This window comes from Cibotium barometz, chromosome 1 (genome assembly GCF_041138505.1).
Source record: "Cibotium barometz isolate CiBa-2024 chromosome 1, ASM4113850v1, whole genome shotgun sequence".
Classification (NCBI taxonomy): Eukaryota; Viridiplantae; Streptophyta; class Polypodiopsida; order Cyatheales; family Cibotiaceae; genus Cibotium; species Cibotium barometz.
This window is the reverse complement of record NC_141046.1, coordinates 79,795,918-79,868,006: the sequence shown is the minus strand read 5'-3', so window position 1 is coordinate 79,868,006 and position 72,089 is coordinate 79,795,918.

The following is a 72,089-nucleotide window of genomic DNA, read 5'->3' as shown; positions in this document are numbered from 1 at the left end:
AGGCTGCCTAGTTCTGAGGGCCCAGGCTAGTGCGGTAAATAAGCCCACCCTAGTGTGCAGACATCCCTCTGAGGGGCGGGAGGATCGAGCGATGGAGCCTGAGAGGGCGACAGGCCGGCTTGAGTCCTCGCCAGCAGCCGACGATGAGGTGTATGGTCCCGTAGGGTTATGCCCAGCATGTAGAGGCTGGAAGGCCGAATTCTAGATCATCGGCAGAATAAGAATAAGAGAGCCGGATTGGCTTGTATGGAAATGGATTCATGTATAAACTTTTTATATAATTGCAGCTTGTCTTTGGTATGATTGTATTGTGTAAGGAAGCTGTTATAACGAACCTTGTGAAGAAGGGTCCTAATTAAGGAATATGTTTATTTATGTCAAACAGTGTGGTAGTATTAATTAGAAAACAAATTGATGCGTGAGTAGGGTGGAAAGTGGGAGGATGGAATGCCCTGACGGTACCATCCTACGGACGGCGGGTGGACCCGATTAGTCGGGTAGCTTTCCAACAGATTAAGTGAAAGCCCTATGTTAGATAGTTAGGTTCTTGGGCAACTCTATTCTAGAAAACTAGGTCAGCGGGCTGTGCCTTGCATAAGATGAGGAAAAAAGCGTTGTCTCTAGACATCAAGTCTAGTAGTTGCCCAATTTTTGATCAATTGCCCTATGGGTGATTTGATGTTTAGGAAATCACGCTCCCCCTGCGGGATAGAGCTAGGTCATACCTATGAATCGTATCCTTGAACCTCTACAGGGTTAAGGTGTCGATGAATAGGAAATTTTTCCCAAGATAAGACTTAGCGGACTATCTTAAGTGTTTCTCCCATTTTTAAAGGGAGGAACCTTACACTTTTGATGTTGGCTTGTATCAAGAAGCTGTAAAATGCCTTATCTTTTTGTATAACACCAGGCTTGACATTCAGTATGTGGTGTCAATATTGAGCAGATTTATGCATAGCCCAAGCATAAAGCATTGGTAGTCTATCAAACGGGTGTTACATTATATAGCTTACATTTACAAAGGTGGAGTTGTATAAGGATAAGACTCAGAGTCTCACAACGAGTAAGAAATCAAGGACTGCAAAGAGCTCTATGTAGCATCCAAAGCTACCATCCAGTGAAAGATATGTTTCCTCGTACTACGTTTAACTATAATTCAATCACTTATGGTTTGCTTGCTTGTCTTCTTTTATGTATAAAAGGAAGAGGGAGACTGTGTGTATAGAGAGTGAGAGAGGGAACGTGTTATTTTATTGATTATCTGGGACAATGACTGATTATGCTCATGGGATAATGACTCTCTTTTATAGCATGCTCCAAATAATGGTGTTGTGCATTTTATAATGGGATTGTCTACACATAGACCTTATTTAGTGGCACTGATGTAATCTCCCTGGATGTTAACATGGTAAGTTCCTGCCTAGCTCCTTAATGCGTGTGTGAGAGAGAGTGTGAGGATGAGAGGAAAGCATGCAAAAAGAGAAGAGAGATTGAAAGAGAGAGGAACATAGAGACTTTATGCATGCAGTGCACCTGAAGCTATCTTCGAGCACATGCACAACTTTTTATTAACCCCACATTCTTGAGTTAAGTGTCATGGTGTGAGTGGGTCGGGGCTCAAGATTTTGCAAGACCAAAAAGAGACCAGCCTTCCCATCCTCTTCCCAACATAACCCTTGACAACACTATTTTTTTAGAAGGAAGCCACAAGTGAGAAGATGCTTTCATCTTAGTGCTGCCAACATTCCGGCAAGTGACAATCAATGCAACATCAATGTTTGTGTCTTCTCTCAATACACCGGTAAGTTCAAGTAACCAATTCACTTTTACTACTTATTTTGGCTCCTTGGGGTAGAGCACTCCCAACAAAGGGTAGAATTGGTACAATTGGTCGTTTATAGGTACTCTCCCAGAAAGTCCAAATGCATATTCCTAGATAGTCCAAAACCCCTTCTAAACATGCACTCAACACCCGTGCACCTACCCAAAACCTAAGGACTTAATGCATTGTGTACACATAAGGAACCCTTGTGCCACAGCTCATGGGCAAACAACACCACATCCACTTTGTCACCCCTTCATCATTGGGAGCCCATAAAGCAGACTTTGGGTCTTCTAGATCCATGCATCAAAATGTCCTTCACCATCCAGGCGACTCTTGCTCCCTTGACCCAAAAATGCTTCACTAAGATTGCCTACTCCATGCCCATTGTCGTGCCATTGATAAAGAGCTTCATGCCTCAATGCCTCTCTCCACTTGGTTCATGCCTTGCGACACCTTGTTCCACCAACACCCCTAAGCCCCAATCTCTTTTGAAGAAACCCAAATTGAAGCCGCCCAAATGCCATCCATTTTTTCCCCCAGACCCATAGTAATGGAGAAACCTTCAACCGGCCACTTATCATTGGCTCCAGCTTGCTCCTCTTGGCTCTCCAGTGATATGATCAAGCCTCAGGACTTCTTCAGCCCTAAGACACATGGGGGGAGGTGAGTGGAGCCTACGCTACCAATTCCAATCAAGAGAGTCACCCCACCATGACTTGTGAGGCGGCCACCCTACCACCCTCCCCAAATTTGTCACCCATTCCCACTTCATCCCAACCTCCACCACATTTACTTCAATAGGCTTTCTGCCCATGGAAGCATCCCATACCCACCTCTAAGATGCTATTGATTGGTCTCTCATGGACCATCTCTTTTCCCTTGGATTGGCCCAATATTTCATAGCTCCCCCTAGTACTTTTGATGTTGATACTCATTGGTTGGTCATGCTTATCGGCCATATCATTGAAACCTCAAAGCACCACACCCTCTAGCGAGACAACAAGAGATCAAGAACCAAAATGCATACATCCAGGAAGAGGGCCAAAAACTTATCCATGCCCAATAAATACTTAAGGCCACCCATGAGAAGAGTACCATTCTCAAAGTTGAACTTAAGTAAGCCATGCATGAAATCCATTGGCTTTAGCAGCATGAGCTTGCAGTTAGCTCTAAAGCCACTCAAGCTAGGACTCATGAAAGCAAGACTTGCATGCCCTCTACCTAACTACAATACTAAGCCCTTGAGACCACCAAGGTTATGGGTCAACCTAGGCAAATGAAGCTGAAAGAGACCAACTCATATAGCCAAAAGCTCAAGCAAGCAAAAGAAGAAGAGGCCCAAGCGGTCTGTGTACTTGACCAATTCACTAAAAGGAGTGTGACACTACCCTTGTCCCCGCCACAACACATAAAGCCACCAAAAACTCATGATTTCCAAGAGAAGTACAACCTCATATTGAGCAAAGCAACCACTAGGAAATCAACCTACTAAGGTCTCCTCTAGAAACCTTGATAGATGAGGCACATGTTGAAATTCATCAAATGTATGCCCTTGCCTTGGATGATACCCCATTGGAAGGGTGAGACCAAAGGAAGCTAAATTTCCAACCATGAGCCCTTACCCTTATCAACCACATGCTAGTCCTATACTTGCTTTAGTTTAATATCTTTTTATCGAACCCTATTTCTACTCCCATCTTCCACACTACTTTAGCCTGTATAGTCTCACCATGTTCTTCTTCAACCAAGCCATCTCCTTCAGGGACACTACACTATACTCCACGGAGTCCCATCTGCTTGTGTCTAACCTTGCCACCTAGTGTCATCTGTTTAATTCCACACTTTTTACCAAAAGGAAGTCCTTTGACCTCATGGAACCACCCAAAGAGAATAGAAGAAAATTTAGCCATCCATCTCTCTTGTGTGCTTGTCTACTCTTGTGTGTGTGTTTACCTAAATGAGCATATTCCTTGCATGAGAGAGGAAGGAGAGAGGAACAAGAAAAGAGGAAGAAACAATGTAAGGGTTGGTTATACACTTAGCCAAGCCTAATGAGGGTTAACTCCTTGATGTAAAGCTGCTAGGGGCTCACTCCACCACCACTTATGCCACCCAAGTGGAGCTTTCCTTGAGCTAGGTAGGGAGAAATGAGAGAAGGAGCTATGGAGAGCTTAACTCCTAACTCAATGCCTTGGTGTGTGTGAGTGAAATGAGAGAGAGAGAGAGAGAGAGAGAGAGAGAGAGAGAGAGGAAGACTCAATTGTGGTAATGGGATTGTATATCCTTTTCATATTTCATAAGTCACTTATATACATGAGCTCTCTTTTTATAATGGCTGGCCACCCATTTAACAATTGGGGCCCCAAAATTAGTTCTTTAGCTCTATGTATACCTAGGCTTATTGCTCGTTTACACATATCATAAGCTCGGTCATTCCATATATCTTTTACATGAGTGAAGTAGTGCTTAGTTCAGTTTTGCATGAAAATGGATTACATGAAGCATAACCATGCTTAAAATAATGTTAACCATTGTGGTTAATATAGCCCCCCCGTCCTTGGAACTGATAAGAAGACTCACGGTAGTAGTAGAGAGAGTATGTGTGAACAAAATCATACCGCGATTTGGGGTACTGAGGGGAGAGATTAAAGGCTTTCTAGCTTGTCCAAAAGGTGGTCTCCATCATGTCTTCAAAGGTTTGGAGATGCAAAGTGAGCATCCACTATATGCACTCATAGTAGTAGGTAAAAAGCTGCTTGAAAGTGAGGCCTTTGTTGATGTTGAAGGCAAGGCCTTGGGCTCCTTCACGGTAGTGATGCCATTGGGGGGGCTTTTCCAAAATGGTGGTGATGAGGTTAAAGAAGTGGATGGTGGTAGCACCTGATCATATTTGGCCGTGTGAATGCATACATTTGGGGCCAGCATGCATTCTTTCTTGCATACATTTGGGGCCAGCATGCGTTCTTTCTTGCATGGGTTCCAAGACGTAGGAGGGTTAAACCATGGAAAGTTAAACTAGAGCTTAGGGTTATGCTTCTGTTTGGTACAGAATAGGTCCCAATCCTAGTGACAAATGGGGAGGTAAGTCCGTTGATGTGGAGATTTCTCAGCCCAAATTTGTGGTATGGGAGTCGTCAATCTAGAGGATGGTAGTGGGGGCGATGAACTCTAGTTGTTGGCGGTAAACTTAGTGGAAGAGGATGAGGAGGCCATAGGGGGAGTAAGGGGGGAGGGCATAGCGGATGATGAAGGGCCTTGTAAGTGAAGTAGATTGTGGTCAAGCCCAGCCGCTTTATGAAGGCGAGGGCGGCAAGGGATTTCAAAAAGTTATAGGGGTACAGACAGAGCCCATTGGGGGGCTGTAAGCTTGATGGAGGCATTGGTGTTGGTGGCTTGTCCGTACTCTAAGAGGGTGGCCTAGTTGATGAGGTTGGAAGAAGCGAGGGGGTGAATGGGAAGGGTGAGGAGGATGGTGGGTTTATCTCGAAAGAAATTTTATTTTGGAAGAAGAGGGTGATGAGGAGGTTCATGGAGGTGGGAGGGATTTTGGTGAGAGATAAGGTAGGAGAGGAAAAGGTTGTGTTGGAGGAGGTTTAGCTTCAGAGTGTGGAGGTGGAGTTCTAGGAGTTGGGTGGGGTTTTGGGGTGGGATAGAGAGGCTAGGTAGCGTGGTTGTAGCGTCCATTAAGCGTTGACCTTGCACACATTGGTGTTGGACATCTACACCCCAGAGTTGCATGCTACGCCTGGATTACGTGTTCCCTAGTTGCCCACATTCTTTTGCTGGCCATTGCAGAGTTTGCTTGGTGATGGCCTTATAGGAATTGAAGGAGGCACAGATCTCTTTGCATCCATCCTTTGCGGTTTGGGCTAGGTGACACATCTCTTGGGCTTCCCTCTGGGCTAGGGAGCAGTCGTAGAGTTGGTGGATTAGGCATTGTCTTGGGCCACATGGAGTTGCTCTGCTGTAGTTGGGTAATGGCTTGCAAAGCATTCGTGAGCATATTCTCTCGGTCCTCCAAGGATGCATGCAAGTGGGTGTTGGTGAGGAGGGCGACTTGTAGATACCATTAGGTTTGGATTTGCGTGGGCCAGGAGGATGGCTGATTGGGTGGTGGTAACTTCTCATGATGCCTGATTGGGTGGTGCTAACCTACTCATGATGCCTCTACATGTAGTCAATCATGGACGTGAGGAGCTCTTGAGCAAGGTTAGAGAACCCTTCTATGAAGTTGGGAAGGGTGTCATGGGAGGACCTGATTCCTTTAAAGAAGGCCTGTTGGGAGCGAAAACAATCGGCCTACACCCCAGCGGAGGGTATCCATGGTGTGGCACTGGGAGGTGAAGGGTGAGGCCGAAGGTCCTTCTTTTGGTCAAGTTGGTGAGGGAGAAGGAAGGGATTGGCCATTGGGGCTGGGTGTTTGGAGTAGGGACTCTTCAAGGAATTGGGACATATGGTGAAGCTCCTCTTCCTTTGCCAGTTTGTGGCATGCCTCCTCCTTTGCCTAGAGATTGGGATGGTGGCACTTGGATGGGACATGGTAGGTAAAGGCTGTGGTGGTTGAGGGATAGTGGGAGGGATGGTGGTGCTTCCCTAGAGATGGACAAGTGGGGGAAGCTCCTCCTAGCCAGCAGTGTGGTAGAGCACCTTGGTGAGGAGTGATGAGGTAGCTAGCTTGCCCTGTGGGTTAGAGAAGACCGTGTGGAGATCCTTGTGGAGGTATTCATACCAATTTATGGCCGCTCCTTGATGGATGCAGGCAAGGGTGGAGAGGTTGTAAAGAGAATGTGGGGGAGACGGAGAGCTTCAAACCCTAGCAAGCAAACACACACATAGAAAAGAGAGCAAGACACAAGAGAGAGATGGATAGTTGACTTTTCTTCTATCTTCTTCTTCTCTACTCAACCAACATAACATAAAGATAAGAGTACACATTATATGGGTTAGTACTCAACTACTACAACATACAAGGGTCGGTTCATAATGTGAACCTGACTAAATGAGCTGGCGCTATAACTATGCTAGTCTCTAGTAATCCAAAATGGCTGTCACATAGCCTGTCATCCCACTGGCCGCATATCACCCATAATCTCACCAACCATGCCACTAGTGTAGATGCGGAAGCTATCACCCAGGCGGGTCATCAATGTCCACCTGCATAGCACTAGTTGAGCTCGATATCTCAACATTCCACCTCGAGATCAACTCCACACACTCCACTCCAAGTAAGCTCCTAAACCTGTGGAGCTTCTCTGTGCGCAATGCCTTCGTGAAGATGTCAGCCACTTGATCCTCTGTGTGCTGACATATACCAGATCTACATCTCCTGCTAGAACCTTCTCCCTCACAAAGTGATAATGCACCTTAATGTGCTTCTTTCTAGCATGATATACTGGGTTACTGGCCAACTGTATGCTGCTCATGTTGTCACAATATATAACAACTGCCCTATCCCACGGGCTCTCCCATGTTGTCACAATATATAACAACTGCCCACCACGGGCTCTCCCATGTCACCAAGTAGCTTTTAAGACCAAACTACCTCACAAGCTGCCTAGCAGCACCCTTGTACTCTGCCTCTGTACTCGACAAGGCAGTTGTTGGCTGCTTCTTACTGCTCCAACTCACAGTAGCACTCCCAAATGAGAACATAAAACCAATGGTAGATCTCTTGTCTGCAATACTACCATCCCAATTAGCATCTGTGTACCCATGCAACTATATCTCTGTACCAGCCTCATAGAAAAGCCCATAATCAATTGTGGACTTTATGTACCTGAGGATCTGTCTAGCCACATCCAAGTGTGGCTTCCTAGGGGCCTGCATACTCACAAGTCCAACAACAACATAGCTTAAGTCTGGCCTTGTAATGGTCATGTAGATTAAAACTACCCACTATGTGCCTGTATGTAGTGGGGTCCTCCAAAAGCTCACCTGTATCTGCGGCGAAAAGCTTTGTGTTCTGCTCCAATGGCACTGAAATAGGCTTAGCGCCTGTCATACCATACTTGGACAACATGTCCAAGCCATACTACCTCTGCAGATAGCAAAATGCCATGAGGTGATCTCACCACCTCTATGCTCAAGAAATATTATAGCTCACCCAAATCCTTCATCTCAAACTTCTGCTTCAAAAGCATCATGACATCATGTATGTTTGCATCACTATCACCAGTGATAATCAAGTCATCCACATAGATGACTAATAGCATGATCCCTCTATCTGTCTTTTTTACATATAGTGAAAAATTTGCATTGGATATCTGAAATCCAATGGTAACAAGATACTCCCTGATCTTGTTTGACCATGCTCTGGGTGCCTGCTTCAAGCCATACAAGGCTTTGCGTAACTTGCACACAAAATCTGGACGTGCATCACTCTCATAACCTAGTGGTTGCATCATGTACACTTCTTCTTATTGCAAATCACCATGCAAGAAAGCATTCTTTACATCCATTTAATGTAAAGACCAACCCTTCACTGCTGCAGCCATAGCAATGACAGCTCTCACAGTTGCCATTCTTACAACCGGGCTAAATGTCTCCTCATAGTCTATGCCATAAGTCTGCGCATAGCCCTTGGAAACCAATCTTGCCTGATACCTGCTCAACTGAACCATCAACATTGTGCTTGACTTTATACACACACTTACATCCAATTGCCTTCTTTTCCTTAGGCAAAGGCACTAACTCCCATGTTCCAATGCTAGAACTCTATGCTATTTGCTTCTGATTTCTTTGCCAACCACCTCAGCCTTTGGCTCCCCTGCCTCTAGACAGGCCTCTTCCACCTGTGTATGATTGCTACTGTGAATCATTGGACGCTGTTGTTGCCCAGAATTCTGATTTCCTTGTTGGCCGCCACCTTGGCCTTGACCACATCCTCTACCTCTGCCTCTACGTGAATTAGAGTAGAAGGCCTATTCCGATGTGTTCTTGCTTTGTGAAGGAGAATCCTCACCCAAAGCCTTTTCTTCTATGATCAACATAGATATCAAGCTCCCTAACTGCAATGGAGGTCTTGAATGGCTTGTACTCTTTTCTGAGCCCATTCAGACAGATACTCACCAAATCATCATCCTCCTTGATAGACCTAAGGGATTCAACAATTCCCTTGATCTTTAAGGCATATTCATTGATGGACATGCTTTTCTTTTCCACAGTATGCAACTCTTGCTTTAAGTGCAACTTTCTTGCCTTTGTGTTAGTCTGGACAGATTCTGCCATACAACTGCTGGAGTGTTTGCATCCTCCTATATGTGTCCTTCATAGTGTATGTGACACTAATTGAAAGCGAGTACATGACTTCTCTTGCACCCTGATTCCAGTCCTTGAATGCCTTTATATCTGCAAGAGTGGCATTCTCCTCAGATAACTCTAGAGGCCTCATCTGTCTCCTTCTACATAATCCCAAAATCCTTTACCCATTAGGAAATTGGTCATTCTGAACTTCCAGGCATGGAAGTGATTCTTATCCAGCTTCTCACTAACAATTTGATTAATTCTGTCAAACATTTTTTCTTGTAGTAATCAAATAACTTGTAAACAAACAACTTCTGTATGCAACCTGTAATACAATAGTATCTCTTGTAATTGTTGTAGCAGTAGCGGTACTTTAGCATAACCTGTGTGTCACTAAATGTGACCAGAGTACATGTACATACACCCAATATCAACAATACATGTGCAAACCTTGTTTGCACTTCCAAAATGCACTATTGCACTACAATAACTAGATTTCGAGTAGAAATAGTTCTGTACTAGAACTTCCAAAAAATTACCGAAAATACCTTGCAGCAGTGACAAAACGGGGCCCATAAACGCTGCGCCTGAAACACGAATCTGGTCGTAAAAATTATGTCTAATAGGACAATATACCTACCTTGTAGCTCCGCTCTCGTGAAGATAGCTCCTCAATCGGAGATGTGTAGCTCCCAGAGCTACTGAGGGGTTGTTGTACCTAAACCAAGAAGGGGAAAGAGATGATGGTGCACTTACCCATGTAGTATCGCTTCCTTCCTTGCTTGTTCTTGCCTCTTGTTTGCCTCCTTAGCTCTCACACGAACCAAGCTCTGATACCATAAAGAGAATGATGGTGCTCTTACCCATGTAGTACTGCTTCCTTCCTTGCTTGTTCTTGCCTCTTGCTTGCCTCCTTAGCTCTCACACACGAACCAAGCTCTGATACCATAAAGAGAATGATGGTGCTCTTACCCATGTAGTACTGCTTCCTTCCTTGCTTGTTCTTGCCTCCTTAGCTCTCACACAAACCAAGCTCTAATACCATAAATAGAATGTGGGGGAGAGGGAGAGCTTCAAACTCTAGCAAGCAAACACACACACACACACAAGAGAGAGATGGATAGTTGAATTTTCTTCTTCTTCTCTACTCAACTAACATAACATAAAGATAAGAGTAGACACTATATGGGTTAGTACTTAACTACTACAACATACAAGGGTCGGCGGTCCATAATGTGAACCCAACTAAATGAGTTGGCGCTATAACTATGCCAGTCTCTAGTAATCCAAAATGGCTGTCACACATAGCGTGTCATCCCACTGGCCACATATTAGCCATAATCTCACCAACCATGCCAGTGGTGTATATGTAGAAGCAATCACCCAAACAGGTCATCAATGTCTGCTGTAGCACTAGTTGAGCTGGATATCTCAACAGGTTGCACTTGTTGAAACGGTAAGCCCACAAGATGGTGAGGAGGAAGGAGAAGGCACGGGCACGAGCATGACCAGCTCCTATCAAGTAATGTTGTGCTAGTCCACGTTGCCTTTGGTGGTGGGGTCTTGGAAAGTGGCATGCACATGGCGCACGACATTGTTGTGGTGCACATAGTACTGCTAGAGCTGGGGGAGGTGGAGTGCATCCCGGAACAGGTCAAGGTTGAGGTGAACTACATGTGGAGCACCCTCTGAATCCAAAACCTTCTGTGTAGCCTTACTGGCATTGTAGGTCTTGATGAAATAAAGGCAGTTAAGAAGGTCAGGTCCCTTGAGTCCCATCCATCCTCGTCCCCTGAAGGATTTCTTGTTGTATCATCCCTACAAGCATGACATAGAACTTTCTTCCAAGGGTGTTGCTGACGTGAAATAAAATTGTAACAGCACCTAAGCACTTAACAGAATGCGAAGCGACGATAGTGATGGTGGCCAGGGTGTGGAGGAGGGTTGGCCTTCTGAGAGAGTGCCGTGTGTCATAGGACATTAAATTATGGTTATCAAACAAGTTTAAATTTTGGGTGAAACTTGTCAAAGTGGTCATTCCTACTAAAAACCACAAACGGCCAGGTTTCACTTCCCAATCTTCTTTCTACTACCTGAGCCATGTTTATAGTGATTTGTTGGCCTCTAAGTTTTGCTTTTCATTCCTTGGCTTCATGCTACGTTGTTTTAAGGGTCTTGCGGGTGCAATCTCTTGCCCATCTGCCATGGTTGCAAATCTTTTACTCGTGCATTTTGGAAGTATGTCCATTGTATCAAGGATGTGCATCGAGTTCTCAGAGTCTTCCTACTCTGGGAGAGGAGAAAATTCCATGCTATCCCATTCATGATCCAATGTTTCATAGCATGTTTGGCATAAGTGTACTACTGTAGATCTCTCCGTACTCACTAAATCCTCTACCAAAGGTTCCCCACTCATTGTATGGATCTTCCAAGTGCGTAGGCTAACCTTTAGCATGTGGTCTCTTTTTTGAATGTCAATGTGATCTGTGTCCTAGACATGGATCGTCTTGGTTTCTCTCATAAAGGGTTGTTCTAAGATGCAATCATAGGAAACTGGCTACTGGCTGAAGTTCATCACCACAAAGGTATGTTAGACATTTGATTCCAAGAATCTTGATCTTAAAATCCTGCTGAAGACCTATGGGCTTTGCGGTGGCTCCATCAGTTAGTTTCATGAATAATGCGGTGTCCTCCATATATAAGGTTTTTCATAGTTTTCCTAGCATTGTTTGGTAATAATGCTCTCTTGCCCCACCATCTAATATGGCGGTGACTTTTAAAGCTCATCAAAAGTTAGGGGTAGTGCTGTGTGTGCTGAGTTTTGTCTCTCCTTCAAAATACTACCCTAACTTGTTTACCTAGAAGACTGTAGGAACGTCAGTAATTCCGTCTAGTTCTATGGATCCTTCCTCATCAGTCTCATTGTTAGAACTTCCTAGTTCCACCTATTCTTCCATTCTTTCTCTAAGCCTTCCTTCCATCCAATCCTTCAAGTCCTTTCATAGACTCAGGCTACCTTGAAGTAAGGTGCCAATGGGAATCTCAACTTGTGAAGATAGAAAGGAGGAATGACATGCAATATCTCTCGGAATTGGTGTGGGTTTATGGATCCGGTTCTCCCTATTCATGCTTAGGCTTTTCAAGGTGTAGGGTATAGGGATATGAACTTCAGTGTCTATTCTTCTTGGGAAGTCATCCCTCAGATTCTTAAGATACACAGTAAATGGGGTCTACCTAGTGTGGGATTGTTGTTGTGGCTTTTGGGTCTTCCTCTTGGGAGGAGATTCTCAGGAAGTGCTTGGTGGGTTGGGATTTTTGTTAAACTCCTGGGTTTCCTTGGTTGATTTTAAGTTAGGCATAGAGGAACTTCCCGTAGTTTGAATTGCTTGAGGTTTCTCCTCCAATCAAGCTTTGCAATCCTTGACTAACTCCTGATGAGCGGTTTTGAATGTAACCTTCTCCTTGATTGGATTGTGATATTTGGCTAACTTCTTGGGTAGATGACTGGGTTCTATTTGCTCTCTTGCTTCAAGGATGGATGGTAGTATCTTTTCTTCATTAGATAAGGAAGATGACACATTGGTATTTGTCCCCTCTTTGGACCCACTTTTTATGATAACACGCCTATCTCCCTTGCTAATCTTAGAAGGTAAGATCCTTGCATGTCCAGAGGCTTCCTACTTTTGCGAAGTAGACGCTTTGGCGGTAGTATGAGTTTTGGTTCTCCTTCTACTTTACATTGGAGTGACTGTATTCAGAGGCACTTATGGATGAATCCATCCCATATACTGCAAGTTAATGTTGGTACTCAGTTTAGCTTCATTTCCCTTCCCCATTGTACCCGTTCTTAATGTGCAATCCTTGTACATATGGTCTATTCCACAACCTGTGCATAAGAAAGTTAAGGTGGGAGTACTAGACATCCCTTTCTTGACTAGACATTTGGCTATTCGAGGAGGTGCAACACAATGATAGCATTATATAGGCAGTCATTAGATAGGCTATTCAAGTCGTCTTGTCCTCCCCGTGGTGTTGCGGCTACTAGGTATACGGGGTACATGTGCTCACCCTCCATCATGTAGTGACTTAGGATTTGTGGGGGTGGGCTGCTTGGCTTAGGGGATTTGAAGATGGTGTTGTAGACAACTTCTCCCTCCTTACCTTCTTCAAAGAATTCAGTTAGTGTACTGGTGGTGAATAGGGGTCACTGGTGGCTATGGTGGAAGAACTGGGGATGGCAAGGGTACTTCGGGTACCCTAAGTATTCTTTGCGAGGCCACTTCATGGCTAGATTGAGGTGAATTGTGTTGTGCTGGGCTGGTAAGGCCAACAGCTACCTCGGGTTAGGCGGTAAGGCATGTGGTAGAGCCCTTGCTTAAGTAGCTCTTTGGTGGTAGCAGTTTGAGGTCTCATGAAGAATTGGGGGTGGCAAGGGTACTTTGGGTACCCTAAGTATTCCTTGCAGGGCCACTTCATGTGGCTAGGTTGAGGTGTCTTATGTTGTGCTGGGGATGGCAAGGCCAGCGGTTACCTCGGGTTTGGTGGTACGGCCTATCAGTAGAGCCCTTGCTTGAGTAGCTCTCTTTGGTGGTAGTGATTTGAGGTTTCATGATTGCCCCAACTTTGGTAGTAAGCACAATAGAGAGTGGGTTAGGGTCTCAACAAATGTGGGCACTTCGTACTAGTGTAATTTGCTTGACAAATTGGGCACTAAAATAATTCTCTCTCAGGGTAAAGATGAGATTGCCCAACTTGCCATTAGTGGTTGCCTCAAGCTAGGCGGTAAGGCTTGCCGGTAGAGCCCTTGATTGAGCAACTCTTTGGTGGTAGCAGTTTGAGGTTTCATGATTACCCCACCTTTGGCAATAAGCATAGTAGAGAGTGGGTCAGGGTCTCAAATTTGGACACTCTATATTAGTGTGATTTGCTCGACAAATCGGGCACTAAACTAATTCTCTCTTGGGGTAAAGATGAGATTGCCCAACTTGGTCACGACTTTGGGCCTACTCTCCATTGTTGGGCCATTTTGCTGCAGTTGCTAGTTTCTCCACCTATTGTTGGGCCATTTTCTACATTAATGCTACATTAATGCAGTTGCTAGTTGCTCCACCTATTGTTGGGCCATTTTCTACATTAATGCTACATTAATGCAGTTGCTAGTTGCTCCACCTATTATTGGGCCATTTTCTACATTAATGCAGTTGCTAGTTGCTCCACCTATTGTTGGGCCATTTGCTACATTAATGCAATAGCTGTGCTCCACCTATTGTCATGAAGAGGATTCTTTTCTGTTTCCTTTTGATTTTGTGCTTGTGGTTAAAGGAACATTCAGAAGTTCCCTCATGCAATTCTCGGGAAACGAGTTCCCTTGAAATTCTCTTTGAAATCCATGATGCTTCTGCACCATTACTCAAAGGAGGTATGCCCCTAAGCATATAGGGAGCTACGTATGGCTACATCTTCAAGTCCTTCTAGGAATCAACTGATTAGATATAGTCCCTTATGGATTCTCCCTCTTTCTATTTTACGTATGCAACTGTTCGATCGGACTTCATCGAGTTTCTTGTCATGAATATCCTTCTTTGAAAGCATCTTTCAAGGCATCAAAGGTAGCCTTATCTTCTACCTTCAGTGATCGAAACCATTGTCCAACTTTTCCATCAAGGGTGAGGCTAAAGGAACTCACCTTAACTTGATCTTCCACATGGCCAAATGCCTTACAAATATGATTAAACATCTCTAGATGAGGTATGGGGTTGCCGGACCCGTCAAACTTAGTGATAGTTTGAGATGTGGGCTGGTTTATTCCTTTTTCTAGTCTCAGCCCTTGCACCAACTATGTAGGTATTGGTGGTACAATTCTTGAAGCTACCCCCTCCCTATTTCCATGTCTATCCTCAACAGTTTTGGTGTCAGTCCTGCCACCCATAGGCGGGGTTGGTTGGGTTGGGGTACAATAGGTGGTGGGGGAGCTAGTCCTAGAGGATAATATCCCATATGTGGACCGTGCCTCAGTGGTGGGCCGGTGTGTGCTTCGTAAGGATTTGTATGGTATCTGAGATATACCCCATGAGGTGGGTAGTGGTTGTATATATGTGCCGTGTGCTAGCTCAAAAGTTTTGGGTAGACTCTTTCTCTTTGGTAGGAGGTATTTGGACCTTGTAAAAGTGTCTCTTGACTAGCCCATGATCCAAGAATGAATCTGCTATCATGACAGTCGGTGTGGCTCCCCAGACTATTGGATTAGTCTGGATTGGGTTATTTGGGCCATGCCCCACATCTGGTCTAGGGTTTAGTGGAGGTGTGATAGTTCTCCCGGGTTGACGATCCTTGCCTTTGTCCTTGGGATGAGGCTCTTCTTATTGTGTGTTTCCCAGGATAAAATTTATCAGTCTTGAGGCAAGACTCATTTGTGAATGTGACAGGGATCTTGGTTCTTTCTCTTGAGTCAATGGTCTTTCCATGCACTAGGCAGCCAATTCTCTTGTCTCTAAGTCAGGGGTGGTTCGTCCTGTACTTGGATGTTCTTTGCTTTCAGTGATGCTATCAAGGATTAACACCGTTTGACTCCATGTTGTGTTGACCAAAGGGTTCGATCTAATAAGTGATTAAGTGCATAGGATGGTTCAACGTTGTCAAACAAGGGATTATTTTGTACCAATTTCCATGAGCATAGATGCATGAATGTGTCAAGTGATAGTGTAGAATCACAATTTGGACATATAAATTTTTACCCTTTGGGATCTTGGGAATGACTGTTTTTTGTCAGCACAAGGATGTTTGCCTGATGTAGGTACGGGCATGGCTTAATCGAAGCTACGACCGTTCGTGGTCATAAACAGGAATGGGCATTCTTGCATCAAAAAGGTGTGGTCATGGCTAGATAGAAGAATGGGCATTCTTTCATAGAGGAACGATCGTTCAATTTCAAGAAGGTATAGCCAACTAGTGTTAGGAAAGGACGTTTGTTAGTTGGGGAAACTATCGTGGGCTTGTGGAGGTACAACCATGGGCTTGTGAAGGTATGACTGTGACTTGTAGAGGTGCGGCCATGGGATTGTGAAGGTATGACCGTGGGCGTGCATAGCCGTGGCTTAGAGGTGCAGCCATGAGCTTGTGGAGGTACATTTGTGGGCTTATGGAGATACGACTGTGGGCTTGTGAAGGTTCAGCTATTCACTCACGGCTATTCACTCATTGTTGAGGGATGAGACACAGAAGCTCTGTAAGACAATAAGCCTTCTGACAGTTGTCCTCAGACAAATCCAAAACCGTCAGTTGTGCCTCAAATCCACTACGTACATCTGTAAAGGTATGTACGTACGTATAGATTGATAGGCATGCATCTTATTTGCACTAAAACATCATACCTTTTAATACTTTAAATATTCTCTTGATAGTTTAACTGTACCTCTTTTATGCCTTTTTAATGCACATTTATGTCTTTTTTAATGCACATTACTCACATTTATGAGGCATATCTAGAAAGATTCTACCACAGGAAGTGAATGGGATGTGGCTAAGGAAGGTACAACCATACCTCTGTGAAGTGAATGGATATTCACTTCTCAGAGATGCAATTTGAGATTGAACTGCGCCCAGATTTCCTCTTAACTTTTCTTGATTTCTCACCCTCAATGATGATTTTTTTTTTGGGGTTTTCTTTTTATGGATGGATTAGGATAGGCCATGTTAATTGGAAAGATGTTAATCCAAACATAAAACCTTGTATACACAAGAGAGGGAAAGAAGAAGAGAAACAACCATGCAAGGTTTGAGTTGAAGATGTGCACTTAGCCAACCCTAATGTGATGAGGGTTAACTCCCCTTTGTGAGGCCGCTAGGGGCTCACTCCACCACCACCACTTGTGTCACACCTAAGTGGAGATTCAAGAGCTAGGTGAAAAGTAAGGAGGGAGCTATGGAAAGCTCAACCTTCACTCCATGCCACATGCATGCAATAGGGACCTTGGTAGAGAGACAAGAGAGGGGGGAGTAGAGGAGAAGCTAGATCACCGCCGCCATCCCAACATGCATAGATAACCACAATCAAGCATGCAAGCATTATGTAAGATTCCTCCTCAGCCTGAATAATGAAAAAGCTTTTACCTCAATCCCCTGTAATCATTCCCTATTTTAGAAATGCAAGAAAATATTATTTTTCCTTGTTTTTGCCTAGAGAGAAGAAAAATTCTAGAAAGAGGCAATTCAATATTGAGATATTTTTAGATATAAAAATTCTCCTAATATCTAAAATATATTTTCCTTAAACAAAAGTTCAAAATAAATTCTCCAATATGTATTAGGAATCAATTAAAAATGATACAAGGGACCTTAGCCTAAGGGTCTAGATTTTCAGAAATTTTTGGATTATGGTCCAATTAAGGTTCCTATGGGTCAATAGGATAAATCCAAGTGTTGGGATGAGATAAATCAAATGAATAAAAGAAAATACCTAAAAATGAGTACATGCTCACATAAGATGAAGAGTTGACTGAGTATAAGGTTTATTAGTTAAAAATTATGAGATATTACTAAAAAAATGAGATATTTTAGAAAAATGATGAATTTTTGACACCTTGGTAAGGAGAGGGGGACCTTTGAGGTAGGCGCCTCCTTCACTTGTGTGAGAGGGTTTTTAATTTCAAAACAATTGTGATATTTTTATCTCTCCTCTCTCCTAGATCAAAAGGGGAGCCAAACTGGTCCAAATCTTGTCCAAACTGAAGCTGGGAAATTCTAGAACCTAGTTGGACTTAGATAGCGGCCTTCCTCACTTATAAATAGACCCTCATTCTTTTGTAATACTGGCTATACCATGCCAGTATTACATTAAAATAATCATATTTTCTATTATCCCTTAAAAATCCTCTACTTTTGGGGAGCTTGGAGCTTCTCTCTTTCTTCAAGCAACTCTTGGAGCTCTCTCCACTTGCTAAACCAATTGATTGGTTGGGGACTTCACCTCTAGATAAAGAAGCAAGCTAATCCTTGAGGTAAGAATGAATTTTATGTTTTTTTGGTTCTCAAACGACTTCTCTTCTCAACCCCTCTCAAGCTTGAGAAGTTTTCTAATTGATTGTTTTAAATTCAAATTATAGGCTTTCCCTAAGAATTTTAATGTGTAATCAAGAAAAAGTTAATCTTTATGCTTATTTAGGATGCTTTCTTATGTTTATATCTCTCTCAAAAAGAATAGTCATTCTTATGGCTAATTCTTTGGCAAAAGAATGCTTCTCATTGATAAATTCTTAATTCAAAACCAAACTCTAAGCTTGTTAAGCTAGAGAATAAGAAAGTGGTATTTTTATGCTTTTATGTTAACAAAATAATGGTTAATTCTTTTAGATTATTTATAAGTAGTTAAAAACTACTTTAATTGATTCTAAATGAGAAAGAGATAATCCTATCAATTTGGAAAAAGAGGAAAAATGGAAATAGCTTAATCTAGTGAAATAATCATAATCAAGTTTATGATTATAGTTAAAATTATGATTTAAATTTATAGTTTAGATTTAAGCTTAAGAATATATTTTCTATCATATTTGCATCACAATGTTTTATTCTTTTAAGAAAATTAAAAATTATCAGTAATAGCAGCAAAACGAAGCTATGGTAAAATTTTCAAAAAATAATACATATCTTATTTTTATGCATAATGCTAAAAGAGAACTTCCTACCATATTCTAGGATTGGACATCCTATGCAAAAAGAATGATTTTCATCATATTCATGTGAAATAAATTTTAGTATTTATGCATAAATATTTAATTAAAAGAAAAAAGGATTTTTTGGTAAATTTATTTTTACGTAAAAAGAGGAATTCCCATGATATCCAAGTAATTAAATAGTAAACGAGGAATTTTTGGCATATTTAAAATAATATATATTTTTATTTAATTTAAAAAAGATAAATTTTAGATAAATTTATTTTATGCATAAGAAATTTTTAAATGATAAAAGAGAAATTCCCATGACATTTGGAATTCAATCATTTAAATGCAAAAAGAGGTATTTTAAGAATATTCAAAAAATAGATATTTGTATTTAATTTAAAAGAAGATTTTTTATGATATTTTAAGTAGAGAAAGGTTTAAATTAAATTTTGGTGACAAAAGAGGAATTTTTACCATAATTCCACCTAGAAACTTAGGGTTGATAATTAAATTGGTAGAAAGAATATTATTAAATATTTTAGGTGGATAAATCACCAAATTGATATTTATTCAAAAATAGATTAATGGAAGAAGAGCATTTTTATAAAAACCCGATATTCTCATATAGAACCAATTCTTAATCTATTATGGAATGAAATTCATAAAGTTGGAATTTTCCTTACGGTTAGAAGTTAAGTAGATTTTTATCTGAAGAAAATCCTTAGGGAATCAAAGTTAGAAGTAAACCGAATAATTTTGGTCAGACCACGACTACTGCGAGAGGGGTGGCCAGTAAACTACTTGTCCATCTCTCGAATCTGAAATTAAGCATAAACCTCATGACCAATTCCAATTCTTGACACAAAGAATAGACTACCATTGAGTTAGCATAGTTTTCCCTTAACCGAAATCACTAAGAATCTAGTTGGAAATTCAGTCAAATGATGGGTAGATTACCCTGATGAGAGATCAATGATTCTCATTAAGAAAATCTGGATTAAGGAAAAAGGGTTTTGTGGAACCAATCTCAAACCGGGAATTCTACTTGCATAGAACCTCTGTTTTCTTTTAAAGGACAGTTTTACGCCAGAATGCTGGAGGAAGCATTTGGTATGTGATTAACTAAGGAGAGACTCATTTTGCAACAGTTGGCGGGGGGAGTCGTCGCTCGAGGGACGTTGCTCACGGCAAAGCTTGCCGAGGTCTTGACCAGCCTCGGTATGGTTAAAATGGTGCGCTTCTGGTACGATGGGCGAGGACCGACAAAGCGATCCTTGAGTGAAGTGCTAGGACACCTAAGTAGGATCCTAGAGGGTTCTGACTAGGTGATGCACGGGCTCGTGGTTGCGAGGACACCCATGCGTACGTCAAGGAAGATACGGATGAACTGAAAGAATGACTTTTGTGAATGGAATTTTGATATTGGATCTCGTTGGTTGACCAGCTGGTCTTCAACAAAGAGTCCGGATGATATATTTTGTAAAACAATGGACTCAATATTTTGGAGGATTATGATCAGTAATACTATGATTTCATGATGGAAAGATTGTTTTAAAGACAACCGAATCTATGATTTCATGATGGAAAGATTGTTTTAAAGACAGCCGAATCTATTATAATGGCAATTTCATATTGGGTGTGTAAGTGGTATGCCTACCTTAAATTTTGCTTAAAGTGCCGGCTAGGGGGCTTGGGAACACTTTTCCTCGGTACCCGGGCAAAACATAACCAAATTTTTATAAAGGAATCCCACCAATACAATGGTTGGCTAACCCATGGGTCGGTTGGTGGATTGGGGGATTTCTGTCGCGCAATACAAATAGTTACGATTAAGTTACGTTAGTTAGATTAAGTCCTAGGAAGACCCTTGTTCTGTGGGAGGGAATCAGCGACGGCTGTGCCTCGTTAAAGGAGGAAAAAAGCGGTGATTTTATGGATCAAGTGCAAGTCTCTTCCTTGATATGACCATGTGACTTTCAGGTTCGGTCAGATTAGTTTGGTTAGTTAAGACTTTGACTTGATAGATTAATTCTCCGGTTAGATGATTTTCTTGGTAGAATCGCCCGTACCTTTCGAGCGAGGGATGTTTTTTCGGGTTTGGTTTCGGAGGAACCGCTGGGCTAGTCTCTTGTCCGGACATCCATGGGCGAGGCCCCGAGTGTGGATCCCTACCCCATGCAAGGGATTGACGCTGCTTTCGCCACCAACACCCTTGGAGGGGGCATCACGGAGGGGGCCGGGGTCTCACACATCAAGAATATAAGCATGCATCCACTAGAGAGAGAGAGAGAGAGAGAGAGAGAGAGAGAGAGAGAGAGAGAGAGAGGAAAAACTCAAATGAGACTAATGGGATTTTTCCCTTTTCATATTTCATAAAATGTCTTATATACAAGAGCTCTCATTTTGCAATGGCTGGCCATCCATTTATAGTTTGGGGTCCCAAAACTAGCTTCCTAGCTCTATGTACATCTTTTTCCTATGAGCGGCATTACACAAGCTGTAAGCTCGATAATCCCATATCTCTTTTATCATTTAGTGATTTGCGCGGTTACAAAAAGATAAGTTACAAGGAGCATAGCCACGCTTGAAAAATAATGTTAACCAGAGTGGTTAACATACCCCCTCCCTAATTCAGGTCCATCCTCGGAGTTGGTGGATCTAGCGGTAGCAGATCAAATATGTTTTGACAAAATCTCGATGGAAGGTAGGAGTTTGGGGGGGCTCGATGAAAGACTTGATAGCTAGTCCAGAAGGTAGTCTCCATCAAAAGTTTGGAGGCACAGGCTGGCACCACATGAAGTGCTTGAGTAGCCAAAGAGTTGCTTTAGTGTTGGCCCCTTGTTGATGGGTGGGAGATGAGGATGGTGGTGGTTGAGGGGGTTGTGCTCTCGGGGTACCATCTCTGCCGTCATGGTCACTGTCATTGTCATTATTGTCGTCGTATTTTGGGCCATGGCATCTGAAGAAGAAGACCTTTGCCTCCATAGCTTCCTCTGGGGTAAACTCCATTAGGAACGCCACATGTGAGTCATCAAATTGCATGATGCCCATGGCTTCCATGGCTTCCATCTGCATATGGCATCTTTGGTAAAGGATCAGTAGGCCAGGTGAGGAGTAAGGTGGGAGCTTGTCTCGGGCGGAGGGAGCGGAAGGCAACATGTATGATCTCCCAACCCTTGTGGTGGTGGAGGTAGCGAAGGGCTTCTGCTGTCCTTTGGGAGGGATATGGGTATGGACACATGACATCCAGGATCGAGAGATCGATGATGTCATTCGGGTCTTGGGGCATTCTTAAGTAGAGCAGGTGCCAACTTATCAGGTTGTCTCTCGGAGAGGTGTAGGATGGTTGAAGAAGATGTGGGGGTGGGTGAAGGAGATGAGGCCTTAGAAAAAGAACAAGGGGAGGAGGTTGATGTTGTGGCAAGGGAGTTTGGTGAGGATGTATGTATAGGTGGTACATGGGAGATTGGTTCTTCAAGGAAGATGTCATGTTGCAGGAGGTTTCGGCGGACCATCCTCTAGGGGAGGTCGAGGAGTTGGAACAAGTTTTGGGGAGGGATGGCGAGGTTGGGGAGCTCTATTGCAGTGTCCATCGAAGCATCTACTTTCCTGTCAGTGGCACTAGAGGAGGGGATAGATGGTGTCGGTGGGGGCTGCACTACTCTTGCCTCTGTGGCTTCCAGGTGGGCCTCTTTCTGGTGGAGCATCTCTTTGTAATCTCCCGGTAGCACTGGAAGTCAAGATTTGTCTTGTTGAGGGCTTCTTCCACCGGATGTAGCTCTTTGCTAGGAGTTTTTGGCTATGGCTTGGGCTAGAGACAGCAGGTCATTGGTGGCCCATTGTGTTGCTTCCTATGCTGCTTAGAGTTGGTGTTGGAGCTCTGAAATTGTGGAAATGGCTTGGGCTAGAGACAACAGGTCATTGGTGGCCCATTGTGTTGCTTCCTATGCTGCTTGGAGTTGGTGTTGGAGCTCTGAAATTGTGGAAATGGTTAGGAATGACCACCTCGACGCGCTTCACCCAAAAATTAGCTCTTGTAGATACAGAGGCTAATTACAACCTAATGTCTCATGAGACATGGATTTCCCTTGAGGGACCCCATTGACCCACTGAAAGAGACTCCTGCCCCACAGTCACAATAGTGGTATCTCAAGAAGTTTACTGCTTAGGCATAATTACACTTTTGTTCCACATTAGAAATAATCCCTTGGAAGGAAAGTTTTATGTGATGCATGCAGGAACAATGTGCGAAGAGATACTCCTTGGAAGGGGTTGGACGTGACATAAGCGGTGCAGCATAAGCAGTGCAGGATTGAATGGGATGCAAGGACGGTCGGTGGCCTTCGGCCAAGTTACTATCCTCATGGTGGCAGACGAAGAACCTGTACCCGCTGCTCCCTCATACCAAGAAGTTCCCCCTCCTCCCAACACCATCATTCTATCCTCAAATCCCCACAAATCCATCCCACTCAAAAAGAGGCCACGCAGCAACCCAAACCCACATCTTAAAAACCCCCTCAACTGCTGACCCCCCACAAAGCACTAACCACACTAATGGTCCTAACTACACCAACAAACGCAAGGCACACCTTCTCAACTATGGTTACCCACCAAAAGGCTCATAAACATGCAAGGATATTATGAGGGCACTTCTAGTTTGTGGATCCCCCGACGATCCAATTCTCATCCTCATACACTAGCACCCTGAGCTCCTCGCCCCCCTTGTAGGCAACCAATTTGACAACCACAAGCCCACAGGGTACATCACAAAATGCCAGACCAAATGCTCTCCATGGCCCAACTATCTGCAATCACACCCTCAGCTTGGCCCAACAACAACCTTCCAATGGATCCCAAAACCTCTACTACTACAGGCCTAACATTTCTATGAGGACAATCACCACATTTGGATCCCCAAATCACCACGGCAACAACTCCAAACTCTTGTCACTCCACACTCACCCACCCTTCAATGGACGAACGTGGGCTCTGCCCCACAACAACTGCACAAGAGCAAGGGAAGCAAAAGCTTCATGGGACGACACTGTGACCCCCCAACCATAGCCAACAGTCCCAAATCACCACGGCACCAACTCCAAACTCTTGTCACTCCACAGTCACCCACCCATGGAGACCGAATGTGGGCTCTGCCCCACAACAACTGCACAAGAGAAAGGGAAGCAAAAGCTTCATGACGACATTGTGACCCCCCAACCATAGCCAACAGTCTCTACTAAAGATATACCCTTGATGTCAGCTGCTCCTCCACCTGTCATTGTCAGGCTACATTGGAGTACTCCCAATCAACCCTCAACCTCTCTAACCTTAGGTACTCCCTCATCATTAGCCTCTAAACTCCCCAAGGAAATCCCACCTCACCATCACCTAATTGGAACTGACTTCTCCATTTGGTGAATTGGGTATACAGCCAGAACAAAACTTGCAATGGGGTGCTGGCACCATAATCCATGGGTATAAAACTTGTTTGTAGGGTGACCTAACAAAAAAAATAATTCTACTTGCCACGGTTGTACCACGGCCATACCATTCACCTCCACATTTGCCATGGCTGGAACTAGTTAGAGCTTTAAAGTTACCATGGCCATACCAAAATTTCCACGGCCTTATCATTTCGCATTCTAGATGACACAATTATGCCAACCTCCACATGAAGTGCCACTGTTGTCCTTCAGCGTTGCCATGGTTATTCCATATCATCTCCAACTAGTATGCCCGTTTCAAACAGATGCCACACTCATACCAAACGTGTAAGATTCCTCCCTCAAGCTTTTGAGGTGTAAAGGTGTAAGAACCTCCCCTTTTGTTCTTGTAATTATTCCCCTCTCTGAAATACAAGAAAGATCTTGTTTTACCCTGTTTTGGCCTAAAGAAAGAAAATGTCTAGAGAGAGATAATCCAAAATTAAGATATTTTTGGATATAAAAATCCTCCTAGTGTCTAAAACGGTTACCCTTGAAATAGAAATTAAAAAAGAACTTTCCAATGTGCATTTGGAATTAATTGAAAATGTGTATAAAGGACCTTAGCCTAAGGGTCAAGATTTTCAGAAATTTTTAGATTATGGTCCAATTAAGGTTCCTATGGATCAATCAGATTAATCCAAGTGTTGGGATGAGATAAATCCAAAGAATAAAAGAAAATACCCAAAAATGAGTAAATGCTCACATAAGATGAAGAGTTGACTGAGTACAAGATTTATTAGTTAAAAACTATGAGATATTACTAAAAAAATGAGATATTTTGGAATAATGATACATTTTTGACACCTTGGTAATGAGGGGGGAGACTTTGAGGTAGGTGCCTATTTCACACATGTGGATGAGATTTTAATTCAAAAAAATTATGATATTTTTATCTCTCCTCTCTCATGGATCAAACCAAATAAAAAAAGGGAGCCAAACTAATCCAAATCTTGTCCAAATTCAGCCAAACTGAAGCTGGAAAATTTAAGAACTTAGTTGGACTCAGTTAGTGGCCTCCCTCACCTATAAATAGACCCTCATTCTTTTGTATTCTCATCTTTGAGCTATACCATGTCAGTATTACATTAAAATACTCATATTTTCTATTATCCCTTAAAAATCCTCTACTTTTGGAGAGAGTGGAGCTTCTCTCTCTCTTCAACCATCCTTGGAGCTTTCCTCTCAACACACTAACCAATTGATTGGTTGGGGGTTTCTTCTAAGATAGAGAAGCAAGTAAAATCAAGAGGTAAGATGTAATTTCATGGTTTTTCTCTCCTATTCTCAATGTTTTCACTTCTCAACCCCTCTCAAGCTTGAGAAGTTTCTAATTAAGTGTTTATAATGCAAATCAAGCTTTTCTTAAGAGTTGTAATGAATAATTAAGAAAAGTTTATCTTTATGCTTAATTTAGGATGTTTTTTATGTATATCTCTCTCTCCCCAAAAGAATTGGTCATTCCTATGACCAATTCTCTATTCAAATGATACTTCTCATTGATAAATTCTCAATTCAAAGATCAAACTCTATGCTATTTAAGCTAGAGGTTAAGAAATGGCTTTTTAATGCTTATATGTTAATAAAATTATAGTAAACTTATGATTTAAATCCATAAATTGGATTTAGGTCTAATGATAGTTATTCTATCATAATGGTACCACAAAGTCTTATTCTTTTTAAAAATATTAAAAATTATCAGTAATAGCAGAGCGGAGCTATGGTAAAATTTTTAAGAAATTAATACATAACTCATTTTTATGCATAATATGAAAAGAGGACTTCCTACTATATTCTAGAATTGAATATCCTAGGCTAAAAGAATGATTTTCATCAAATTCATGGTAAAGTAATTTTTAAGGTTTATGCATAATTAAATAATTAAGAAAAGAGAAAATTTTGGTAATTTTATTTAAATGATAAAAGAGGAATTCCCATGACATTTGGAATTCAATCATTTAAATGGTAAAAGTGGAATTCTTGGCATAATTGAATTAGTGGATATTTTTATTAAAATTCAAAGAGAAATTTTAGATAAATTTATTTTATGCATGAGAAAATTTAAATGATAAAAGAGGAATTCCCATGACCATTGGAATTCAATCATTTAAATGAAAAAAGTGGAATTCTTGGCATATTTGAATAATGGATATTTTTATTAAAGAAAAGAGAAATTTTAGATAAATTTATTTTATGATAAAAGAGGAATTCTCATGACATTTGAATGTAATTATTAAATTACAAAAAGAGGAATTCCCATGATAATTGAGATCCAAGAAATTAAATGGGAAAAGAGAAATTTTTAGCATAATTCAAATTACGAGTATTTATCAAAAGAAGAATTTTGAGCATTACTGATGAGAAATATGGGTAGAATTGATTTTTGTAAATCCCATGAGTTCTTTTACTCAAAAGTAAAATATTGAATATATTCACTTGAGAAATTTGAGAAAGAATATGAAAATATCCATCGAGAAAAAGTACCTTTACCTAGGCCAAGCAATTGGCAAAAATTTAGAAAAAGTCCCATCATAGGTATCGAAGTAGAAAAAGCTACTAAATGTGAATGAGATGTGAACGAGATGTGATAGGATGTGAATGGATGTGATAAGATGTGAATGGGATGTGATTAGATGTGAGTGGATGTGATAATATGTGGTGTGATGTAAATGAATGTGGATGGGATGTGAGGTGGTGTAAATGGATGTGGATGTGATAAGATGTGATGGGATGTAAATGAATGTGGATATGGATGTGATAAGATGTGATGTAATGTAAATGAATGTGGATGTGGATGTGATAGGATGTGATGTGATGTAAATGAATGTGAATGTGGATGTGATAGGATGTGATGTGATGCAGCTGAATGTGGATGTGGATGTGATGTGATGTGATGTAAATGGATGTGGACGTGGATGTGAAAGGATGTGATGTGATGTAAAGGGATGTGGATGTGAATGTGATGAGATATGGATGAAATGAGATGTGATGTAAAGGGATGTGGATGTGAATGTGATGAGATGTGGATGAAATGTGATGTGATGTGAATATATGTGGATGTGAATGTGAATGTGAATGTATGGATGGATATGGATGTGATGTAATGTGGATAGAATGTATGTGATGGGATGGGAATGCAATGAATGTGATGGATGTGAATGGATGTGAATGTGACATGATGTAAATAGATGTAAATGGATGTGATGTGATGTAATGTGAATGGATGTGATGTAATGTGAATGGATGTGAATGTGACGTGATGTAAATAGATGTGAATGGATGTGATGTGATGTAATGTGAATGGATGTGATGTAATGTGAATGGATGTGAATGTGACGTGATGTAAATAGATGTGAATGGATGTGAATGGATGTGATGTGATGTAATGTGAATCGAGATAGATGTGAATGGATGAGATGTGATGTGGATGTGATGTGAATCAGGATAGATGTGATGTGAATCGGGATAGATGTGAATGGATGAGATGTGATGTGAATGGATATGATGTGATGTGAATCAGGATAGATGTGAATGGATGAGATGTGATGTGATGTGAATCGGGATAGATGTGAATAGATGAGATGTGATGTGAATGGATGTAATATGATGTGATGTGAATTGGGATAGATGTGAATGGATGAGATGTGACGTGAATGTATCTAATGTGATGTGGATCGGGGTGGATGTGAATGGATGAGATGGGATGTGATGTGATGTGATGTGGATATGGGTAGATGAGAATGGATGAGATGTAATGAGGATAGATGTGATGAGATGTAATATGATGTGATTGGATGAAGGATGATGAGAATACATATGATTGGATGTGGATTAAGCAAAGTGAATTGATTTAGAAGAATGTGGAATAACGGGAAATGATGTGGAACGATGTGAAAAGATGAGAGTTCGTTAGAAACTGTATTTATGACCTGTTTTTAAATGACTGTTTTATGTCAAGAATGCTGGGGAAGCATTTTGACCATCTTGTGAATGAGGTCGTGGAGACCTAAGTGATAAAGTTGCAACAACTGGGATAGAGTGTCAATGGAGGACTTCTCGCATAGCAAGGTTGGCCGAGGTCTTGACCAGCCTATTTAAATGGTGATGAGCTTCCGGTACGGTGGATGAGGGACCAAGGAAGCGGTCTATGAGTGAAGCTCTAGGTGGCCTGCGAAGGATCCTAGAGGGTACTGACCATACAGTGCTCGGGCTCTGGGTCACCGAAGATACCCACGCATGCATCGAGGAAGAAAATGGAACAAGGTGTTAGAGTTGTTTTTTGAACTCGAGCATGGATCTAGTTGATTGACCTTGCTGGTCCTCAATGGATGAGTCCATGGCTTTTTTATATGTATCTGTTGGTTGATCTTGCTTATCTTCAACAGAGAGTCCATCTTGATTTTTATAAGTGAATATATTTCTAGATACTATGAGCTAGGAACTATTAAAAAGGCCCCTGAGTGGACAGATGGTGAGCGTTATGGTTGCCAATGATGCCATAGGTACACCGATGAAGGAATGATTGGAAATTAGAATTCAACCGGATATTTTGGAGGATTATGATCAGTGATACTATGGTTTCATTAAAAGATTGTTTTAAAGATAGCTGAATGTGTGAAACAGGGCAATTTCATATTGGGTGTGTAAGTGGTGTGACTATCTTGAAGTTTGCATGAAGCACCGGCTAGGGGGCTTGGGAATTCTTTTCCCTAGTACCCAGGACAAAACATAACCAAATTCCTAAATTGATTCTATCACTACAGTGGTTGGGCGGTTGGCTAACCCATGGGATTGAGGCTGGACTGATGGATCCCTAAAATGAGACTCAATTCTGTTATGGTACGATAGATGAAGTAAATCCCAGATAGTCTTGTTCTATGGAAAAGAATCAATGGCTGTGCCTCTCAAACAATGAGGAAAAAAGCGTTGGTCTCTATGATCCGGGTGCAAGTTTCTTCCTTGATCTGACCATGTGACTTACAGGTTCGGTCGAATCAGTTTGGTTAGTTAAGGCTCTTGACTACGTTAGAATAAAAATATCATGGAGGAATCGCTCGTGCTTTTTGGGTGAAGGAAGTTTTTATGGGTTTGATTTTGGAACAAACCGAGGGATTAGTCTCTTGTCTGGATATCCGTGGGAGAGGCCTTGAGTGAGAGGCTCTGCCGCCTGTGCAAGAAGTGCTACTTCCACTGTTAGCACCCCCGAATTCCTTGCACAGGAGGGGTAGGGATCTTTCAAAATGAAGAACCAACTGGTACGCCCGTTCCCTTCAGGTTGCCATGGCCGTGCTCTTTTGGAACACTATATATATGGGCCCACCCCTCTCATTTCCTCACTTTTCACTTTCAGCCTACTCAAACTCTTGCCAATTTGTTTCTCAGGCTTTCCCTTTCTAACCACCCTCCCTCACACATGGCCAACACATCAGCTGGAGGTCCTCCACCACCCACCTTCAGAAAGAAGTGCCTAGTGGGGGGACGCTTCGAGGAGTACAATTGCCACCTGACTCAATTATCACACTTGGGGGAGCAATTGATGAAGCAGGTCAGTGGACACACGGTCCACTCACTCATGAAGAACAATCATAAAGTGGAGCATAAATTTCTATACTTCACAGGACCATACTACAGGGCCATTGCAGCTGATCTTGCCATCACACCTTGCCTAGATCGATAATATCTGGCCTGAGTGTATCTGGTCGTAGGACTAATAGGCTGGATGAAGTCAATGCCCTACTTTTCGAATGGTTGTAAGGAAACAACTAGGTTCAGGGGCATGCTGTCCTTAAAGTGGGGGATTGCCGCTCATTCATCTCACTGCTTAACATATTCTATTGCATCAGCCATTAAGGTGGGCCACCATAACCTAGTTGTGAGGACTTTGCGTGCAATAATATCCATTGTAAAGTGCCCCTAGCATAGGCAAAGTGAGCCTATTCTAGAAGGAAGAAATATTCATCTTCACACGAACACAGTGTCTGAGAATCTTGTCCTTCCCCTACCTGTAGAGTTGGCTTGCAATAAGTTGGTAGGGGGCTGCCTGTTTAATGAGGCAAAGGGCACGATCCTTGTTTAGGAGGGGGCAAATGGTGTGCTACCTCCTCGCCCCACTTAGGAATTAGACATAATTGGAAGAGGGCGGCATTTGGTAAATCATTATCAACTCCCACTAGTGGCTTGCCATTAGGGATTCTTGACATGTGGTTTGCCAAGACATGCTGTGAGCCCTTCCTCACTGTGATAATGAAGTCAAAATCAAGCAAGATCAGTAGCCACTTGGTGATTCTTCTTGTTGTACATGGCTTGTTTACCAGGTATAGAAGAGCTTGATGGTCTACAAAGAAGATAAATTTGGTCGCCAGAAGATAATGGCGAAACTGCTTAATGGTGTATAAACCATGGCCAACCCTTCCCTTTCCATCGTGGTATAATTTTTCTCGGCCTCGTTGAGTTGGTGATTGGCAAAGCTGATGGAGAAATTCACCTTGTTTTCACTAGGCTAGGCCATCACACATCCAATAGCAAAGGCAAAGGCATCGATGTGGACATGAAAGATAATGTCCCTGTTGGGGGACCTTAGAATAGGAGCACTTGCTAAGGGTGGTATAAGCCTGTTGGCATTCCTCGATCCACTAAAACAGGATTAAGAGTCCATAAAGGGGTTGAGCATACATAAAAATGAATTGCCAATAGTAGCCAACATGTCCCATGAAACGTTGGACTGCTTTAAAATTGGTGGGTGACTACTTGAGGAGGCACACCTTTCATATCCGTGTACTTCTAAGCAAAGGAATCCTAGAATTATGTGAGTAGACCAATGAGCTTTGTCTCTTACTCTATAGAGAGGTCATCTCCAATATATACTATGCCAGGTTAATTTCTTTTACCTTGGCTAGACCATCATATGAGGTCCTTGGTTGTCCATTGGGGGCCGAGTCATATTGCACAAATATGTCGGTTATCTAGAAGGTCTTGAAGTGTTTGGGCACTTGTTTGGTCTCTTCTGCCCTAGCACTTTCTTCTTCTATATGTTTTTTGTCTTCTTTTTTTGACACACTAACTTCTTATTATGTGCATTGCACGCAGAGTGGCAAAACTTTTTGGCTTTGGGTTTGGGATCGATGGGTTCCATTGGCTTTGGGGTGGTCGTGTGGACCAGAAGGGAGCTATTTGTGAACTCTTTTTGTCATAGTTGGTTGTAGTGGTCATGTGCTTCAACTATAATAACATATTTTAGCCAATGGGTGTCTAAATTGTCAGAGAAAACATAGCATTTTGGCCCAAGGAATCCATCAGGCTTGCGAGTTATGTGTGAGCGTGTTTCCCTCAATGGTTCTACTTTATTAGCCTGTTCAAGTTCTTGAGTGGCAACATTAGGTAGGTATGCAGTGCTAAGCATGTAGAGAGATGTGATCTCCTACCCATCTACTATGGGGAAAATTTAGTTCTCATGCGTCTAGGAAGTATGCCTAGGGTGGAAAGGATATGCATCCAATTCTCAGAGTCTTCTGGCTCTGGGAGAGGTGCACATTCGTCGTTATCCTTTTCATCATCTAGTGTTTTGTGGCATGTTTGACATAGATGGACTGCAGTGGATCTAGTAGTTGTTACTGAGTCCTCTGCGAAGGGTTTGCCACTCATGGTATGTACCTTCCACATGCGTAGGTTGATCTTTACTATCTAATATTTCCTTCGAATGTAGATGTGGTTGGTATCCCAGTCCTCGTGGATCATTTTGGTTTCCCTCATGAAAGGTCGCCCAAGGATGCACAGCCATATGAAACTAGCTGACATCCGAAGTTCATCACCATAAAGGTGTGGTGGAAGGTAGTTCCAAGGATATTTATTTTCAAATCCTTCAATAGACCAATGGGTCTAGCGGTGTCTCCGTCAGCAAGTTTTACCAGTAATGTTGTGTCATCCATGGCGGGTGCTTCCCATTTTTCCTAGCATTGTTTGGTAACAATGCTCATTCCTACTCCCTCGTCCAGGATTGCAGTGACTTGGAGGCCATCGAGGGTTATCGGCAATGCTGCATTGATTTCATTGCCTTCAAATTATTGTCCGAGCTTATCTACGTGAACTGTGGTGGGGGTGCGAGTGATCTCATGGGGTTTAACAAGTTCGTCTTCCTCTGACTCATTAGAGCTATCAAACTCTGTGGATTCTTGCATGCTTGCCCCGTGATGTCCCTCCATCCAATCTTTTAGATTTTTCCATAAGCCTGGGCTACCTTGAAGTAAGGTTCTAATGAGGATCTAGATCTAGGAAGAGGGGGAAGGACGAGAGACCAACAATGTCTCTAGGGGTGGAGGTTGTTTTGTGAGACGAGGAAGGTCGCCTTGGCTTGTTCTTAAGCTCTTATGTGTATACGGTATTTGGATGGGAAATTTTGTGTCCATTCTTTTAAGATGGTCATTCCCTAGATTTTTGAGATATTTAGCTACTCGATTTCCCTGATGGTGGTAGCTGTTTGCAGTGGGTGTTGTTGCTTGTGTTGGCCTATGTGGGGGTGACTAGTATGGGAGATCTCTAGTATATACTCGAGCTTTGTCAGTGGGTCTCATGTTGGAGACCGAAGGGAATGGCTCAAGGTAAGCAATAAAAGGCTCATCTTCTATCTATGCTTAGCAATCTTTGACCAATTCTTGGGCTACCACCAAGAGTCTTTCCTCCTCTATGGGGTTAGGGTATTCGGCAAGCTTTTTAGGGAGCTAGTTAATGTCCTTGGCTTGGGTGGCTGAGCGTAGTAGATCTTCCTCTTTTGATGAAGAGGTTGATGCATGTGTGGTCGTGTCATCTTTTGAACCACTCTTGATAATTACCATGCTATCTCCTTTGCCGATTTTCCTGGTTTTCTTTCTTGAGTGTCTAGTTGCTTGTGCTTGTTCAGGGACATTCTTTGAAGATAAGACCTTTTGTTGTCCTTGGTCTTGCAAGGTTGATGCCTCTGCTGTAGCATGAGCTGTGGCCCTCTATCTGTTTTGTAATTTCATTATGGCGTTGAGAGAGATCATATGAATGAAGCCATCTCTTACACTCAGTAGGCTAATGTTTGGTGCTAGGATTAGCCTCACGAGCCATCCCTGTTGTCCCTGGTCTCAGCGGATAATCCTTATACATATGGTCTATCCCACACCTAATGCATAAAAGGGTTGATGTGGAAGTGCCTACAGAGGTACTTGCCGTCCCTTACTTGATTGGAAACTCAACCACTCGGTGAGGTCCTTTGCAATGATAGCATTGCATGGGTGGTCGTTTGGCCATTGTATTTGTTATATGCACATTATGTGTACATGTACTAGGAGGCTAACCCACATTAGGCTTGTGAGCATGGGAACAAGCTCCAGTGGAGCATGGGTTAGGACTAAACTTAAGGGTTAAGGTTAGGGTCAGGCATCCAAGGGTCACACATGGAAAATGGTAGGTGAGTAGATATGATCGTCTACACAAGAGACCATAGCCTAAGCCTCCAAGCCTCCCTTGAGTGTGCCCCATGCCCCTATTATATAGGAGGGCCCTCAACTGACTCTTGACTCTCTATTAGTCATTCATTGAGGGGCCTCCTATATAATAGGGGCATGGGGCACACTCAAGGGAGGCTTGGGGGCTTGGAGGCTTAGGCTATGGTCTCTTGTGTAGAGGATCATATCTACTCACATACCATTTCACACTATAGCTACATGCTATTGGATTGGAGTTATACCTCTTGATGAAATGGGACATCAAGGTAGAGGTATGATGTATTTTATTATATTTCATGTGTGCATCCCTTGTGCTCGTCGGGGGTGGTTGGGTGGATGCGTTTATGCTTGATTTATGCATGTTTATGCATAACAATTATCTAGAGAGATCTTAGGGTTTTAATAGTGATATCAGAGCAATCTCCAGTTAATTATTGTTGATTTTTTCTTTCTTATTGTATTTTTAGCATTTTTTGAAGTAAATTTTAATATTTACTAAATAAAAATGTTATTTTGTTGATTTGTGTTGATGATTTGCACATGGATTGTTGATATGGCAATTGGAACGCGTGTTACTACTATTCGATGGACGAATCAACGTTGTGGGGAAATTTCGTGAGTTTAATGCTATTTTTCTCTATTTTTTATGGTTTAAAATAAGCATTAATGGAAATTTTTACAAAAATACCACATATTTTATTGTGGATATTTTTGATAGAATGGATTCCCTAAATTTCTATAAATTTTAGGAATTTTTTCTTAAATTTTTAGATATTTTTGAGCATTTTTATGGTTTAAAATATATTTTTTTATACATTTTTGCGGGGTTTTCCGCGGGTATGCAATCAAATTTCTGCCAAATTTCTGCTGAAATGCAGTAGGGGGCAGCATGTTGATGCAAGAAATGCTCTCCTGTGTGCATGGGACCCTTTCTGCCTCTTAAATCTGATTTTTCTTGTCTATTTTCCTCCCGCCCGTGTGAATTTCTCTTAAAAGGGATTTTTATTTAAATATTAATCATAATTAATATTTTAATGATGATTAAGATTAGTTTAATTAAAACATAATTAGCCTCCTCTGTATAACAAAGAAGGAGAGGGTGGAGAGAGAAGGGAGTGGAGAAGATGGAGAGGAGAGAAGAGTGAGGAGAGATAATCTCTCCCTCTCTCGAGGGGGGGAGGGGGGGCTGTGCAGCCCGCCGGCGGGCAAAATTTGCCCCCCCCATAATACATTTTTTAAAAGTGTTTTTTTAAAATCTTAGTTATAAAGTTTTTTTTAAAAAAGCTTACAAAAAGCTTTATTAAAAAAAAGAGGCTTTAAAATATATTACAAAGAGTTTTTATTTTCAAAAAATCTTGAAAAAGGGATAAGAGATATTGGAAAATTTTACCTCTGAGATATTTTATTTTCCCTTTGAAAATTTATTTTTTTCTTAGAATCTCTTGGCTTTCCGCTTTCCTGAAACCTTTTGGCTTTCTGAATTCCGGAAAAACTTTTGACCTTCCGTATTCCGGAAACTTTTTTTGACCTTTCACATTCTGATTTTTTTTGGTCTTTTCATTTTCCTGAAACGTTTGGCTTTCTGTATTCCAGGAAAACCATTGGAATTCTGAAATTTTTTGACTGTTTGTATTCTAAATGTGTTCGGGGTAAATTAAAAATTTAAAAAAATTTCTCAAAATTAGTGGAAATTTAAACAAAGGTTATTTTAAATTTTGGAAAAATGTGGGGTTGGTGTTTGGCATGTGGTGTGTCCATTCAGGCGCTCCTGACCATTCAAATTCCTTCAAAAATATATTTTTTGACCCAAAAAATTAGAAAATCCATTAAAATTATAAATTTTCATTGGATTTGAGAATTGTCGGGTGGCATTGGAAATTTGGTGGATGATGGGATTCTCAGGAGAAATTAGAAATATTCTAGAAATTATTTTTAGAAATCTTAGAAATTGGTATTTTTTAAATATCAATGGTATTTTGGCAAAACTATTTGCTAAATTTTTTTGGAAAAATATAGGTTTGGAATGCCATAAGATAGGTTTGGTGGAATTTAAAATTATCGAATTTTGAGGCCCTATAAAATTAGAAAAAATTTAAAAAAATCATGATAATTCTTTTTCTTGAGAATTTAATATTTTTGAGGGTTGAAGTACGTTTTCACGTACTGACATTAGATAGATGCGGGTTATTCGCATATTATTAATACGATTATATCTCGTATTAATAGTTATTTCTATTTGGATTAATTCTAAACGATGTTTGCATGATTTTTTGCCATTTTTAGCCATTCTTTTTGGACATGTTCCATACTTTTGATGGCTATAATTTGCATTCAAAGTGTGTCTCACCTTTGACACTTGTACACGATAATTTATTTTGCACTTGTTTAAGTGTGGTCTATGCTTAATTTCTTAAGCCTAAGACAAATTATATCATGGGTTAGTTGATCGGTTTGTTTTGGTAGATTTTATTGGATGTTTTCCAAGTTTTATATGGACTCATCAGGTTCTGCCTAGATCACTTGTATCTAGGGGTTACACACATGTGTTTCACTTGCTTACTTTGGACTGCTTGAACGACACCACGTTCATATACTCCGGATTGATGAGTTGGCCACCAATTTTAATGCTTCTTTTGGCATGATTAATGTCCATTAGAGATGGAATGCATTGATTTTTATGATCAACTATGGTTTTTATGGATTTGAGGAGCTTCTATGCTTTTATCCATGGTTTATAAGGATCTTTTGATCTTTTGGATAATATCATGTGCTTTGAAGGTAGCATTTGCCTTGAAATTTTTTTTTTACACGTAATTTTCTACCCCAGCTTTATTGTGTTTATTGAGTAGCTATCATTAGAAAGGCACCAGTAATTCAATTTCTTTTCTAATGATGTACTCGAAAAGAGTTATTCCTTGATGTGGTCTCAAGAATATAGAGACAAATTTTAGTATGTGAAAGTTTGGGATAGGGCCATCTTATTCCTTTATACAAGATTTTATTCATATTTCCTAGACGGCATACTAGGGAGTTTTAAATTGTTAAGGTATGTATGGGTAGTATCATGGTGGTATGGGATGCTAGTGATCCCTCACATATATTATCTTATGGGATAATTTGGGCTCAAGATTGTTGCTTTGCTTACATCACTTAGCATGTTGACCAATTCCCATGATAATTGAGATCCAAGTAATTAAATGATAAAAGAGGATTTTTGCTATATTAAAATAATAGATATTTTTATTTAATTTAAAGAGAAATTTTAGATAAATTTATTTTACACATAAGAAATTTTTAAATGATAAAAGGAGAATTTCCATAATATTCAGAATTCAATCATTTAAATATAAAAAGAGAAATTTTAAGCATATTCAAAAAAATAGATATTTGTATTTAATTAAAAGAAGAATTTTTATGGTATTTTAAGCAGAGAAAGGTTTAAATTAAATTTTGGTGACAAAAGAGAAATTTTCACCATAATTTCACCTAGAAACTTAGGGTTGATAATTAAATTGGTAGAAAGAATATTCTTAGATATTTTAGGTGAAAAAATCACCAAATCGATATTTACCTAAAATTAGATTAATGGAAGAAGAGTATTTTTATAAAAACCCAATATTCTCACATAGAAACATTTCTTAATCTATTATGGTTAGGAAGGAATGAAATTCATAAAGTTGGAATTTACTTTACGATTAAAAGTTCAGTAGATTTTTATCTGAAGAAAGTCCTTAGAAATAAAAGTTAGAAGTAAACCGAATAATTTTGGTTAGACCACGACTGTGAGAGGGGCTGCCAGTAAACTACTTGCCCATCTCTTGAATCTGAATCAAGCAAAAACCTCGTGACCAATTCCAATTCTTGACACAAAGAATAGACTACCGTTGAATTAGCATAGTTTTTCCTTAACCAAAATAACCATGAATCTAGTTAGAAATTCAATCAAATGATGGGTAGATTACCCTGATGAGAGATTAATGATTCTCATTAAGAAAATCTAGATTAAGGGAAAAGGGTTTTGTGGAACCAATCTCAAACCGGGAATTCTACTTGCATAGAATCTCTGTTTTGTTTTAAAGAATTGTTTTACGCGAGCATGCTGGAGGAAGCATTTGGTATGTGTTTAACTAAGGAGAGACTCGTTGCACAGCCTGGCGGGGAGTCATCAAGGGACATTGCTCACAGCGGCGGCAGCAAAGCCTGCTAAGGTCTTGACCAGCCTCAGTATGGTTAAAATGGTGCGCTTCTAGTACGATGGGCAAGGACCAACGAAGCGGTCCCTGAGTGAAGTGCTAGGACACCTGAGTAGGATCCTAAAGGGTTCTGACCAGGTGATGCACGGGCTCGCGGTTGCTAGGACACCCATGCGTACATCAAGGAAGATATGGATGAACTGAAAAGAATGACTTTTGTGAATTGAATTTTGATATTGGATCTTGTTGGTTGACCAGCCGGTCTTCAACGGAGAGTCCGGATGATATATTTTGTAAAACAATGGACTCAATATTTTGGAGGATTATGATCAATAATACTATAATTTCATTAAAAGATTGTTTTAAAGATAGCCGAATCTATTATAATGGCAATGAAAGATTATGATATATTTTGTAAAACAATGGAGTCAATATTTTGGAGGATTATGATCAGTAATACTATAATTTCATTGAAAGATTATTTTAAAGATAGCCGAATCTATTGTAATGGCAATGAAAGATTGTTTTAAAGACAACCGAATCTGTTATAATGGCAATGAAAGATTGTTTTAAAGACAGCCGAATTTGTTATAATGGCAATGAAAGATTGTTTTAAAGACAGCCGAATTTGTTATAATGGCAATTTCATATTGGGTGTGTAAGTGGTATGTCTACCTTAAATTTTGCTCGGCTAGGGGGCCTTGGAACTCTTTTCCTCAGTACCTGGGCAAAACATAACCAAATTTTTATAAAGGAATCCCACCAATACAATGGTTGAGTGGTTGGCTAACCCATGGGCGGGGGATTCCTGCGATACAAATAGTTACGTTAGTTAGATTAAGTCCTAGGAAGACCCTTGTTCTGGGAGGAAATCAGTGGGATGTGCCTCGCTAAAGGAGGAAAAAAGCGGTGATTCTATGGACCAAGTGCAAATCTCTTCTTTGATCTGACCATGTGAATTTTGGGTTCGATCGGATCAGTTTGGATAGTTAAGACTTTGACTTGTTAGATCAATTCTTCCATTAGATGATTTCACTGGTGGAATCGCCCGTGCCTTCCGGGCGAGGGAAGTTTTTCCAAGCTCGGTTTCGGAGGAACCGCCGGGCTAGTCTCTTGTCTGGATATCTGTGGGCGAGGCCTTGAGTGTGGATCCCTGCCCCACGCATGAGAGATTGATGTTGCTTCCACCGCCAGGGCCCTCAGAGGGAGCATCGCGGAGGGGGTGGGGGTCTTACACCCAAGGTAATCGTTATGCATAAACATGCATAAATTAGGCATAAACTCATCCAACCCTAAGATCTCTCTAGATAATTGTTATGCATAAACATGCATAAATTAGGCATAAACTCATCCACCCAACCACCCCCAGCCCAAGGGATGCACACATGAAACATAATGAAATAAATCATACCTCTACCTTGATTTCCCATTCCATCAAGAGGTATAACTCCAATCCAATAGCATGTAGCTATAGTGTGAAATGGTAGGTGAGTAGATATGATCCTCTACAAAAGAGACCATAGCCAAAGCCTCCAAGCCCCCAAGCCTCCCTTGAGTGTGCCCCATGCCCCTATTATATAGGAGGACCCTCAAGTGACTCTTGACTCTCCATTTCCCATGTGTGACCCTTGGATGCCTGACCCTAACCTTAACCCTTAAGGTTAGTCCTAAGCCATGCTCCACTAGAGCTTGTTCCCATGCTCCCATGCTCACAAGCCTAATGTGGGTTAGCCTCCTAGTATATGTACACATAATGTGCATATAACATACTTCCCCTCTCTCAAAACATTGCACTCTTACAATGAAAAGAAGGAGAACTACGCTGAATAATCTCAACCGTCGACTCCCAAGTACCTTATATCAGGTTCATGTGGAACATAGGATAAATCTTTGACTTCAACGAGTTCTTGAGGAGTAACTATGTTATCCTTACCTCCCAGTTTCCCTTTCAATCTATTGATATGAAAGACTGGATAGACTCTAACATGTGGAGGTAGTTTAAGTTCAAACGCAACCGTTCCAATTCGATGTTTAAGGAGATAAATTTGAGCATTTTCCTATTGACAAAGTCTGAGAATCTTTAGGAACATTAAAATAAACCAACGCTCCTAGTTCAAAAGACTGAAATGAGTTTCCCCTATCAGTATAAAACTGTGCCCTATCCTAAGCACTCCTAATAGAATCCCGAGCTTCGGTCAGCATTTCCTGCATATCACGTACAAAATCCATCAATGCATCAAGCTCAATGTCCTTAAGATCAACATCAATAGGTGCCCTAGAATGATACCCATTATTACATAAGCATGAACGGACTAAAACCAATAGCCGTATGTTTAAAACTGTTATAGGCAAATTCCATCATTGGAAGATATTTTTTCCAATTTGATGATTTTCCAGAGACATATGCACGAAGCATATCCTCTACAATATCTGATTCATACGCTCTATTTGCCAATCAGACTACGGATGATCAGAGGAATTCATACTCAAAGTAATTTCCTCATTGTAAACCATTTGGAATAAAGTAGGAAAACATGGCATTATAACAGCAGGTTCATCGGCGCCTTGACATACCCACATCTGCACATACTCAAAGTAATCTCCTCATTGTAAACCATTTGGAATAAAGTAGGAAAACATGGCATTATAACAGCAGGTTCATCGGCGCCCTGACATACCCACATCTGCACATGGAATAATCGACGTCACGAGTTACCCATATCAACATAGAGAGTCATCAGCATCTTGATGAGTCACATATGTCCATCTGTAAACCATCAGGTTGACTGTATAAATCACCTAAAGTACGAAACTAGAGAAAGAAATGCCAACAAAGGAAAAATCCAAATTTCCTTAATCCGAACATAACAAGATAAACTCGTTGAACTCTAGAGAAAGAGATTTCAAGAAGTGAAAATGCCGATGAGATTACACTCATCAATACATGTAGGTTATAGATAAAAGAAGTTTATCTAGAGAATGCTGAACTTGGAAAATGAGATTGTCTTTGAATGTTGACCTCTTTTCGCATAAAAATAAATTTACCAAAAATTTCTCTTTTCTTTTAATTAAATATAAATGCATAAATACTAAAAATTTATTTCACATGAATATGATGAAAATCATTCTTTTTCCATAGGATGTCCAATCCTAGAATATGGTAGGAAGTCCTCTTTTAGCATTATGCATAAAAATAAGATATGTATTATTTTCTAAAAATTTTATCATAGCTGCTATTACTGATAATTTTTAATTTTCTTAAAAGAATAAAACATTGTAATGAAACTATGATAAAAAATTTAATTTTAAGTTTAAATCTAAACTATGAATTTAAATCATAATTTTAACCATAACCATAATCATAAACTTAATTATGATTATCTCACTGGATTAAGCTAATTCCATTATTCCTCTTTTCCCAATTTGATAAGATAATCTATTTCTCATTTAGAATCAATCAAAGTAGTTTTTAACTACTTATAAATAATCTCAAAGAATTAACCATTATTTTGTTAAGACAAAATCATAAAAATACCATTTTCTTATTCTCTAACTTAACAAGCCTAGAGTTTGGTTTTGAAATAAGAAATTATCAATGAGAAGCATTCTTTTGGTAAAGAATTAGTCATAGAGATGACTTTTCTTTTTGGAGAGAGAGATATACATACGAAAGCATTCTAAATAAACATAAAGATTAACTTTTTCTTGATCACTCATTAAGATTCTTAGGGAAAGCTTGATTTGAATTTAAAACAACAAATTAGAAAACTTCTCAAGTTTGAGAGGGGTTGAGAAGAGAAGTCATTTGAGAAAATTAACAAAAAACCATAAAATTCATTCTTACCTCAAGGATTAGCTTGCTTCTTTTTCTAGAAGTGAAGCCCCCAACCAATCAATTGGTTTTAGCAAGTGGAGAAGAGAGCTCCAAGAGTTGTTGAAGAGAGAGAGAAGCTCCAAGCTCTCCAAAAGTAGAGGAATTTTAAGGGATAATAGAAAATATGATTATTTTAATGTAATACTGGCATGGTATAGCTCACAGATGATAATACAAAAGAATGAGGGTCTATTTATAGGTGAGGGAGGCCACTAACTCAGTCCAACTGGGTTCTAGAATTTTCCAGCTTTAGTTTGACTAAATTTGGACAAGATTTGGACCAGTTTAGCTCCCCTTTTTGATCCAATTTGATCTAGGAGAGAGGAGAGATACAAATATCATAATTTTTTTGAATTAAAAACCCTTCCACACATGTGAAGGAGACGCCTACCTCAAAGGATCCCCTCTCCTTACCAAGGTGTCAAAAATTCACCATTTCTCCAAAATATCTTATTTTTTTAAAGTAATATCTCTTAATTTTTAACTAAAACCTTGTACTCAGTTAACTCTTCATCTTATGTGAGCATTTACTCATATTTGGGTATTTTCTTTTATTCATTGGATTTATCTCATCCCAACACTTGGATTATTCCTATTGGCCCATTGGAACCTTAATTGGACCACCATAATCCAGAAATTTCTGAAAATCTAGACCCTTAGGCTAAGGTCCCTTATATCATTTTTAATTAATTCCTAATGCACCTTGGAGAATTTATTTTGAAATTCTATTTTAGGAAAATATATTTTTGATATCAGGAGAATTTTTATATCTAAAAATATCTCAATATTGAATTACCTCTCTCTAGAATTTTCCCTCTCTAGGCAAAAACAAGGAAAAATAATATTTTCTTGTATTTAGAAATAGGGAATGATTACAGGGGATTGAGCTAAAAGCTTAATCATTATCCAGGCGGCTGAGGAGGAATCTTACATCGGGTTTACAGGCATGGCTTGAGGTAGAGTGCAAGCTTGAGTGGCCCTTTGCTGATAGCAGTTTGTGACTTCATGATTGCCCCATCTTTGGTAATAATATGTGTAATAGAGGGTGGAACCGGCACCCTCTATTACACATATTATTACCAAAGATGGGGCTTCATGATTGCCCCATCTTTGGTAATAATATGTGTAATAGAGGGTGGAACCGGGTTGCAAATGTGGATACTTTGTGTTGGTATGGTTAGCTCAACAAATCGAACACCATACTAGCTCCCTCTTTAGATAGAGATGGGGTTGGCCAACCTGATCTTGGCCGCGGTTCTCCAATGAGGCTTCTGATGTATGGTCATGGAGTTCTCGGGAACGTGTTCCCTTGAAGTTGTCCTCAAAGTCCATAGCACTCCTACATCATTGCTTAAAGAAGGAGGTATGGGCCAAGGCATACAAGGAATTGTATGCCTTGGCCAAGGCATACAAGGAATTGTGTAGGGGTACGTCATCTAGACCTTCTATTAACCTTTCATCAGAGAACTTGTCTCTGGCACTATAGTGGGAGTGGAGATATTTGACTTTGCTAGTATAATCTCGGATGGTTTAACCATCCTTTTGTCTAATGTTGTGCAGTTTGCTGAACATGACTCCATCTGGTACCCTAACGAGAATATCCAACCTTGAAGGCCTCTTTCAAGGCTTTGAAGGTGGCCTTGTCCTCAATTTAAGGACCTAAACCATCGGCCAGCTTTACTATCTAGGGTGAGGCCAAAGGCATTCACCTAAACTTAATCTTCCACATGCCAAGGCTTCATAGATCTGGTTGAACATCTCTACGTGCGGATGGGGTCTTCAGTCCCATCGAGCTTAGTGATTAGCTTCGAGATGTTTGCGGGATTGTTTTGGTCAAATCTAGGTCCTGGTGTGGGGGCATGATGCCCACAGCCACCCCCCTCCCTATTTCCATGGCTAATCTTAACATTTCTGGTGTTAACCCTACTGACTCCATCTGAACATGACTCCATCTGGTACCCTAACGAGAATATCCAACCTTGAAGGCCTCTTTCAAGGCTTTGAAGGTGGCCTTGTCCTCAGTTTAAGGACCTAAACCATCGGCCAGCTTTACTATCTAGGGTGAGGCTAAAGGCATTCACCTAAACTTAATCTTCCACATGCCAAGGCTTTCATAGATCTGGTTGAACATCTCTAAGTGCGGATGGGGTCTTCAGTCCCATCGAGCTTAGTGATTAGCTTCGAGATGTTTGCGGGTTTGTTTTGGTCAAATCTAGGTCCTGGTGTGGGGCCATGATGCCCACAGCCACCCCCCTCCCTATTTCCATGGCTAATCTTAACATTTCTGGTGTTAACCCTACCATGGCTGGAGAGGGTGCTAGTTCATTAGGACCTCAATGGAGTCTTCTTGGGCCCTTTTATTTGGCAGTTTAAGGAGTCAAACCTTTTCTCTTAAGAAGAAACGTTTTCTAATTAGAAGCTTCAAAACGGCTACTTTATTCGAATTTGAATTTTGGAGGGAAAATGGAATTTAAAATCTAGCGGATAAAACCATATCATGTAACATATCTATGGAAAGCTCTTGATGCGTAGATCACACATCTATAATGTCCGCTCAAATCGGAGCTTGTATGTAGAAGTTATGGAGGTCCGAAAATTGTAAAATTGCCTCCCCCCCTTTTTGGGGGAAAAAGTGCACCCTTTGACCACTCTTACACCTCTCTTACAAACCCAACATTTTAGTCCACATGGCAACCCCCCATTTGGCTATTCCTTAATTACCTTGATTTGGCTTGGGCAAATTAAAGGGCCCAAGAAGACTTCATTCACTTCCTAATGTGGGGAATGGTTGGTGGAGGAGCGGGGCTAGGTGGATAATAGACCTTGTCTCATGGGTGGGTTGGGACTGTGCCCCATTTGGCCCCATGTGGTACCCTATGCTCCCTGTGGGTATTGTTGATATACAAGTGGATTGGGCTGATGTGAAGGGAGTGGGTAGGCCCTTTCTCTGTGGTATGATGTTTTTAGCCTTTGGGGGGAAGATGGATCTAGCCTTGGGTTTAGTATGGGTCTTTGGGTCCTAAATGAATCGGCCACCCTCGTCTCTCGAGATGGGCATGGCTCTCCAAAATGGTGGTTGAGTCTGGGTCTGATGGCTCTCACTCTATCCTATTTTCACTATAGGATCTAGAGATGGCGTGGGTTCACTTTCTTGTTGGTGCTCCATACCTCTCGCCCTAGGATGATGTGGCTCTTTTGACTATGCATTTCCTAGGATAAAGTTGCAAAGCCTCAAAGCAAGGCTTCTCTGTGAATGTATGGGAGAGGTAGGGTCTTGCTCTTGGATAGGTGGTCTATCCATACACTGAGCTTCAGGGTCTCCTGTTTCGCGGTCAAAAGTTTCTCGTCCCATGCTATGATGGTCTTCGCTCTCACTGGTGCGCTATTAAAGATGAGCACCGTTTGGCTCCAAGAAGTATTGACCGATGGGTTTGACTTTATGAGTGAGTCGGGAGAGTTTATATCATCAAAGAGAGGGTTCTTTACCAATTTATCCAAACGTAGGTGCATGAATGTGTGGAACTACTATGCAAAACCCTTTTATGAACAGTCTATTTTTTTTGGGAATGGTATGGCCGTATGCTTTGAGATGGTACGGGCATACACTTTTGAAGGGAACAGGCATACGCTTCTCAAGAAGAAGATGGCACAAGCGTACGCTTCCTGAAAGACATGGGCATGGCTTTAGGAAGGAATGGGTGTGCGCTTTTGGATGGAGAAGGGTACGGGCATGGCAAGCAGATGGTAGTACGGGTGTGGCAAGTTTGCCATGGGCATACGCTTTAGAAGGGAAAATTGGTATGAGTGTGGCACAAATGGCACAGACGTAAGCTTGCTAGAGCCGAGGTAAAAGAGAATGACACGGGCATGGCAAAAATGACACGAGCGTGGTAGTAGAAGGGAACACGTTGGAATGGGCATATGCTTCTGTGGGAAGCAACAACCGTGGCACAAATGGAACGGCCATGGCACTTCCAGTTTTCATAGATTTATCAGAGAATTTAATGTTGTAGGTCTGACTGCCACCTACAATATTCTTTGACAGTGCAGCTGTACCCTTTGATTAAATGCAATTTAAACCAACTTAATGTAAATATTCTATTTTTAATGCTAACTGCCAAATTAATGGGGCTGAAAATTTCCCAAGATTTACCCAAGAGGAATGGAACGGGCATGGCACATTTACCATGGCTGTGTCCTGTGAATGGAACGAGCGTTCGCTTCTCAGGGGTTCATCCAGAATGAGATTTTTGCCTAGTTTCCCTCCTCTGATTTTTGCAGATTTAGGTATCTTCCCAAATTTTTTTTTTGGATTTTTGTTTTTGATAGGGAGCTAGAGCTAGTCTCTAGCTACCTATTGATGCCTAGAATGTGTAAAGAAACCCAATAAATTAAGATTAATTTGATATTTAAACTATGATGCAAACTTAATGAAAGATGAACAAAAAATAAAAAATTGTATGAATGTCAAGAGCAAAGATTGAACATTTACTTGTGTCTCCCGTACTTGGTGAAGACCTAATGCTCCAATGCTCCGGTTGACCTCCATAGCTCCATTGAACACCATTAAACAAACTCAAACACAAGCAAACAACCGATGGATTTGCACTCCAACCCGGCCAAGTGAGGACTCTAGCAAATGAAATAAGTAGAGGACCCTAAGCTAAATGCTATCCCTGGCAACAATCAAAGATGTTAATCCAAACATACAATCTTACACACGAGAGGGAAAGAAGAAGAGAAATAACCATGCAAGGGCCAAGTTAGAGATGTGCACACTTAGCCAACCCCGAGGGTTGACTTCCCTTTGTGAGACTGCTAGGGGCTCACTCCACCACCACTTATGTCACACCCAAGTGGAGATTCAAGAGAGCTAGGTAAAGAGCAAGAAGGAGGGAGCTATGGAAAGCTCAACCTTCACTCCATGCTACATGCATGCAAGAGGGACCTTGGTAGAGAGACAAGAGAGGGGGGAGGAGAGGAGAAGCTAGATCATCACCATCACAACATGCATACACAACCACAATCAAGCATGTAAGCATCAACAATATAAGCATGCATCCACTAGCGAAAGAGAGAGAGAGAGAGAGAGAGGAAAAACTCAAATGACACTAATGGGATTGTCCCCTTTTCATATTTTATAAAATGTCTTATATATAAGAGCTCTCATTTTACAATGGCCGACTGCCATTTACAATTTGGGGACCCAAAACTAGCTTCCTAGCACTATGTACATCTTTTTTCTATGACTGGCATTACACAAGGCGTAAGCTCGGTCATCCCATATCTCTTTTATCATTGAGCGCTTTGCGAGGTTACAAAAAGATAAGTTATAGCCACGCCTGAAAAATAATGTTAAACTGGAGTGGTTTAACGGTCCCAAGCTACCCCACCAATGATGCATAGAATGCTGAATTAATCCTAATATCCTAAGATTAATGGTGAGATTAAGCTAATATACAATTTTTAACTAATTAAAGAAAAAAACTAATATTAATGGAATCAAGAGCAAGGTTAGGGCACTTACTTGTAGCTCCTACTTTTGGTGTAGCCTCCAGAGATTCTCATGCTCCCAATGCTCCATTGTAGGAAGAAAAATAAAATACACAAATCAAACAAGCATCTTATAACTAACTTCTACTGTTGGATTTTCATTCCATCTGAGCAAATCAAGAATCTAGCTTAGGAATAAGATGTAGAGGACCTTAAGCTAAGCACTATCCCTAGCAGCAACGTCAAAGATGCTCACCTAAATGAGAATATTCCTTGCATGAGAGAGAAATAAGAGAAGAGGAAGAGAAAATGCAAGGGTAGGCTTGGGAACATGCACTTAGCCAGCCCTAATGAGGGTTAACTATGATGCGAAGCCACTAGGGGCTCACTCCACCACCACTTATGTCACCCAAGTGGAGCTTTCCTTGAGCTAGGTAGGAGCAATGAGAGAAGGAGCTATGGAGAGCTCAACTCCTAACTCAATGCCTTGGTGTGTGTAAGAGAGAGAGAGAGAGAGAGAGAGAGAGAGAGAGAGAGAGAGAGAGAGAGAGAGAGAGAGAGAGCTAGAAGAAGGAGCATTATCTCTACAAGTACACACATACAACCAAGCAAGTAAGCATGCATCACACACAAGCTCACCACCATAGCCACAAGAGAGAGAGAGAGAGAGAGAGAGAGAGAGAGAAGAGAGAAGACTACTCAATTTGTGATAATGGGATTGCATATCCTTTTCATACTTCATAAGGTACTTATGAAGTATGAAAAGAGAGAGAGAGAGAGAGAGAGAGAGAGAGAGAGAGAAGAGAGAAGAAGACTCAATTTGTGATAATGGGATTGCATATCCTTTTCATACTTCATAAGGTACTTATATACATGAGCTCTCTTTTTACAATGGCCGACCACCCATTTAACAATTGGAGGCCCAAAATTGGTTCTCTAGCTCTATGTACACCTAGGCTTATTGCTCATGGCCGGTGTTACACATGTCATAAGATTGATCATCCCATATATCTTTTACATAAAGCACTCATCAGTGTAATTTTGCATAAAAAATAGATTAAATGAAGAAAAACCACGCTTAAAATAATGTTAACCATTGTGGTTTAACAGTGTGTGTGTGTGTGTTTACTTTGCAAAGGAGCTCAAAGTCATCCTCTTCCCCACATTCGTGTCATGGTATTAGAACATCGATTATGTGAAGAGCTCAAGAGAAAAGTACGAGGCAATCAAGGAAGTGGTACACATGGGTAAGGGTAATTCCATCTCTTTCCCTCTTTGATTTTGGAGCAACATCTTTAGATAGATGTGATGAGAGACAAGGAAGTCACTATCTTAGATTGAGGCATCCTCCTGGGTGAAGAAGTTAACATGATATTTGAAAACAGTGTGGAGATATTCTGGGAGAGGTGGAGAGAATCAAGCAAAAGAGGTGGAGTGAATTAAGCAAAAGAGGTGGAGTGAATTAAGGAGAAATCAATGGGATTAGATGCTTGGATGTAAACCCTATAAATTGAGGCATTGGCCTAATGAGAATTTGCTGGTTTTTGATTATCCATGCCTACATTAAGCTATTAGTTAATCACTGACTAATTACATCTTAATTATTGAGGCATTGGCCTAATGAGAATTTACTGGTTTTTGATTATCCATGCCTACATTAAGCTATTATCATTGACTAATTATTATCTAATCACTTTGTTAATGATACTGATTCTAGCATTTGATCCACCATAGCTCATCACATTCTCTAATTTTAACATGGTATCAAAGCCAAGCCTAGAATCCATCAAGTTTATGAGCCTATTATCTAGTTAATTAGGATTAGTAGATAATTAGAAAATAATTAATTTTTTAGTTATTTTCAAGAAGCTTTCTATACCCCTAGCCAGTGGAGGGGCTTGATCTCCCTCCAGGAGCCAAATTAGCTCAAACCCTTCTAGCCCAACATAGCCATCTTAATGGTGCTCCAGCTCATCAAATCAAAAGCACAAACCGCTAGCACATCTAGGAGAAATCACGTTTTTCTGCAGCACTATTTTTTCTGAGAAAATTTGGCATTTTGTCTTCTCCAGTTGCAGTGGGTCTAATTCCTCTTAGCCTCAGGGGTCTAATTCCTCTTAGCCTAGGGGTTTTCAAGCATGCTCTACAAGCTGGTGAAGTCAGAAATTGATTTGATCAAGTCTACAGTGAGATCCAAGCTCTTCATCAAATCTGCAGAGGTGACTTTGGTAAAACAGAGATTAAGCATTCAATGTTTGGTCAAATCTTATATTTCTTGGCTTAATCCTCTACTAGACTGATTGCTATTGATGGCCTTGAAAGGATTTGAGCTCATTTGAACTCTAAGGCCTCAGATCTGGGCTCCCCGCATACTCTATTCCCATTGTCTTGATTAGTGGGCTCCCATGAAAAAGATGTGGTTTTGATGGAGAATTGTGTGTGATTTGGTGAAGAATAGCTCTCTTTTTTTTTTTTGTAAAGAATGTCTTTTTGCTTGATTTGTAGTTTAAATCGTTATTTTTGTTGTTTATTAACTTGATTTTTAATGTTCCTAGGGCTTTCACATAGGGTGTAATAGGCTTTGTTTGCTTCCATTACATTAAAAAAGTGCAATAGAATGCAATTTTTAGTGATTTTTAGCTCTCTTTAGAGTTAAGTATAGAGCTAGAATCATTAATTTTTGCTTGATTTGTGTGTTTTTTGTTTGATTTGTATGTATTAGAGTGCTAGAAATTTTTGTTTGATTTGTATGTATTAGAGAGCTAGAAATTTTTGTTTGATTTGTATGTATTAGAGTGCTAGAAAGTATTAGGGGTAGCTTAATCATTTAAAAAATTTCACAAAAACTTCTGAAAACTCTTGAAATTGACTAATCTACCTTAACTGATTGATTTTTGTTATATAAAGGGTGATTAATCTAGTCCAAGAGGTAAAAAAACTAGAAAATGTGTTTTTTGGTGTCAAAATCGATCATGTAGGGTGTCAAAATTATTGTTTTTGGGTGTTTCGGGAGCATCTAGATGCATCAAAACATCTAATTACATAAATTTCTTCACCAATAGAATTTTTTACTCTCTTTGGCCTAATTTGCATAAAGAAAAGAACCATAATTAAGTGCTTAATTAGTATTAGTTAATTTACACTTTAGATTAAGCATAAAGCTTAGCAATCCAAGGATCTATCTAATGATATTTTTAATGGTGTAGATTAAGAGTTAATTAAGAAGCCTTAATTAGTCCAAAGGAGAAAAGATTAGTGGAAGGATTAATCTTTGATTAATTCTTAAGAACTTTTTCCCATAACTCATTAAGTCTAATGGGCATTGAATGAAAAGATGCCAATGAGTTGTAAAATGGCCACTTTTGGGGGTCATTTATGAAGGATGTAAGGGGGTATCATAAAAGTGTTGACTTTTTTATTCCCACTTACCTTTTTGGAAAAATGCCCATATCTCCCCAATTTAAAATTCAAAAAGTATTCCCTCCACAAGACAACTCGAATTTTCCTCAACTCAAGAATAAATAAATAAATAAATAAATAAATAAATAAATATAGTTGTTTCACGAATTATCTATTTCACGGAATAGTTGTTTCACAAAATAGATGTTTCATGGAATAGTTATTTCATGGAATAGTTGTTTTATGAATTAGGTGTTTCGCGGAATAGATGTTTCATATATTAGCTATTTTATAGAATAGCTGTTTCACGGATTAGCTGTTTCACGAATTAGTTGTTTCACGAGTTAGCTATTGCCAAAAAATAAATAAATCCGTGAAACTCCAATTCACGTTTTCGTGAAACAGGTCCGCGCAAAAAATAAAATAAAATAAATTAATGGTGTGAAATTTGTTTCACGTTGTGAAAAGCAACCCTGCACTTTCACGTTCGTGAAACAGGTTTGTGGGCAAAAAAAAGTCTAAAAAATAGCCCTGTTTTGAGGCTCATATCTCCTAGACCGTGAGTCCAATGAGCATGTTCTAGTGCTCATCAAGCTGGCATCGACGAGCTCTTCGAAATTGGTCTCGAGCATCTGAGGGAAAAATCCATTGTTTTGGCTTCCGACTAGTAGCCTCAAAATTCTACTTGAAAATCAAGGCAAAAACGGGCCTTAAAGCACAAAATCACCCAAAAAAGATCGCGTACCATATTTAGGCTACTTTTTGAGTGTCTAAACCACGAAATCAGGATAAAAATTCAGAGACAAAGCTGTAGTACTCCAAAAACACAACTCTCTCATACAACGTTTTTCCAAATTCCTTTTGGAACTCATTAAAAAACAGGCTACGAAAGAGAAAAAATCTTTCTGATTTTTTTTCTATCTTGAGACAATGATGGAAAATAGGTTTTGAGACCTCTTCCATCTGGGATGCTGCTGGCATACACTTTTTTTTGTGTGGAAAAGTTCATCCTAAGAGGGCATTCACATGCACTTTTGAGAACTCGGCTTTTATCTGGGACACCAGTGGCGCACACTTTTTCACAAAAATATCTCAAAGGTCGTTCATGTGCACTTAGCGTCTAAACAAATCAGGACAAACGGAACCTCTTTTGCTCGAGAGAAAGGTGTGCTAGGCCTCCTAAGGTTATAACAGGCTGTAAGAAAACCTAAAAAGCAAAAAAAAAAACCACGCGTGCTTGCTCATTAGGGAGCAATTGGCAATGTCAAGATATGGCAACAATAGAGGGATTATGTGGGCCCACACCCAAATTGAACCCAATGGCTGAAATCTTCGCGCCATTGAGATCCATGCCCCAATTTTTTTTTCTCCTTGCATTTCGGCTTACTGAAGCTTTCGCCCCCCTGCTCGAGCTACCTTCGCCTTTCCCGGCTTGCTCGCACCCCCCCTCCCCGCCTTCATGCCTTCGCCTCTCCCCGCCTGCTCGCACCCCCCCTCCGTGCCCTTGTGCTTTTTTTGCCCCTCGCCCTCCCTTTCGTGCCCCTGCCCGCCTGCCCTCGTCTCCCTTTCGTGTGCCCCTGCCCGCCTGCCCCCGTCTCCTTCGCGCCCCTGGCCCCTGGCCCCGTCTCCTTCGTGCCCCCCGCTCCCCCCTTCCTCCGCGTCTCGCCCCCCTGCCTGCCCCTGCTGCCCTCCCCCATTTTCGCGCTTTCCCTGCCCCCTTTTTTTCCCTGTTGCCCCTTTTTTTGCCTCTGCCTTCCGCCCCTCCCCCTCTGTCTTCCGCCCCTCCCCCGTCTTCCGCCCCTCCCCCTCTGTCTTCCGCCCTCCCCCCTCTTCCCCTCCCCGCTCCGCTTTTTCGTGCAGCTTGGTTCTTGCAGGACCCTCCGTTTTCGCTTCGCGCCCTCGACTCAGCTTCAAACTCTGATGGAGGTTCCTCCTGACTCTTCTGCAGCCCCCTCGCTTGCCCGCCCCTGAGGATACCCCCATCAAGCTTTCTCTTTTGCCAGAAGAGGAAGCGAGTCTCGCCGCCACAAAGGTGGAACGCCTCCAGGCACATTCCACCATCTGCCGTATAGTTGGCACTCGTCCCAGCAAAGGGGAGATCCGGGATCTTCTCCAGGTCGCCTTCTTGCAGATGTGGACAAGATCCTGGATGTTCAGTTACTGGACTGCAGACACTACCAGATTGAGTTCAAGACACGTCCTAGCCATGAGTACCCTTGACATCAGGGGCGCTCGGGCCTTCTTCAGACATTGGCAGCATGGTTTCAACCCAACAGCGACCGAGCAAGGAGAGCGCCTATTCCATGTCACAGTTTGCTTTCCTAGACTTCGTCGCGAGTACCTTTCGCTCCTTTCTAGGATAGGATCATTGGTGGGCTCAGTGCTTGAGATTGGCCCCACAGCAGCTTCAGTGGTGGCTAGAGCAGCTAGCCTTCCTTCGGTGTCAGAGTTTTGGTTCCTGACATCTCCTCCCTTCCGAGAAGGTCATTCAGTTACCTAGGATAGGGGGGATGGATCAATCAGAGAGTGGAGTTTTTGGGGCTCGCAAACCAGTGTTTTATATGCAGGCAAGTCGGCCACCTGGCCAAGGTCTGCCCTTGTAGGAGACCTCGACCTTCACCATATCAGCATACCTCCGATGGCCCGCCCACAGATGCGGCTCAGCAGGCAGCCTCTCCGAGACACCTGCTCAGCCCATAGAGACCTCAGATTGGTAGCTTGGACAGGGGTGCCGTAGAGGGAGACAGCCATAGCTGCATACCCAGAGACTGACGACGCAGCAAACACAGCCTTAGCATCATTGGGTTTTAGTGAGGAACAGCTTTGCTCCCCTCTAGGAGGGGACCCTAGCGCGCAGACTCAGGATCAGGAGATGCCAGCACCCCCCTTCACCTCCACATCCACATCCACATCCACCTCCACCTCCACCTCCACCTCCACCTCCACCTCCACCTCCACCCCCCTCCCGCCTCGCTTCCACCCTCGCCTCCTCTCATTCCCGCTCCCACTTTTTCACCGTCTCCTTCCCCACCCCCTTCTCCCCTTCTCCCCCCCTCCGCTCGCCTCAGCTCCTCAAGAGGCACTGGCAGTACCCTGGCGCTCAACCTTGCTCGTGCACCGCAGAGAAGACCTACCATGCCGATTCGTGCTTCACGGATATCCTCTATCCGTAGTCGGCTGAGTAGTCTTGACACTAGACAGCGCTCGGAGGCTTTTGACTACTCCTTTACACGCCTTTTTGGAGCGGAGGCCCCCCATGAGCCAGCACCCATCGGCGGAGTTCATGTGGTGATACCTCCGACCCGAGGGGAGGAGGCACTTGATTCAACGGTGGCCTTCTCCTTCCCTCTTTGCGGCACTGCGATCGGGAGTGGACTCTGGATCTTGCTCTTAGTCTTTTTGAAGACACACGCAGTTGAGTTTTCTCACCATGTGAGCAAGTTGGAGATGACAGACGTGATAGGCCGACTCTGGGAGTTGGCACATTTCTTTGATACCGGGAGTGCGAATGCCTCCGAGAATTGACATTTGGTGGTTCGCATAGTGGTAGACCTAGTGCGAGACCCTGGCTATGTATGCATACATGAGGTTTCTCTCTCCGAGCGGGAGGCAGTCGCTATTATGGGACACAGCTGGCGCTTGGTCCGAGACTCTTGCAGCACATCGGGGGTGGGCAGATTCATAGCCGCTCGGATGGGGATTACTCTCCATCCAAGCTGCTTGTTGCGAAGGCCCGTCGTATGGCTGAGACAGCCTCCACCTTAGTAGGTCATCCATGAGGATCATCTCATGGAATGTATAGGGCCTTGGTGGTGCACACTATGTACGTTATCGTGGTTGCTTGAGGTAGGAGCTTCAGAGATGCCTTCTTGGGGGTAGTATTGATATTCTGATGACGCAGGAGCACCATTTGAGTGAGAGCAGGATTCGGAGATATGATTTGGTGATGCCTGGTAGATGGGACACATTCTGGTCTATAGGTTTTGGCCCCTTGGGTGGGCAGGGAGGAGTATGTATGGTCATTGCGGATGTATGGCGGCATGCCATTGTGGATCGCGGTGTCATTGTGCCTGGTAGAACACATTATGTTATTCTAAGGATGCACAATGAGCACTTTGGTGTGCTCAATGTCTATGCGCCCAACCATGCTAGTGCCAGAGCAGAGTTCTGGACCCTTGTTGCATTGCTTGAGGCCGCACATTGGTGTGTCGGGGGAGATTTCAACATGCTTGAGGACCCGGCCGATAGGGTGGGAGGCAGTCATGTTACAGTGCACGGCACGGAGCTAGCAGCTTTGGGAGCGATTTTGTATGACACTGCGGATCACTAATGCATGGCAGCATGAGGCTTTCTCTCGTTCTCAGGACACTGCGGATCACTGATGCATGGCAACATGAGGCTTTCTCCCGTTCTCAGGACAGTCTTAGTTTTTCTCGGTTGGATCGCCGACAGGGAGGGGCTAATCTATCACGGATTGATCGCTTCTATATGTGGGCGACAGGTTGGGGAGCATGGTGGCTCTGTTGGCATTCTCGCTGGCACCTCTTTTTCAGACCATGCGGGCGCCAGTTATTTTGACACTTGAGGAGAGGACACGGGAGACCAGCTTGCAGTTGAGGATCCCAGAGAAGATACTTACAGATCCCAGTTTTTTTAGGACATTGAGAGGATATGGCATGATAGCCAGAGCTCTGACCTGGATGTAGCAGGCCAGTGTGCCCAGGGACTCATCGAGCTTAGCTCTTTTTTGCATGCTACAGCCTTGACACGGCTAGGAGAGACACGAGAGCGGGAGCGTCGCTTGAGACATAGCCTTGCTTTGCTCCGGCATCTTCAGGAGTAGCTGCCTGCATGTGAGTGGGTGGTGTCCCAGCTAAGCCAGGCAGGGGTGAGGACCTGCTTGATTCTGAGTTTGCTAATGACACGGGATTGTTTCTGCATGGCTAGGAGGCCAATCTACAGAGGGCAGAGCAGTCGCTTATTACAGGTTTTTCGTGTGGCTTCGGGAGCATTGATCAATTGGTGCAAGACAGTGGCTTTTTAGATCAGTAGCGCTCCCGCTTCTTCGGCCATGGAGCCCAGACCCGGGTTTTAGATGGATTCCTCCTAGCAGAGCAGTGCGGTATCTGGGATGCCAGATTGGACTTGCTTTGTCACCTGAGCAGCAGATCGCCCTGCTTCTTCTGAGCATTCAGAAGAAGCTTTTATATTGGAGTACAGCTCGGCTATCCTTGGCTGGGAGGGTGGTGGTGACAAATTAGGTGTTTTTGTAGCGACTATGTGGTATATCACGTCTTGCTGGATTTTCTCGAGCTCTTGCATCAGCCACGTATAGAGGCTGATCAAGAACTTTCTTTGGTCTAGGTAGGATGGTCAGCCGGCCCAGGCTAAGGTTGCTTGGGCAGTTATTACTCTTCCGCTCTGGGGGGGCTTGGACATTATAGATCGAGCTGATCAGAGTAGAGCCTTGTTGGGGAAGCTTATTGTTCGGGGGCTGCTTCCAAGGCGATGAGCCTTAGAAGGAGCTTCTTTTTCAGCTCAGCTGGCTAGAGCTCCCCCAGCAGGGGGGCACTTGGGCACCAGAGATTCGGTGGATCTTTACAGAGATGAGGAGGACAGGCCTCAGTAGAGGGTGGGAGGATAGATTTGCCTTGAGTATCCTGTGAGCTTGGGAGTTGCTGAGACCGGTGGGGCTTTCTCAGAGACCTCCCACTTGTGATGAGGAGCAGGCCAGATAGCTGCTCATCTGGAGCCCCGTGGTACGCACAGAGCAGGGTCATATGCTGGGTTCTCGGCCTCATCTAACCTAGGGACCATTGGCGGTAGGCCTAGCACGCAGTTTTGGAGAGTGGCAGGCCTTTTGCAGTCTCCCGGAGGAGATCCAGGCAGAGAGGCTGAGTCACTTCAGAGGGGGGCTGATTATGAGGGATGACATCTAGGAGGCACTCACTGAGGACTGGTTCACGCCTTTCGAGCCAGTGGCCCCACAGTGGATGGGAGCCTTTACACAATTGGAGATCCTGATTACTTCAGAGCTTGCACTGAGGATGGTAGATGCCTCTACTATGAGATACAAGATGAGGGCAGACTTCAGAGAGTGGAGGCGGTTGGTTGCAGAGTGCATCTTTCAGAGGATATGGGTAGTGGCCGCACCACTTCTCGGAAGTGGTATATTGATCCAGACCCTGCAGATGTGGACTTTGATTGGCGCATATGGGCATATGCTGCGCGCCCCCTTGGCCCGACTGCCAGTGGGACCCTGGCGAGTACAAGTGGCATGATCTTTATGCATCCCCCGAGGCCACAGAGATCACCTTTTTCCAGTACACTGTTTGGTTGGGGAGGCATATTTTGACTGCGAGGAGGATGGTCTCTCCAACTGCATCGGAGCATTGGCGGCTACAGGGACTCTCATAGGAGTTCCTGGAGGATTTTTGGACCAAGCTCTGGGCTAGCAGACAGGCACACAGGATCTCGGCTTTCCAGTGGTGGCTGGTTGCCCACAGGGGCGGCTCTGCAGTTGGCACTTGCTTTGTCTACAGTGGCCTTCCGTCGATGCCCACCATTGGAGACACAGAGACATTGCCTATGGGATTGTCCCCACCCACAGGCGTAGTAGATTGGTTGAGGATGCTATGCATTTTGGCCCCCTCTCTCCAGAGGGCATGTATACGTGGGGAGCCGCTGCTTGGTCGACTTTGTCAGGGCCAGCGGGATACGAGACGGAGCAGGATAGCCAGGCCATCAGATTCATTGGGGGCTAGCCTCGCCTTGTTCCTTCACCGGATTTCTCTCCACAGCCGGCTCTGGACACAGGAGAGGGATTTACGATGGGAGCTCCTCAGCAGCCTCACCATATGGTTCACCTGGAGAGCCCGTTGTTTCAGGGCCTTTGAGGGGAGGCTGGAGCCACCAGCAGAGCAGCAGAGACTTGCTATCTGGCAGGAGTTGATTCACACCCTACAAGTATGACCGCATCCACGGCGACTCGGATCAAGCGATCTTGTGGCGCCAGGCCTTCCACACACCACTTGGCGCAACGGCCCTTTCTATACTCTACACGCGGGTACCCCCCGCTCTACAGGCCACCTGTTTGGATTTTCCCCCCTCCTATTGTATGATATAGCCTCTCAGTTATTTGTACTTTTATTTGTACTTTTTTGCACCTAGGGAGAGTCTCCCTAGTAGCTGCCTTGATTGGATCTCTACTCTGCCTTCTTATTATGAGTAGGAGAGGGTTTTGTAGCCTAGTGGGCTTTTTTATAACTAATGAAAGGATCTTTTCTTGGAAAAAAAATATAGGAAGGGGGGTTGCCCAAGGACTAAATAAGGTCCTGACCACAAGAGCACCCACACACGGCCTCAATGACTCATCCAACAACACGACCGTACAGATTTCCAAAATCATGGGCAAGTATGATGGAATGACTGATCCTGTTCAATTCATGCACATGTTTAAATAGAGATATGAAGCCTTTGGAAATCCAAACTGCCCAACCAAGGTACATGCATTGAACCTTTGCTTAGTGGGAAAGGCTAGTCGATGGTTCATCACATTGATGCCTATGATTAAGACAAACTTCAAGACCTTGAAAACAGCATTTATCCATGGCTTTTCATGACAAGGTGATCGATGGAATGCAGCAAGAGAACTCTATTCGATTGAGAGAAAACAAAACAAAACCATTAGAGATTTTATCATTTAGATAAAAATCTTGGACTCACGATGTGAGCCATGTGAAAAACTAAATGATGTGCAATTGAAAAGATAGTTCATAATAGTCATAAAGAAAAATAGCTTACACAACTTGATCATTGTATCCAATCCAGAAACATTCGATCAATGTTGTAAAGAAGCAATATGTTTAGATGACAACATGATGGAGGATGATCATGATATGAGATGTTCCTCATTTAAACCAATTGGATCTATGGCTAAAGAAAAATTGATATCGGAATTATCATTCCCTGAATTCTATGGAGCCTTGCTTAAAAGCTTTGAACTGGAATCTCCAAGAGGATGAGCTCCCTAAAAAACAAGCATCTTTAATGCCTCTCAAAGTAATGGGCGAAATGCCTTGTGTTCATTGTTGCCATCACTACGTCCATCCCAACCCCCAATGAGGGTACCCTAGGCATATATTCCTATACTGCATACATTGTAAAACCTTTGGTCATGACACATCCCATTGTCCCTATTCACCTATAATAACCTCAAAATCTCAAACTCCCGTGCCCCAAACAAGCACAGTTTAAAGGATAGAAATTGCTCAAGAATTAGTTAAGTGTAAACACTTCAGTGCTTCTATTGGTAGATTGCACAATTTGGAATACTTCCATGCCCACAATCACTGACATTTTTTAACCCATATGTGAACAATGTGGCATCGATCACATATTCCAAGATTTCCCAAAATGAGTTGCTTTAATGCAACCTATCTCGTAGAACACAACACTTAACATCTTGAGTGTGCAAAACGAGCAATTGTCCATGGTACCCTTGAATTTGGTTACACGCTTGCAAGCAAAGGCATGTAGATAGTCAAAAAGAATGCCAAAAAACACACTTTGAAATGGGTAGAAGAGCATGTTTTAAAAAAGAAGCCAAAAATGGAAGCAAAAACTTCTAAACCCAAGAAAAAAAAGGGCCAACAAAGTGTAGAAACAAAGGTTGAAATAAAGGACAAGGAAAAGGAGCCTGTGGAGGACCTAACCCCAAAAGAGCCAAAATCTCCACATGATGCAAATGCATCCACCTTAAAGGCTACCCCTTAAACCACAAAACCAACATGCGTGACACATGATACAAAAGCCTGAAAGAAATTTCATTCTCGTTGCATGGGAAAACATAATAAAAACCTGATGATCCACGGAAAATCAAAAGATGAAACAAGTTCTAGTATGTCACTAAGTGAGGATGAAACAAGTTCTGACTTGTCACTTAGTGCACTTTATAGGCCAATCAAGAAACTAGAACCCGCCCAACAACCCCATATTGAATATTATGATCATATGACATATGTAGAATGCAAAAAGCAAGCTCACGAGAGCATGCTAAAACATTGTTGAGTGTCGTACAGGATCATCAGTTGTGAACCTCATAATGTCAAACCTAAAATAGCAACCAAAATACAAAAACCGAAGGAGTATCGATTTTCCTTTTAATAAGAGGAAGATGTACTCTCTACAGAAATGAACTCATCATCAAGCCAAGAAGAGTCACTAGTGGAAGATTGCATGAATGATGCAGTTGGAAAAGAACGTGAGGAATTCGATGAATCACTTCTGAAATTTAAGTAGTCTCTCAAATCCTCCTTTGGAGGAGTTCTCTTCTATCATGGTGGTGAAGCTAGCATAGCTTCAACCCTTGCACCTTTAAAGGCTAACCATGAGTTATTCCACGATGTCAGGAGCTACATAGAACATGACTATAAATACTTGCAAGTTTCCAAACAGACCTCAATTCAAGTTGTCAAAGGACCGAGTGTTGTGTTATTTTACACATTGGGACCTCTTGAAAATGCTAAGAGCCAAGAAGAGGATAAAAGTGAATGGGAATATGAAACCGACGGGAAAGTTGAAGAGCTGAAACAAAAATTGAAACTTCCATGGCTCTGCTTGAGGATTCTATCATGGCATGGTTAGATTTCCCTGTGGGGGCAATGATGCTAAGTGCAAACACACATTGATTAGCCCTCGAGCTAGTTATAATATCATGATAATAGACACTTGGGTGTCATTAGGACAACCTAAAATCATCCCTAAAGACAATGGTCTTGCGATAGGTACTAATGGAGAAAACATTGAAGTTCCAGGTTGCTTTAGCTATGCTACTCAAACAATCAGTGGAAATGTGAAATTTAGATTCCATGTTATCCCAGATCCCCTTGAGTATGATGTTATCCTGGATGAAACTTGGGTACATGACTCGTGTGGTGGTATTCAATTGATGAATCCATGCAAACAATCACCTTGAACACTCTTGTAGGCATTGTGAAATTGGTATTACGGGAGGAAGAGACCTTAGAGTAGCTAGAACTTCCAACATATCTTACTCAGAATATCCCAAGAATTATGGTTGGTGGACTGGAGATTTCCACTAAAATCACCACAATCCAAGCACAGGTTTATCCACAACTAGAGCACAATCTCATGACCCTCGAGTTATGGGATTTATTAGGTCAACCAACACAACGCTTCTCTTGAGAAAATTCCATTCACACGACATCAACATGCCATGTTTGGGATACTTTAAGCAAACAATGTATATAGAATCTAACCACCTTACTTGTAAGTTTTTTGTGGTTGAGTATGTGTTGGAAGAATATTTGATCTTGGGGCATAAATGAACTATTATTGCCCAAGCACCACTTTGCTTTACTAGCGATAGGGTCATCACATGATGGTCAACGACACAAAGTTGACAATATCATACTGCATGGAAGAGGATCCAACCCTAATGGATTTCTATGATGCGGAATGCAAAAAGCTACAAGCCTCTTCCTTGAAAGCCCCTCTACACAAAGACCTACCATCTACATCAATGAACAACTTGGACAAAGCATCTAACCCTTCAACTTCATCCTCAACAACAAAGTCCAATGCCAAAACCTGCAATTAATAGCTATTCCTAAAGAAGTTCCCAAGTGCAACCATCTAACTCTGACAACAACAAGAAACTCAAGGGAAAATCCATGGAGCCAATGCCTCTTCATCAACCAACCTCGTAAAAAAGAGTGGGCTGCCACTTCATCTAAAAAGAAAACCCTACCATGACAACCAAGATCACAATATCTTAATGGTATCCAAATGTGGGTGGAAAAGCAACTACTTGTAGCTCAAGGCTACTACGAAAAGGTGCCAATTCAATTTGGGTGTCTCGATAGTTAAAGCCTCTTTCTTAACGCAAAACTCAAAGGCCAAGGAAGAATAAAAGTACTCCACAATGTTGACCACAAAAGCCTATGTGAGTTCCTCAAAAAAGAACTCCAACCACTCAACAAGTGTGGGTACCAAAAAGGTTACTGTGCAAGCTTAAGGGTACTACCAAGGTAATACCAATGCTTAGACTCCCAAGCACTTTAAGAAGTCACCTAAGCCTGCACAAAGAAAGAAACCTCTATACCAACAACATTAGCCATCAATTCATAATGTTCATCAAAGATGGGTGCCTATGCACGTGCTGTAACAAGGGTATTATGATGGAAATCCCATTATATGGTTGCTAATATCAAACAAAGTGAAGAAAGCCTCACAACAAACTAACTTCAATTCCAAAAAATTCACCTAAAGTTTGACAAGAATGGAGGTCCAAACAACACAAAGCAAGCCACTCAACCCCTCTTGTTCATACAACACACACAAGAGCTTGCGTGTTTTGTCAACACCAATGGAAACCAACTAGAAGCTTTACATACTGCCTTGACAACACTTGAGCCACAAATTCACAAATTTACACCCATGTCTGCAACAGAGACTTATGAGCGCATCAAGGATAAACTCACAATGCTCTTTACACCCCTCTAGATGAGAAGCATAAGTGCAAATGCTATGCGACAGACATAAGAACCTATTCTCTCAAAAAGGAGAGTAGCCACAAGAACCTGTTGCTCACAAGGTGGTAACTAAATGTTTTTAAAAAAAGGATAAAAGGAAAAGACAAAAACACAAGGGAGTCACATAAATGGCCTAACTAAAAATGGTAGAATATCACAAGAAACTCCCAACTATCTTCAATATACATTACTTTTTTGTTAAGCTTATAGCTTACTATTCTTTTGGCTAAGTTAATGCAGCAACTGCTCCATGAGTACATATCCATACTCATGCACTGGAGGACATTTGTACCAGAGCCTCACCATCGACAACTTTCCAGGTACATCCCTGGATGGGGGGGCCATGGTGGGTAGTAGCTTGGACAATGGTACAACCCATCGCTTGGAATTTTCCTTCAAATTGCAAACCTCTCCAAATAAAAGCTTGAGTCTTCAAAAACACATGGCTCTCTAATCCTTAGTGAAGATGTCTAAAATATCCTCGCAAGTTAACGTAATTCTTTCATGCCTCACCAACAAGTGGCTACTTCAATAAGAAGTAGCTTAAAAAGAGTCTATTTGACTCAATTAAAGTACATAATGTATATCTGCTTCATAAAACACTTAAATATACATAAAAACATAAAAAGAAAATGGGAAGAAGCATGTAGGAACATGTCCTACTCAATAACATTTGACAAGAATCTTGCCACAAAATAGGACATCATTGAAGACCAATTTCTTCAAATCATGAATGTCGTTTCAATGAATCAAATGAGGAGTTGAGAATCATAATCTCATTCTGATGATTTTTTCTATGTTCCTCCATATTCTTCCTTCTCTTCTCCCCCATTATTAACACCTCTTAGTTTCCCAACTAACATAAATAAATAGTAACTCTACTTGTGAATGACAAAAACAAAGTGAGAAAAAAAACCAAAAAAAATCTCACAAAAATATAAACATGCAATCACTCACAAAAACCCCCACCCTGTTCGGAATTCTAGCTAATCTCTAACCTTTTCATTTACTAACTAGCCCTTCTTATTCCTTCTAGAGGAACAAGGACCATTGAACGTCACTCAACATCAAAAGCCATCAACAACGCTCACACAAAGGTCTTCACGCGATCATGAGGATGCGATTGCGACATCATGAAGGGGGGAATATTAACCCATTTCTAGGGTTAACAAGAGCTACTGCCATTATCTTACATCAAGGAGTCAAGGTAGATACAACAAAAGGTCATACATTCAAGATATGAAACAATGGTGTCCAAATCTATAACTTGGATGTGCACCCATAATGCTCTGATGGAATACTTATGGCGATGTCCACTTCAAGAGCATGTGGTAGCAAGTTAGGATAACGTCTAAAGTGATGTACTTCATGGATATATTATGAGAGTAGTCATTCTAATAGCATTAGGCCTTATGAGCCTAAAGTGCCTGGTCGGCCCACAGTTTAAGTGAGTGTGAACACTTATGGCCATGTATATAAGTGAATATCTCTCATAATAAAAAAGCCCTCTCCCATTGTGCAATAGAGTCTTGCTCTTGCTAATCTCTCTGTAAGCGAAGTGAGGTGAGAGGAAGAATGAGTACACATAGTGCAATGCGGCGGTGTGACAATTCTCACGAGAGGTACGGTGGAATTGCTTCTCAAGGAGATATAGAGCTTGGAGACCTCAAGGGTTACGAGCTTGGCCAATGGAAAGATCCTCAACAGTTGCGGTTCACCAGGTAATCTTCATATGCAATATAGAACTATTAGTATATTAATGCAAATATAGTAAGCCACACATTGGTGTGAGCTAGTACATATGCAATGCCACACTTTTCAACCTGTATATAGCACATGTAGTAACCTACGCAATGATGTGAGAGAGTACATGTACAATATACTATGCTATATAGCATGTGTAGTAAGATGTGTAGTAGTAAGATATACATTGATATGAGTTTATACATGTGTAATAAAGCACTACTAGTCTACTATGTAGTAATCCATACATGGATATGAGTTAGTGCATGTGTAATACATCACTACTACTAGTCTGCTATATAGTACTGTAGTAACAATATACATTGATATGAGTTGGGGCATGTGCAATACAACACAACCACTATGGGTGCTATATAGCACAAGAAGTAACTAACATTACTGTGTAGGTTACCACATATGCTTTATAGAAAATTATATGAAACATGAATCATTAATTTTGTTTCCATTTAGAGAGAGTTTTTTCTCAAGTTTAGAGCCAAACATCCGAGAGTGCTCATTGGGTAACACTTCTCTGAGAAGATCAAGCCATTTTTTGTATGCAAATTAAAGGACCAGAACACATGTTTTATCTACCACCATACAAATGATGTACTTGAAGGATGCTTTTAATACATATGTTATATAAGATTAGTGCTATATAGTAGACCAATGTCGTATAGCACAGATTTGCTATTCAAGATAGTTATCCAAAATTTTCATTATGGAGAAAATTACTACTAATTGTTAAAAAAAGAGTAAACATCCATGTACAAAAATGGAGCACTTTACCATAAACAAAAACTAAATCATTCTAACAACAACCGTTATAACTGGGCATGTGTCAAGATGCACACAACTCCAAACGTTGCACAAGACTGGTGAAAGAGAATGAAATTCATTACACATCCAAAATTGCCCAAAGGCTACATGGAAAGGTGGTTATTTTTTAGTACAATATCAAGGAATATCTAAAGACCTAGCTAACCTACCATTGAGATTAAGGCTTCTTAATCGTAACAACTTGAGAAAGAAAAATGTCAAGTTCTTTAGCTCCTTTGAGGCATGGTGATGGCTTGGACTACTTTGGGGATGGCTGCGTCATCTTTGGGGATGCCTTGGAACTCTTTGGGGATGGGTGTGCCATTTTTGGGAATGGCTATGTACTCTTTGGGGTGTACTATATGCTCTTTAGGGATGGCTAGGTATGCTTTGGAGAAGGCTCAACAAGCTCGGCATCTTCCTTGGACATGTATTCAATCTCCTTCACTACTTTCAACCACACTAGATTGGTCTTCACTCACTCACCATTTAAGCGCTAAAATGGTGATGTGCACTCCTTTAGAAGTCTGCCTTTGAATGGCTCACATGTGAAAGTTGTTCTGCAAATGCACACAGAAAGTTTGGAATTTACAATATAACATTATGCTACGAAAACTAAAAAGCAACCACTACATACCAGTGACATGCATGAACATTAGATCACTTGTTTCCTCCTCTAATAATGTCAATGCCACATTGTCTACACAAAAACATGAGAGAATTTATACCAAGATTACAAGTGTAATTTCATATTGTATGGTGAGGAGATAGTATTGTGTAACTTACCCTAGTGGTCCTAGATTCTAATTTGACCTTCGGAGTTGAGAGACCTAGCATACACCTGGCTCTGTCGTCAGGCATCACCTCCATGTAACCAGTCTCCACATACACTTACCAAACTCACTACCCATATGTAGGAGGGGTACAACCATGTATTTCCCCCTAGACATCGCATTGTGTATGTCCTTTACAAAATGTGGTAGTCTTAGAAACCTTCTTGATCACTTTCTCTCTTAGTGCCATTAGAGCCTATAATAGCAACTATAAACAAGAGGAAACAAAATGTAAACTTGATTCCTCTAATGGTATATAGTATAGCATAACCCTTTCTATATGTAGCATAAACAATGCATAAACTTGATTCCTCTAATGGTATCTAGTATAGCATAACCCTTTCTATATGCAGCATAAACAAAATGTAAACTTGATTCCTCTAATGGTATATAGTATAGCATAACCCTTTCTATATGCAGCATAACCCTTTCTATATGCAGCATAAACAAAATGTAAACTTGATTCCTCTAATGGTATATAGTATAGCATAACCCTTTCTATATGTAGCATAAACAATGCATCATTCAACACTCTGCTATATATTACTATGCTTTGAATTCAAAATGATTCTTTGAATAGTAAAATTGCAATATTGGTAGGCTTCATAGTACTCACCTTGTACTATATAGCATGCCTTTATATAGCATGCTATATAGTACTCACCTTGTACTATATAGCATGCTATATAGTACTCACCTTGTACTATATAACATGTCTTTATATAGCACACAACCTCCACACTATGTAGCACACTTTGATATATAACAGACAACATTGTGCTATATAGCACTTAAGCTTGTGCTATATAGCATAACTTTATAGCACTTAAGCCTATGCTATATAGCATAACTTTATAGCACACATTACACTATATATCATATGTCAAATTGACCTTACTTGCAAATAGACAACATAAACTATGTAATATAGCATGAGGATCAACTATCATTGTGCTATATAGCACGAGGATCAACTATCATTGTGCTATATAGCACAAGAAGATTATATAATGAGCTATATATCACAAGACACTGTAAAATTATGAGCATATATTGGGAGAAACCTCCTTTGATTTGCACCATTAGAAGTTGCTTTCTCTCTCCAACACATAGACAACACTTGTAGACAACATTATAAAGTTTCTCTCAATCTCTCTCTCTCTCTCATACACACACACATACATACTTCCACGTTTGAATTGCATCTCTCTCTCTCTCTCTCTCTCTCTCTCTCTCTCTCTCTATCTCTCTCTCTCTCTCTCCAATCTCTCTCATACACACACACACACACACACACACACACACACACACACAAACTTCATGTTTTGGTTTGTATTTTTTATTTGTAGCACAACAAGTTTCGCTCTCTCTAAAACACACACACACACAAGGATGCATACAAGTTTAGTTTTCATGTTACCCACAAGGGAGGAGAGTGCCATTCGGTTAAGATTGCAAGCAACCCATTTATAGAAAATCAAATTGCCATGAACAGATAAAGTATAGAGTGACAGAGGTAATGGGAAATACCTAGAAGAAGTTGGTGGAGTGTGTGGTGCTTATTATGTGATGATCCTAGTTGGGCTGAGCTTTTGTCAAGTGTCCTATAGGCAATGGGTTAGTAGAGGGAGGTTGTAGGCAATGGTTTAGAAGAGGAAATAGATTTACATAGGGGAAAATGGTTGTGGGCCTGAATCTAAGAACTTGAGTTCAAAGGTAAGTTATGGAACCCTGTCTAGTAGGAGTAACGATCTACCACTCTTCTCGTTTAATTTTTTTTAATGAAAAAAATGTACTATGGGTACTATATTAGTTTGAATCACAAGTACTATATTTTAAAACTATATTACACAAATAGTGTTCCACCTTAGCATGCTTTCACCCATACATACATACATGTATGCATGCATGCTTGTTTGCTTGCACATATATGCACACATGCATGTATAGGTACATGTATGTGTGCATACTCTCTAAATATTTTTCCTCTTTTACTTTCCCTATTTCTCTCTCTCTCTCTCTCTCTCTCTCTCTCTCTCTCTCTCTCTCCATCTTTATTTGTCTCTCTCACACTCTATCCTCTCTCCCTATGTGTGTGTGTGTGTGTGTCACTCTCATCCCCTCTCCCCTCTCCCCTCTCATCCCCTCTCCCCTCTCCCCTCTCCCTCTATCACACGTGTGTGTGTGTGTGAGAGAGAGAGAGAGAGATGCATGCATGTGCTTGCATGCGTGTGCATGCACATCCCCCTGTTAAAATCTCCTAGGAGGAGGATTGGTGGCTGTATTCCCATCAAGGATGTCCACAACTCCGGTTTGGACCCTGCATTGCCTAAGGCATAAGGGCTTGAGGCATACACTAATACAACAGTAAACATATCTTCACTTGTATCAATTCTCACAACAATCCACCTGTGTTTAGGGTCAATGTTGACCTCTTTAATGCATACAGCTAGAGATTCATCTATGCCCATGATTGTGCCTCCGTTGCCCTACTTATGATCTATCACATACCACCGGGCTAACCAAGAACATGAATGGACGAAGTAGGGAATCAACTGACAGTCGAGGAAGAAGAGCTCGCACAAGCCATTTTGGCTTTAACTAACTTAAAAAACACTATCCAGGAACCGAGTTAAGCTTCTCTAAAAAGCTTGATGTATATGTTTTGATAGCCTTTTTTGAATAATAAACTATCGTTCTAATTTTAAAAAAAAAAGAGTTTAAAAGATATTCACATCTTGAAAACGATGACTATGTCAAGTATCTTGTTTATGCATGAATGATGCACCATTCACCACTACACAAGGACCTTCACTTATAGTAAACCACATGAATATGATGATCATGGTCACCACAAAACACGTTTCATTGTCACTCAAACATGAAACACGTTTTGCTATTCAAACATTTCAGTCATGGATGTTTCGTCCAACGTTTCAGGGCACTTGAAAAGTCAAGAAGGAAGAAATAAAAATGTTCAATATTGAACATTATTTGCAATTTGTGCTTGCGCATAGGAGTACTCTAAAAGTACACAAACGGCAAGTAAATTGCTAAACTAGAGGATGGCTACATTTGACTAGTTTACTTACTTCAACATCATACATCCCAAGCTCTGCACTTATACGTATCTGAGTCATTGTGATTTTGTTGAATCTTTCTTGTTGTGCCCTTTACGGCCGTAATTATGGGATTAAAACCGATAATATTAGTTAGGGATTATTGGCTTCATGAATGGGAGATTGGTGGGAGACTATGTTGATAACGATGAAGATAGATGGAACTTGTTATTATGTAAACTATTGAATGCTGGTAAAGTAAAGGGTAGGGATTGGTGGGTGGGTGGTTAGGAAGGGTTTGTTTGGCTATAAAAAGGGTCTTAATGTAAAGTAGATTTTGTAGTAGTATACATTAAAGAGAATGTGGGGGAGGGGGAGAGCTTCAAGCCCTAGCAAGCAAACACACACACACAAGAGAGAGATGCATAACTGAATTTTCTTCTATCTTCTTCTTCTCTACTCAACCAACATAGCATAAAGATAAGAGTACACACTATATGGGTTAGTACTCAAACACTACAACAACATACAAGGGTTGGTCCATGATGTGAACCCGACTAAATGAGCTGGCGCTATAACTATGCCAGTCCCTAGTAATCCAAAATGGCTATCACATAGCCTGTCATCCCATGGGCTGCATATCACCCATAATCTCACCAACCATACCAGTGGTGTGGATGCGGAAGCTATCATCCAGGTGGGTCATCAATGTCCGCCATAGCACTAGTTGAGCTCGATATCTCAACACTCCCCCTCGAGCACAACTCCACACACTGCACTCCAAGTAAGCTTCTAAACTTATGGAGCTTCTCTGTGCCCAATCCCTTCATGAAGATGTCCACTACCTGATCCTCTATGTTGACATATACCAGATCTACATCTCCTGCTATAGAACCTCATCCCTCACAAAGTGATCATTCACCTCAATGTGCTTCATTCTAGCATGATATACTGGGTTACTGGCCAATTGTAAGCTGCTCATGTTGTCACAATATATGATAACTGCCCTATCCCACGGGCTCTCCCATGTCACCAAAAGTAGCTTTTGAAACCAAGTTACCTCATAAGATGCCATAGCAGCACCTCTGTACTCTGCCTCTGTACTCGACAAGGCAACTATTGGCTGCTTCTTGCTGCTCCAACTCACAGCAGCACTCCTAACTAAGAACATAAAACCATTGGTAGATCTCTTGTCTGCAACACTACCAGCCCAATCAGCATCTGTGTACCTATGCAACTGTATCTGTGTACCAGCCTTATAGAAAAGTCCATAATCAACTGTGGACTTTATGTACTTGAGGATCCGTCTAGACGCATCCAAGTGTGGCTTCCTAGGGGCCTGCATAAACTGACTCACAAGTCCAACAGCATAGCTGGCCTTGTAATGGCCATGTAGATCAAACTACCCACTATGCACCTGTATGTAGTGGGGTCCTCCCCAAAAGCTCACCTGTATTTGCGGAAATCTTTGTGTTCTGCTCCAATGGCACTAAAATAGGCTTACAGCCTGTCATACCATAATTGGACAACATGTCTAAGCCATACTGCCTCTACAATAGCAAAATGCTGTGAGGTGATCTCACCACCTATATGCCCAAGAAATACCGTAGCTCACCCAAATCCTTCATCTCAAACTTCTGCTTCAAAAGCATTCTGACATCATGTATGTCTACATCACTATCACCAGTGATAATCAAGCCATCCACATAGATGACTAATAGCATGATCCCTCTATCTGTCTTTTTCACATATAGTGAAAAATCTGCATTGGATATCTGAAATCCAATGGTAACAAGATACTCCCCAATCTTGTTTAACCATGTTCTGGGTGCCTGCTTCAAGCCATACAAGGCTTTGCGTAACTTGCACACAAAATCTGGATGTGCATCACTCTCATAACTTGGTGGCTGCATCATGTACACTTCTTCTTGTAAATAACCATGCAAGAAAATATTCTTTATATCCATTTGATGTAAAGACCAACCCTTCGCTACATCCATAGCAATGACAGTCCTCACGATTGCCATTCTTGCAACCGGGTTGAATGTCTCCTCATAGTCTATACCATAAGTCTGTGCAAAGCCCTTGGCAACCAATCTTGCCTTGTGACTGCTTCACTGAACCATTAGCATTGCTTGACATAATACATCCACTTACATCCAATTACATTCTTTTCCTTAGGCAACACCCAATGTTGCCATCTCCTCATCCAATGGCATCTTCCCATTTCTTATTTCCAATTGCCTTCTCAAAGCAAGTGGGCTCAACCTCATGTATTGCTTTTACCATGTAAGCATAATGATGGGCTATATATCCATCATATCTCAATCTGTCAACACAGGGTATCTAACCCTCGTAGACCTGCGTACACCTGGATCACTGCCAGGTGTTCTCAAAAATAGCCCCGGTTCTCCTTACACTAGGAGTAACCACAGACAAAATGCCAAGCTCTTCATCAAGGTTTTGCTCTCAGAGCCACTAGAGTCACCATCCACATATAAGTGACCTGCTGATAGATCAGGCACAAAAGTTTTATCTACCTTTTCCTTCCCTTTTTGTGATACATGTGTACCTGCATCATTCCTCAACCTGCCTAACCATGGGCTAACATTGGATCCATTGCTCGAGGACTCCCCAGGTCCACTCAGCACATGTGATTGCTGCTCTGCATGTGGTGCAACATCAGCACTTCTTACATCTGCATCTTTTGTTGCCTTCACTACTACTAGTGCATATCAGCTACTCATCTCATCGAAGACATCTCTGCTTACTCGCATCTTACGAGTGGTAGGGTTATAGCATCTATAATTTTTTTTCTCCTCCATAGCATATCCAATGAAGATGTATTTCTCTGCCTTTGGATCCAACTTTGTTCTCACTTCATCAGGAACTTGTACATATGCAATACACCCAAACACTTTCAAGTGAGACACATCCGATCTTATGCCTGTAAACTTATGTTCATCAAGAGTCATAACATGAATAGTTGCAGCGAGTGTCATGTTCATAATGTACACAGTAGTTGTTACTGCTTTTGTCCAAAAGTAATGTAGCATATTCTTTTCAGCCATCAAGGCGCGTGCCACTTCTACAATGTGCATGTTTTTCCTTTCTGCAACACCATATTGTTGTGGAGTGTACCTGCACTCTTGATTCCCTGCATTCTCAGGAAATCACTGAACTCATTGGAGAAATATTCTCCCCACCATATGATTTTAGCCATTTTATTTGCATGCCTTTTTCCTTCTCAACCAAGGCTTTAAATCTCTCAAAGTGAGCAAACACCTCACTTTTCTCCTTCATGAAATAAACCTACACTTTCCTAGTGTGGTCATCAATGAATGTAACATAGTACCTGCAACTTGCAATTGTTGCAGTCTTGGTCAGTCCCCATACATATGAATGTATGACATCCAATGGCCTTGCACTGACATGCTTTTCATGTGGGAAAGCA